Source organism: Juglans microcarpa x Juglans regia, chromosome 6D, assembly GCF_004785595.1.
Source record: "Juglans microcarpa x Juglans regia isolate MS1-56 chromosome 6D, Jm3101_v1.0, whole genome shotgun sequence".
NCBI lineage: Eukaryota > Viridiplantae > Streptophyta > Magnoliopsida > Fagales > Juglandaceae > Juglans > Juglans microcarpa x Juglans regia.
Window position 1 is genome coordinate 35,992,572 of NC_054604.1, and position 60,948 is coordinate 36,053,519.

The window sequence follows — 60,948 nt, forward strand, 5'->3', positions numbered from 1 at the left end:
TGCCTCAAATAAAAAGATAGGGGAGTTAATGTAGAAAAACAGTGTGGGAGACCTACCAACCCACTACTCAGTGAGATGGACAGCTTTTATACAAAGGGAGGGTTTATGTCCTTACTGAAACCACATTTATAAAGAAAATATTGGAGTTGGTCCATAGCAGTCCCATAGGGGACATTTGGGCTTTGACAAGACTATGCACAAATTCAAGAGAGACTTCTATTGGCCTAGGTGGAAGACAGACCTAAAACAGTTTCTAAGGGAATGTGACATCTGTCAAGTGATAAAAATAGACAACACGCGGCCCAGTGGACTTTTGCATCCCCTACCAGTACCTCAGAAACCATGGATGAATATCACCATGGACTTTATAGAAGGGCTACCAGGTTCTAATGGATTTAATACTCTATGGGTGGTGGTGGACAAGTTCACTAAGTATGCTCACTTTGTGCCTCACACCCCAATACAACTCACATAGTGGCTCAATTGTTTTTTAAACACATTTTTAAGCTTAATGGTATGCTAGAATCCATTGTTTCTTACAGGGACCCGACCTTCACAAGAAAGTTCTGGAAGAAGTTTTTCTCACTACATGGAGTGCAATTGGCTTTCAGCACTTCGTACCACCCACAAATAGATGGGCAAACGGAAGCCGTCACCAAGTGGCTGGAAAACTACCTCAGAAGCTTCACTAATGACAAACCTAAAGAATGGGCTAAGTGGGTTGAGCTAGCCAAGTGGTGTTATAATTCTAGCTTACATGCATCAACAAAGATTTCACCTCTTGAGGCTTTATATGGCTACAAACTTCCAAGGATAATTTCCTACACTACAGGGAACTTTAGACTCAAAGAAGTGGACAGTGTCCCAGGGGACAGAGACAAGTTATGGTATTTACTTAAGGAAAATATCACAGCAGCCCAACAACACATGAAATTTTACTCAGATTTAAAAAGAAAAGAACAACAATACACAATGGGCGAATGGGTTTACCTACGACTTCAGCCATATAGACAATTTTCGGTGTAACAGCGACAGATGTTGAAGCTTTCACCCTACATTTATGGACCCTTCCAGGTGGTTCAAAAGGTAGAAGAGGTGGCCTATCGCTTAAAACTACCAAACATGGCCCAGATCCATGATGTTTTTCACGTGTCACAAATCAAAAGGAAGCTAGGCCAAGGCACAACCCCAGTGCCTAGGTTACTTTCACGAATCCATAGGGAGTCATCAAGCCAGAGCCTGAAGAAATTTTGGCTTGTCGGCTAAGGAAGAGGAAAAACCAGGCCATCATGGAAGCCTTGTTGTGCTGGCAGGGACAGCACGCAAAGGAGACTTCATGGAGTCCCTACCATGATTTGAAGACCGATTTCCCCCACCTTGTGGGCAAGGTGCTATAATGGGGAAAGGAATGTGACAAAGCGGCATGCAGAGGAAGTGTAGGGTTGAGGAACTAAAAGTGTCGAAGTGAAGAGAAGGCTCTAGATGAAGGGTGTCATGGACCATGGGCCTTAGGCATATCTAACGGGCTCCAGTAATAAGAGGAAGAAGGGATGTGCGAGTGGCCTTAGCCCGTTACACTTTAGTCTATAAAGAAACCCATTTATCTTTGTTATTTGTATTTTATTGTAGTGTTTAATTCCTTAAATTTCTACTAGCTAATAGCCATCTACGGAGAGAGTGCTAGGTAGTTATATACGGGGGAGCAATCTGTTAGAGGGAATCATTTCTTGTTGTTATAGAACTTTTTGTATTTCCTAAAGGGTGCTCACCTCGAATCGAGCTGTTCTCACATTTGACAATAATTCTATAATTCACTATGTTTTATCCATCTTCTACCTCCATATCTCATAATTTTTCCTTTACAACTAAGTGGGTTTATTACACGAAGCTAATCAGAATGGCATAGTAGACATGTTTTGAACTAGTGATTCTATACAATTAGTTGGATATATCTCACATATAAATTTTCTTTCTCTTTGGGTAGTTCATAAAAGCCAACACATGGATTGGCCTTGTGTCTATATCCCGGTTTCATGAGCACTCTAGACATAATGCTTAATTCACATAGGAGAGGGCACCACTTCCGACACTCATATAGGTAGACTTATCGAAAGTGTCATGTAACTAAACACTTTAACAAAACTATGTTATAAGTCTATTAAGAACTTATTCCTTAGACTCTCATTTTCATTACAGTACCAAGCACTTCAAACTTTGGGATAGTAAATTAGTTTGAAAGCTAATTTTAATATCATAGTGCTTGTGAACCATGAACATATAATGTACCATGTTCATTGAACTCAAGTCATGATATGTTCAAGAGTTGAGTTGAGTTTTCGTTATTGATGATTTTATTGTTTTGGCTTTAAACACATCCATTTGATGTCCCACATCAATTCTTTTGCAAGTTCTTTAGTTAATGGATATGACAGTTCCAACAATATCTTGTAAAATCAATTGTAATTACTCCGTCTGTGAGTAATTGTCTTAATATGTCTAGACTTGTCATTATATATATGGCTTAGGCCCATGACAGTATTTCCTAATTATCACAATGTAAGGATATTGGTGGCATTGAGTTTCGTCAAATCCAATATCTCTATTGATATTTTATTAGCCACTTTGCCTCTTTGCTTCAAGAAACCAATGTTACAAACTTGGTCATTATGGTTGAGTAAGTTATGCATGATTGCTTCTTTGATCTCAAGAGATTACTCCTCCACCAAGGATAAATGTCTACCTATTGGTTGATTTGTGATCATCATGCTCAGTTCCCAACTGACATTTATATTCCTTCTACAATTGAAGGAAACCTCCTTCTATAACCGAAAGAAATCCATTGTACTCAATACCATAATCCATGATATTTCTCAAAAACCATAAAATGCTTTGTACAACTATCCAAATAACTTGATCCTTTAAATGCATTATATAAACATAGCAATATATAGAAAAATCACATATAAAAGTCACATTTTTTATTTGTTTACATGCATATTCATAAATTAAATCATATCATTTCTAGGCATCTAGCATTCATGTGTTCTAAATAAAATAAATTAAGAAAAATATTAGCTTAATTATTAATATCAAGTTTGAATATACATTCACTCAAATATCCATTCCCCACGAAATTAGCCTTTTTGGTCGGTACAAATTTATCTAACTCAAAAGCCAATTTAAACCCGTACTTATTCAGAAGACTACCAAATACAAGATTATTTCCAACATCTGGTACATAATACACGTCTTTGAGAGTAAGAACTTTTCTGGAGGTAAACTTTATTTTTATTGTCTCTTTGCCTTTAACTACGGCAGTGGATGAGTTTCCTATGTAAAGAACATGACCATTTTCCAATGGCTCGTACCTCTTAAATAAACTCTTGTCTTTACAAACATGCCTTGTTACTCCTAACTCAATCCACTAGGAGTTATCTCCTTCAAGAGTGTTGGTCTTAGAGATCATAGCCTCAAAGTTCTCTCTAGAACCAAAGTCCTATCGTTTCTTTTCAAGAAAACGACATTTTCTTTTGTAATGGCCTTGTTTGCCACGATGAAAGTAACTTACTCCCAGATGGTTCTGATTTTTATTTTGGAAGTAACTTTGCTTTCTTCCAAAATTATTATTTCTCTTCTGGTTTTCATATCCAAATTCATTAGGTTGTCCGGGTTTGTGGGTCTATCCTTCCTCTACCATGTGCATGTTAGAGGTCAAAGAGTCACGCTCTTAATTTATGTCTCTAAGGCTTATATATTCTTCTATACGAAAATGTGCCTAATTCTTCTAAAGACATTTCCACGCTTCTATGTTTCAAACTTTTTTTATAGTTTTTCCATGATTGAAGACGTTTATCAATAATGGATGAAACTGATATGGATTCATCCATTTTCATATCATGTTGAGAAAATTGATCAAGAATATGCACAATCTCATTAAATTGTTCAACAACAGGGCTAGAATCTACCATGGTGTAATTGAAAAATTTTATAGCCAGAAATCTCTTACTTGTAGCATCTTCTAAAAGATACTTAGTCTCAAGTGCATCCCATAGATCATTGGCGATTGCTTTGTTCTGATATGCGTCAAACAATGTGTCAAACATTGCATTGTAAATATGTCCCTTGCAAATGTAGTCGTCTTGTTCTCATTTGATCATTGCCTGGCTTTGAGAGATTGCCACGTCCTCATTTGCATACTGCCTAAGAATGGTTAGAACATATAACATTTTGAGACTAGCTAAGAGGAAGTGCATCTTCTTTTACCAGCGTTGAAAATTGGCTCCATTAAAGCGTTCAAGTGTTACAAAATCTGAAGCAAACTTTCTCAAACTATGCGTCATTAATAATCATATATTGTCTTAAGATTGTTGATGTAAAGGGGCTGCAAAATAACAAAAATAATGAGAGAAAAATTTACTTCAAAGGGCATTACTATGTCTCTTTCCTTCAAACAATATTCGCCTCCCACCAATAACGGTATGCACACGGATTATAAGTGAATTTGCCTCCAAGATACAATGAAACTCAAAATAAGTCTGTTTGTCTAACTACGTTATGCACACATGAAATTAGATCTCAATTACCCTCAAATTTTACTATTATCCAAGAGATTAAAAATCTGATTTCTGCAGAATGAACAAATCCTAATAACAAATTTTGAAAAAATGAAAACTTTTGAGATCGAGAATCTCGAAATTGCCTTCTTCATTCTTAAATTCGTAGGTCAATAGGTTTATTTATAGATAACCAAAGGATATGAATAAAAAGTTATAACTTTTTATTTTTCTAGAATCTAATTGGAATAGGTATATTTATTGTGCATGTTACCAAGTGACACAGTTGGACTGCCTTCTTCATTCTTAAATTCGTAGGTCAATACATCTATTTATAGATAACCAAAGGATATGAATAAAAATTTATAACTTTTTATTTTTCTGTAATCTAATTCGAATAGGTATATTTATTGTGCATGTTGCCAAGTGACACAATTGTCCAACGGTGACGTTGCTCCTCTCCATCCATCACACAGGCTTGATCCCCAAGTGGTATGTCTTTTGCATTTAATTTCCAACCGCAGTTCTTGTGCGCCATGCACCTTGGGCTACTAGGCTGCACGCTCCAAGCCCATGTGCATTGTCTCCATGCACAGCCCACCCACATAAAGCATAAAAATACTCTTTACGCATCCATGAGGTTTTGAATCTCTTCCTATTTGTTCAAATCAAGCATTCTGCACCACCAAGGCAATAATATACTTTGAGTTGTAGTATAGACCCATTTTATTATAACTATAAGCCATAGCTTATAAACTTTTCATAATTTTTCTCTTTCCAAAATAATAATAAATATAATATATAATTATTTTGAAAATATTTTCAACATTGATAAACTGAGAATAATCAATAGTATGATCATACAAAAATATTAAGTATAAAGTAACAATAGTTACAATCCAAATATGATCAATCAAGTCTTCATTAAAATCAAAGTTTTGTAGTCATGAAATGAAGCCTCGAGCATGGGTCGAGCAAATTAACAATGTCTTGGGCCTTGGCAAGACCTCTCTCGATTGAACCTCAAGCGAATTCTCTATCTTTTATCTCGCTAGATCAAATGTCGAGCATTCACATTGGTATATACATATGTATATGCAAAGTCATATTTACAAAATATAACCCTAAAATCCTCTATATTAACCTATGCATATTCAAATATTTAGCTAGCTATGAAACAGTGCTTATCTAAATTTGGATAACTACTATTCACTCCACAAAACATAATTTAATCATTATTTCTCTCTCCTCCCACTCTCTCTCTCACAATCCTTTTATTTTCTCCCTCATTCAACAACACAACAAACCTTCACTTACACATTCATTTTATTATTATAATATATTATATTTTTTTTCATTTTATTATAGTTTTAATATAATATATAAAAAAATTATATTTTTTATTATTACATTTGTATTATTAATGTCAGATGTATGTAGTTGATGCTAATTGCAAAATATATATAAAAATTTGATTTTAGCAAAAAATTAATAATAATTATTATTATTATTTTGTCTCAAATATGCATAAACTAATGTAGAAATTTTGCTTGAATGATAAAGTGGTTATGTAAAAGAAATGATTTTATATATGTATATGCATAAATCAATACTAATGCTCAAATGTTCAAAGAACAAGAATTTTTGTTCTCTTATTTTGTGCAATTTTCTTCCTTTGAAAGCCTTCCTAAAACACAAAATTGAGCAAAGATATTGGGTTATTTCACTTTTTTACACGAGAGTACAACTGTTTAAGATAGCCAGTGCTAGGTGCACGTCACAACAGAGAACAAATCTGGCCTGCAATATTTGCAACCTACGAAAGAAACTCCACTCAGAAAATCCAGGGCCTCGATTCGTTCCTGAGACAGGTTGGGTGACAAGCTTTGATGGCCGCGTCAGAAGGTTGGATTTCTGACTGGATATTCGTCCCAAAATCCGACATCCTTTACTATAATCTATGGATGTGTTTTTGCCTCGGGATTTCTATCTTTTCTAGGTTCGACATCGTTTGCTAATTTTGTTGCATTTGGGAAAAAAATGCTAAGTTTTTGTGCGGTGGTTCAAATTGCAAGATAGATAAATACATTTTCTCAAAGAGGTATTTATGGTTGGAAATTGTCTTTTAACCATGGAGTTTCGTTGATTTATGGTGGGAGAGTGACAAATAGCAGAGATTGCTCGGAGACCATATATTTATAACAGCTTCGAACTTAAATTATTAGAATGTCAAAAGACAGAACAAAACAAAATAAAACTCATACGCCAAAAAGATTTTGAAAAATCCTGCGTTACAGTTTATGAAAATAGAGTCTCGAGGCTGGCAATATTAATGGGAGTCTCATGGCATCTCAAGGAAAAGAGGAGTCGCACCTCACAAACAGACTTGAGTAAAGATACATTCTAATGCTACCCATTCGATGAACTGCGTGTCTTTACAAGCTATGATAGCCAACAGTGGCTTATTGGATAACTAGCATGGGACTCCTATTTTCCTAACATAACAAGACACCACAAATGACAGAGCCTTGTTCCATAACAACAGACTATAAACAATAACGAATTAACTTGGCTTGCCACGTGCAGTAATACTATTACAAGTTTATCAACCCCCATCAACAAGGATATACACAACTCTAATATACTACTGAAACAGCCGATGGAAAACTGGACAACAATGCACAAGATTATTCAACGCACCCGCCCATCGGCTGATGCTACAGTATCCCCCCACCTTCTACGGCATGTTACAATGTCAGTATCACAAGCCTGGAAAAAGTACAGTCTTTCCATGGCTACATCTTATACCTTTCTCCGCTATTATCATTGCCAGGCAGAAGCCGATATCAGGTTTCTGTCCTTCCAGCCCAACAGCATCGCCCCATCCCTCTCCACTAGCGTATAATGTTCTGAATAACACCTCAGCAGGGTCCCTATCACAGAGTTTACATATGAGCTTAATGGATATTGGCAGAACCCGGCCATTGTCAATCTAGACTTCCACTTGCCAAAGAGCTCATGGCGCTCCACCCTCTCCTTCCCCTCGCAAGCAATTATGTTCACGATATCCCTGGCCAAACATTGCTGCTCCACATTTACCCGGTCTTTGCTGTTTCTTGGAAGGGTGACATCGATAGACTCGAACATTGCCAAGTAGAAGTCCAGAGTTTCTACAAACCTATGGAAGAACGGGGTTGTGTTTGTGTTTGATTCTTGCTCCACCAAAGTGACTACCTTGGGAGACAGTGACTTTACCATTCTCAGCAGCTCATCCCTTGGATTGTTCACATCTACGCTCTCATCAGGAGTGTGGTGGAGCTGCAGGGGAAAGTTTACAGCCAGAGCCTCCCCAGGTCTGACATTAAGCATTTCTGGCGTGACATCTGGAGCAAAAACTGGCACTCCATGAAACTCAACTGGGATGTTAAATTTCTCAGAGATCGCTGCCAACCGCCTCCCTACAGCCTCCAACCCATCACCACGGGCATATTTGGAAACAGGGTCATCGATCCCAGTAATTCGCACATGGGGAGGCCCTCTGGGCCGCGCTGCAAGTGCTTGAAGGAGAGTCATCCACTGGGCTCCTTGAGCAATCTGAAAATCTATGATGTGGATGCGATCCTCATTTCTGCATGCATCAGCAATGGCCCCATTGGCTGCCATGTAACCAAATTTCAAGTAGGGGCAGATTTCATACAGGATATGCATGTATGAAAGCAAGTCCTTACTCTCGGGCTGTCTACACCTAAGGGCACGATAAATGTTGGTGCCAGATGCTTCCTTTCTTGCCACAAGCCCTTCTATCATGTAAGCACCAAGACGCTGGATAGGTTCTCCTGTGATAGACACGGCACCTCTAGCCTTTTCCACCAATTTATCAAAATTATCCATCCTGTTCTCAGAGAGAGCTTTAGCAGATGCAATCAGCAATTGCTTGAGACTGCCTGGGGAGAAACTCGGCAAAGATGCTTCGTCCATCGCTTTGTGACGTTTCTCTACATGAACAACTTCGTCTGACTGCATATGCCCAGAAACGAATGATAGTTGAGACTGAGATGCATGTACCCCCCGTGACTCCAGGCTCCATGACCTAGATCTTCGGTCTGGTCTGCTAACTTCCCGTGCAGTGGCTTCATCATCATCAGGCCCCATCAAAGCAGTCTCTAATTCCAATAAAGCGTGTCTTATGTTCTGGCTGCAATTTGCATCCTGTATATAAAAAGAAGCCGGAATACTAGGATCGAGCTTGTGATCTTCTCGAAGACAGTCCAGAGAAGGATTTAACTGATGATAATAGCTGCTAGTTTCTAATGAAGAGTTACAGGAAGGGCTTACTCCTGAGAGATTCTCTGTGGAACTGTGCTGTTCCAGGCTCTCACTTAAATTTGTGAGGCTATCGGTATCAAACTGAGTTGAAAAGGGTGAATCAGGTGAGTTCCCTAAATCAAATTTCAAGGACCCAAGCAGTCTATTAGGTATGGATGGAACAGCAGGATAAGATGATGTGAAGGATAGGCCGGCACCAGTTACTCCAAGTCCAAAAAGCTGGTGCGAGTCCATGCTATGGGGTTTGCATTAGGTGATTTATGTAATAAGAATTCTCACTGCTAGTTGGTGGATCAGAAATGAATCAGCCTTGGCCCTTCTCCAAAGAACTGCAATCAGCACGTAACAACTTAGGACCCGAAGTCTTTTACCTTCAAGATTATAGATTATAATCAAACTGAAACAACAAACAAAGAAAAACAGATAAGTTATTGTCTTATTTTATCTTTAAGAAAGCAAAATAGAAGTTACGTTCCAAATCAAAATCAATCTGTCTACAAAGTCCCATACCAAAATCAAATTCAAGAGGGTTTACACACGGGAACAAGCAGGGAGAGAGAGAGAGAGAGAGAGAGAGAGAGAGAGAATTAAAAATAAATAAAGAATACAATCCCCAATCTAATCAAACGGGGTTTCATACTGAGAGTCTAATTCCAACTCTCAAGACACTTAATTTCAACCCAAATACACCAAAAAAGTTGCCAGCCCCTTGGTTGTTTGCCAATAAAGTGTTCGAAATCAGTATTAAAAAAGATCCACCACATTCAACTACCCTTGCGTTTTTAGAACCGATCAAAGATAGTACCCACACCCTCTAGAACTCAGGCTCAAGTTTGTTCATTTCCCCCATAGCCCAAAGCAAAACATAACATTTTACAAACAAATACAAGAACGACAATAATGCTCGAAAAATAATAATATAATAAAACAACACCAATAAACATTAAAAAAAAAACATGATAAGACGCAAGACATACAAAATTCGGTAAATTACCTGAAACTCCTTTGTGCAAGAGAGTAGCTAGTATCTGGGTGGTGTTCGAGTGAGCTTTGGTGAAGCTAGAAGTTCCCCAGGCGATTGTTCTTGGGAGTTGAGGTTTGGTTTTCCGTTTCCGAAGAGAAGGAAGCTAAGATTGGATGCTATTTATAGGAGGATAAGAGGGACTTGACGCGTGCGTACTGCGTAGAATGGGAACCTTGACGGTAACGGAGAGACATAGGGGAGTACCGAGTAGAGTCTTGAGGTCGTTATTGTACGTCGCGCGCTGTAACGGAGCCGGCGCACGTGGTGTCAACGGCTCAGCCCGCCGACCACACGTTACTCCCACCAAGGACTGGGTTGAACATTCGTCGCTTTTTCCCATCATTTATTATTATTATTATTACCATTAAAATATTATTAGTTGGTATCAAACGCGGTTCTCTGAAGTGCGTGGAGGATGAGCTTTGGTAAAGACAATTAAAAATAATTGTAAATCCCAGAATATATACATATACACACATTTTTTTAAGTATATTAATATCAATATTAAAATCATGTACAATTAGTTTTGTGTTAATAAATAAAATATATAATCTGATTCACTTAGAAGGATTTCTCGGTTATACAAACAAGCTTAGAATTGACAAAGGTTCTCTACAATTTTCAAACTGTCTTGACTCTTCGTAACCAATTTTCTTTAAATTTCGATTTTATTTAAGGAAGTAATCATTGAAATATAAAATTTTCTAATTTTCTAAATGTTATAAATGGATAAATAATATGTCAAGTAAAAATTATAAATATTCATTTTAAAACCTCAATAATTTAATTTGAACAAATATCTTCATTTGATAATTTTTTTCATGTAAAATATGGAGCATATTTAAAGTCATAAATTATTCAAATTCAAGTTTAACTCAACAATATCATATTAAATAATGTCATAATAAACTAAAAGTCAAAGTCAATAAAACTCTAGTGTTTGGCCATAATCATAATGCATATGGCAAAGAGAGTACAAACAAAGAACATATGGCTATTGTTTTAAATTTATGGATTGAGATCTTTAGATATCTTTTGTTGGGATTTTAGGTGAAGTTCGGAAAGAGACACGTATATGTTGAGCTATGCAACATATAACGTAGTATTTATTTTATTCATGTGATATTTGTGACTGTTGATGTTGTGTTTCGTTGCCTGAGCAACTTGGCGATTCCTCTCTGAGACCTGCAAGACCTAATGAGATGAGGGCTCAAGGTGGTGAAAGATACTTCTGATGTGGAGAGTGCAAGGAGAATGTGTTTCGATCCATTTACCTGAGCTCAGGACATGCTTATATACCTAGTCGTGGTAGTCTCCACCCTCTGGTAGCAGATCGTGCAAAGGTGTACTGGGCACTGTACTGGAGGCAGGATTCCCCTCTATCATGTCAATCGCCGCCTTGTCGTATTGTTTGTGGGTTTATAGTTTTTCCCTTGTTACAAGTAAAGGGAGGTGCGCGTATCAATGTTTTGAATACCGTACCGGACGTCGTACCGGTCAAGGCACTGGAATGAAATATTTTGATACTAGTACCGTTTCGGAATAGTCGATATATGAATAAATTATATATATAAATTATATTCCAAAATAATAGTCTATATATGAATAAATTATATATAAATACATATATGTATATAAATTATAAATAGTCTAGTCTGAATTGGATGTCAAAAAATAAACTTGTAATTTGAAAAAATGAAAAAACAAAACAAAACAAAAAAAAACTTGAAGGCCGAAATATCGACCGGAACGAAATTGAAAACAGTAGTGCCATGGTTGCTAAGGTGAGTGGACTTTAGGTTCTAACCTTGCATGTTGGCCCCTCTGGCCATTTAATGCGGCGTGCCTTTTGTTGGCAGTATGAGTTGTTAGCCAAGGCAGGTGACATGATTGGTTACCATATCTGACGGGCTCTCTTAGGCTCGGCTCAACCTTGCATTGGGCTATCTACCAATCGGCTTGGACCTTTGGGGGAACAAACCCAACACGGCCTAAAGAGAAGGAAGTCTTCTCAGTGACATTATTAAACGCTTTAAATTCATACAACATGTCTCTCTCTAAAATCCATCTAAACTCTAAGCATCTAAATTTAGAAAAATTCTATTCATCATCCTCACACACCATATATTACATTTTTTTCTTTTATAAAATGTGTGGTGTATGGATGATGAGTAGAATAATTCAATTAGTTTAAGAAGAACAAGACAAAAAAATAAAAATAAGTATGGTGTGTGAGGATAATAAATATCAAAGCCCATAAATTTAAATCTCATCTTCAATTATTTTTTTTTTATGGGAAATATAATAATTCATTCATTCATGAAATCGAAGTTACAACTGTGATCTAGTACATATAGGGAAAATCTCATATTACAAGCCAACTACTCACGATTAGTGCTCCACCAGTACTCAAATTCATTTGTGACTGGTATGATCTTGACTTGTATAACTCTCTACAGATAAACAGTCTGAAAGACCACTCTCTGTTTAAAGTGGAGATTTCAAACCCTACCTTCCAGATGAGAAAATGACTTTCACTTTATAGACAAAATGTCCAAGAGACTATTTCTTTTTTATTTTTACCCAAACAAAAGGAAATAACAATAAACATTAAGATAGATGTGAAAATGACGAATTACAACTGTAGATCCAAATTTTTAATTTGAAAGAAAGTAAAATACAAGAAACAAAGAGATTGTAGTAGCTCGTAAGGGACATGCATCATGCTAGGACTGTGGTAGCCAGTCAAGTCTGAAGAAAGTGAGGTCCCTGATCTTAGAAACGCCGCACGTGGCGGCAGTAGAAGCTTCCTAGTGTAGTGGCGCGTGGATCTCACGCGCTGCTTTGACCCGCGCGTGTGACTCATACACCGCTTCGTTTGAAAAAAACTTTCGGCAGCTTGAGAATCCTACGATGGGGCTCGTGGGGTTCGCTGGGCTCCGAAAAACAATAATCGGTGTTTCACCATACTTTAGACAAAAAAATAAATAAAAATTGGAAAATTAAGAACTACACAATCTCAAGTCTAAGCAGATGAGAGGAGGGGGGGTTGGGTTTGAGTATCTACGAAAAAAAGGGAGAGAGAGCTTTTTGTTTGATGTTTGAATTCATCTTCAATTATCTGAACAATAATAATATATGAGTATTTTTTAATAATATCAGTCCATGTAAACATACAATATTGTGCTTATCTTTTTTTAATTATTTAAATTTCTTTTTTTTTTTTACACTTCATTATATTATATATAATTATATGAATACGCAAGAGACTATGACCATTTTTGGGAGGACGGGACTACTTTTCTCTCTCGCTTCTTGTTGAAAAACGTATATAAAATTTTAAATAATATTAATATATATTGAATCATTGATGACATTGTTCTCACGCGCTGAGGGTGAGGAGTGGGTCTAGGCTTCTAGGGTGTGACTGGGTAAAAATCACTCACATTTTTTTTTTTTTATAGAAGAGAAACCACGCACATCTAAATACAGTAATCTAGATGGGTTTTTTTTTTTTTTTTTAAAAAAATATAATAAGTCGGCAGTGACACTACTCGGCTGAATGCCCTGACAAGTGGAGATAAGAATGCTGCTCCTTTTGGACTCCTTTGACCTGACGTGGCACGCGTTTAGGCCTTTTTTTTAAAGAAAATAATTTTCACACAATATTTTCTACAATTATATTTTAAATATAGAGTATTTTTATAAAATATCTTATAAAAATAATATTATTTTATAAAAATATCATATTTTATAATATTATTATGTAATATGTTGTATAATATATTATATGTATATCATTACTCTTTTCTTAATATTATTAAGAGAAGAATAAAAAATTTGTACAAAATTAAATTTATAAATTAATATAATTTTGATACGTTAGATTATAAAATAGATATAACTTATTATATGAGAGATTATGTTAGTTTATGAGTTTATTTTTATATGATCTCTTTAAAATTATAATACTTCTTGAGAAAAAAAATAATATTATTCTTCTTAATTTATACTACTCACTTTTTTTCATTGATGTGTCACCATAATGTAATGTCACGTGACTTATTAAAAAAAATTAAAAACATTAATATAGAAAGATCAAATGAGTTTAGAGCTTTGTCTTCCTCGTTTTATGTTTCCCATCACCATTTTATTTGAAATATATATATATATATTAATTTTTTTAAATAACCACGTGACACCACGTTAAAGAGGTAAAGTTAGTAGTATAAATTTGGACCATAATAACATTACTCAATACTATTTTCTTAATAATAGTCCTTTGGAAATATATAATTAGTTTGGAGGGCATGCGCGTGAGTGTGAATGTGAACGATTTTAGGGTAGAAATAGAATTCACCTGATAGGGAAATATCATCCAACAATTTTGAATCTATAATTAGGAAAACGAAAATTACACAATATTTTTAAAAAAGACAAGTTATACTATAATAATGAAGATTTAGTTTTAAAAACTATTTAATAGAAAATTTTAATTTATTAAATAATTAACTAACACATCAACTTGCAAAATTATTTTTATAAAATTTATGTATAAATGAAGTAATTTAAAAAAAAAAAAATCACTATTGATAACTCTACTCCGGCAACCTTTTTAGCATTAAATTTATGTATATATACTAAAATTCCGAGACAAATGATGATAAAACAAAACGATTGATCAGTGACGATCTGAGCATATAAAAAACATGACATTTATAAATTATATTAATGCTCAAAAGAGAGATGGAAACAGAGACACTTGACAGCCAGATAGTAACAGGATATGTAATTTAGACAAGGATGAGGAATACATATGCAAATATGAGAAGTGGGAAACAAATTAAGGGGTGAACCACCCTGATATGAACACGGCCGGATATCGGCCAACAGAACCGGCGATACCAAGTTCTACACCGCAATGCGAACAGCGCTAGCTATTAATGAACCATCGAACGGGACGTGATTTTGACGTTGATGTTGATATGTGAAGACTAAAGATTATTATTTAGACTTTACTTTTACTCCAAACTAAAATTCAGTGGACCTTATGGATCTCCAACGTCGTCATCCCTATCGTCACACAGTTTTATTTTTTATTTTTGTCATTTGCAATGAAACTTCAATTTGGAATTATAATTTTGTTTTGGTGACTTTAACCATTTAAAAAAAAAAAAAATCATCTTATGCGTTTTAAATATGATAAACGTATATAGTAATATTATATATAGTCTTCGAGTATATAAATTTATGTTTAAAAAAAAATCCAATGTTAAAAAATGATAACTTCATATACGTTCTAAATTTATCTATTTTTTTAAAATTGTGCACGAAACTTATATATGATATTAAAACTGTAAAGTATCGTTTGATCTCAAACTTAGCTATGATCATCCAATATGACCATGATCATCCAATATGCATGACCCAGATCATTCGCGAGGTTTGCAATTGGGATATATAAGGCAAAGCAAAGCGTGTTAATGATACAAAATTCAAGTTGAAACTATCAAATCGAGTGAACCAAATCGTGGGAGTCATGATTATTTGCTATACATATGTGTGTATGTGTCAGTACTTTCTAATTTATTCGAGGAAAATATAGATAAAATGATTAGTCTTTGGCAAGTCTTAAACGATGAAATCCAGCCCCAAGTAAGAATAATTCCACTATATATAATTAATACTCCATTAATGTTTCCTTTCTCTAATCATTAATTGAGAGAAAAAAAAAAAAAAGGTTGAAGACTACCGTGTCAAATTCTTTATTTGATTTTGTCATCATCTTCCGGTAGATATTTAGGAGAAATATTGGAAAACTGAAGAACACGCACCTAGAAATTAGAATATATACGAAAAAGGCGGTGCTACTCCTACCGTTGGGACTTCCGTTAGTAGTTTTGGAATGAGTTTTTTTTTTAATATTTTTTTTTAATATTTTTTAATATATTTAAATATATTTTAAAAAATAAAAAAATTCATAATATGATTAAAAAATACTTACTTAATCATTAAGTAAAAATAATAAAAAATAAAAAAACTCACGACGATAAAAAATAGCAGTAAAAACTAACAGTAAAAATAGTATTTTTCATACGAAAATGAGTTCTCTTTTAAGAATGTTTGATCGCATATCTAGAAGAAGATCATTAACATTATATATATATATATATGAAAAATTTAATTTATAAGCCTCACACACTATACACGACTTTTTTTGTTATTTTTTTAATTTTTTTGTTTTATCAAATGTGTTGTATATGAATGATGAGCAGAAGAATTTAATTATTTTAAGAAGAATAAAATCAAAAAAAAATTAAACAAATTTAAAAAAAATAAAAAAATAAAAAAGAAAACATGGAGTGTAGTGTGTAAAACTTATAAATAGCAAAACTCATATATATATATATATATATATATATATTAAAACGAGGACACGTCCGAATCATTGGCTTTTGGATATTATGCAAAGCATGCATAAAGCTAGGGCTCACCAAATCTCACGAAATAATTAAAGTGGTACAGTTTATATACGTGATTGCTTAATTCTAATTAATGAACAGCACCTCTAGTCTCCACATGATTAATTTCCATGAACTTTCCTCATTCACAGGGCCATCTCGATTGAATCCAGCTAAAACCTTAAAGTCGCCCACCAGCTGATCATGACTAGTTGCTACGTACGTACCCCTTTTTTTGTGAAAAAAGTGAAAGATCAATCCCAACCCCCACAACACGCACATCGGTTAAATCACTCCATCATGCATGTATGCAAAAGATACCATAAACAGCAAAGTCTATTTTAAAAAAAAAAGGGGGAAATATATACGGTATTGCTGATAAGAACGTGAATGCATGTAGAATAATAAAAAAAAAGAATTAAAAAAGAGGGGTGGGTCCATACCCACCACCGTTGGGGCTCCCGTTAGTCTATTTTAAGTTTTTTTTTTTTTTTTTTTTATATCATTTTTTTAATACTTTTAAATATTTTTTTTAAAAAATCACAATATTATTAATTAAACAACACTTTCTTAATAATTAAGTAAATAAAAAAATCCTAAAAAATGAAATCACTTTCGGATCACACAAATGAATTGGCCTACAGCATTTATCGTTAATCCATATATATATATATATATATATATATATATATATATATATATATTTAGCATCTTTATTCCTTATGCTCATGAGTTATAATTAATATACCTTACTATATCAATTGTAGGATTGAGTGGTCATGATTAATATACCATAAATAAATATATAAATATATATATATATATTATTTAGTGTATCGAATAGGATCGATGATCGATCAACTCGATCGCTCTTTTCTGACTTTGGATATATATTTTTTCTCCTCTCTCTCTCTCTATCTCTCGGGTCGTCCGCAAGTGAATTTTCTTTGGTCTAAGACAACAGGTCTAATCTGATCATCTCATGAGTTTTAATAAATTCTCAACAAGAATTAGATAAATAGTCAATACATAGAAACATGATCATCAAGACCCATCGATTTCATCTCAATGTACGTATTACGTACTTCATATTTATTATAAGTGATTGGGGGTAACAACGTGTTCCTCAGAAATCCACGTGCTCTCTTTGGTCGACATGAGGGAAAACAACAATTCCCCAATTGTCACGTGGGAATGCAAGGTGCATGACATAAGGCTAATTAACAAAGGCGATCGATATCAATCCTGATCATTTTCTGATCGTAGGATAATCCGCACGTGATTTTAAAAGCCTCCCATGCACAGCTAGAGTTATATGTTCATGATATGGAACAGTGATATGGTTATTATCTTATTACTATTTATTTACTATTCGTAGTTTATTTTAAATTTTTTATTTTATTATTATTATTTAAATATTTTCTAACATCTTTAATCGTTAAAAAAAATTAAAAAAAATATATATAATTTTATTAATAGTCACTTTTTAATTATGAAATAAAATTAAAAAATTAAAAAAAAATCATAAATAAATAATAAAATGGTAGATCTCAAACATTTTTCAATGATATGATCCTATGATACTGTGTGAACCAGATCGATTTAACATTATTTACGTGATGGGTCCCTCCACGCGCAACCAGACAACCCGAGACTGAGAGGGCAGATCAGATAATGAGGATGGAATCAGACAAGGGCCTTTGACCCTGACAAAGTGCGAATAATTCCTTTAACCAGGCTCATGCGTGACGTGGATGTTGTGGACTTTAAACGGTTTGGAATTCAACATTTGGTCGTATAGAGAAAGAGAAGACAACTTGGTCTTGAGTAAACAAAATTGTGCCTCACGGTCAGCTCCCGAAAGTGCACTCATGATTCATGAGGTCAAAGGATGTCCGTCGAAGTTAATTTAATATTATTATATACATTGAATTTGGGTCTGGATTTGGATTTCTGATATTTATTATTACAACTTTTAGTATAAATCCGAAGGAGAGATTACGGGCAAAAATCTCCAGAGCATCCAAGACAATGGTGTTGGATTCTTTCAAATTTTTCTTTTAATTTGACTTTGACTTCTATTTAAATTTCCTTTTAATATAATTTTTTATTAGTCTCACGTTAAAAAGACGAGCAAATCTTTAGTAGTTTTGATACAAGGCTAGACATATAATAGTAGTATCACACTAACCACACGTACGCGCGATGCATTGATGCACTCTATTACAACTTTTATTTAAATAATAGTGTCCCATATTGTAATATTTTTTGACAGTTATTATTAATTATCAAATGATAGTTACTTCACACCTTTCTAATAAAAAATAATTTAATTAAATTCAATTATTAGTGCTGTTATTACATATGTTCGTTCTAAAATTAGTATTCAAAATTCGCAATATGCACTCTATAAATAATATTATATCCTTATGACATATTTGTCAGATTCTCTTTTACATAACTCAATTCGTGGATGAGAGGCAATATTTGTCTAAGTAAGAGAGATTAACTATCGGCTCACTGTTTACCATTTTCAAAATCTGTTTGCTCTTATTTTCAAACAAATGGCACAGTGATATTCTTAATTAAGAATAATGCTGAGTGAGAGGAGACTTTGTATTTTTTTGTTTTTTAGTCCGCTTGGCTCTTGGTATCGGTTTTCTCCGTGGAAATGCGGCCTACTACTCTGTTTTCCTAATGATAACAAAACCCAAGCCCACCACTGTATTTGATTGGGGCTAGGACCAGATCCATGCCGACCAGCCAGCCCTTCCAACACACGTGAATTTTATTAGAAAGTGTCTATTATTTTTAATTTACTAATATATTAAACACACAATTAATATAAAAGTCTGTCGCATCCTTTAATAAGTAAATAAATATTATTTATGTTTGAATTTTTAATGGTACGTGAAGAGAAATAGCAAAGTTCTATGAAGACAATTCATTTGTTGAAATACCTCAATGGGCGTGAACTATTTCAGTGTAGTATTACAGAGTATATTTTCACCATATATCGCACTCAGTGCTTGTACAGTATTTATAGATAGAGGAAAAAAAATCCAATCATTTTTATAGAATATTTCTAGATGCTCTATAATATTCTTCCGTAGTATTTTGAGGTGGCCTCACACGGTTTTGCCTTTCTGTTGTGAGGCATTATGTTGGGCATTCTATTGTGGTATGTTGCCAGCAGGTGAGTGCTGTGAGCTGGTGTGCAAGGGTGCAAAATAGTCACTTGTGCTAACATCTCCCCACGATGCAAGCGGCACCTCCATGATTGTGAGGCTTGATCGTAAAAGAGAGAAGCGAGCGGAGGAGAGCGGCTTTGTAAGGATATCCGCAATTTGATATTTGCTTTGGAGAAACTTGACAGCAAGTGATTTGGCAGCAACGCGATCACATATAAAATGATAGTCCAAATCAATATGTTTAATTCGTGAGTGCATAACAAGATTAACAAAAAAGTAAGTAGCACCAAGATTATCACGAAATAAAGTGAGAATATCAGTAATAACAATTCTTAATTCAGTTAATAAGGATTGTAACCAAAGAATTTCGCAAGCCGTGTTTGCCACGGACTTGTATTCGACCTCAGTTGAGGACCTTGCAATATTAGATTGTTTCTTTGAACCCCAATAGATTAAATGGGAACCAAAATAGATGCAAAAGCCCCTGGTAGATTTACGATCATCAGAGCAACCAACCTAATCCACATCCGAAAATGCAGTTATTTTAAAGGAAGAAGTAGGAGACAGGTACATGCTGAAGAAAATGTGAGGCAAAGATAGCAGAGAATGTGTTTAACGGCTTGCCAGTGAGTGAGAAGGGGACAATGCATGTATTGATATACTCTGTTAACTACAAACGAGATATCGGGTCTAGTAAAAGAAAGATATTGAAGGCTTCCAACTACACTTCAATATAAGTTGTAGATCCTCAAAGGAGGGTTCATCAACAACAATGAGTTTAGTGGAAGAAGCCATTGGAGTAGTCATTGTTTTGGACAGGTGCATATTAGTGCGGTGAAGAAGATTAGAAACATAGCGATGTTGGGAGAGGAATAAACCAGAAGAATTTCTACAAACTTGAATTCCAAGAAAATAATGAAGCATACCAAGATCTTTGACAGGAAATTATTGACGCAAAGCAACAATGAAATCATTGATCAGAGAATAATTAGAAGCGGTAACAACAATATCATCGACATAGACTAATACATAAATGGAGGCAGATGCATTGGAAAGAATGAACAGAGAAGAATCGGATGTGGAAGCGTGAAATCCTAAATCTAACAGACGAGAACTCAACTTAGCAAACCAAGCCCTAGGGGCTTGTTTCAAACCGTATATTGATTTTCGAAGCTTACAAATAAACTGAGGATAGTCAGGATTTACAAACCCAGTCGGCTGATGCATGAAAACATCCTCCTCCAAATCCCCATGCAAGAACGTGTTCTGCACATCCAGTTGATAAAGAGGCCATTTCTGAGTTACTGCAAGAGAAAGAATTAAACGAATTTTGACAGGCTTAACTACCGGATTAAATGTCTTAGAATAATCGAATCTGACTTGCTGGTGGAACCATTTAGCAACAAGTTGGGCTTTTCGACGTTCTAGAGTTCCATCATCATGTCTTTTGGTTTTAAGAACCCACTTAGAACCAAGGTGTTGAGATTAGAAGAGGGAGGAACCAAATCTCAGGTGTGATTTCTTAAGAGGGCTTCAAATTCAGTGGCTATGGCATCACGCCAAGCCAGATATTGGGAAGCCACAATATAAGATGTTGGTTCCTCAAGGATGAAGGTCGATTCAGATAGAGAGGCAGAGTGTTTAGGAAGAAGCCAAAGCAAGGTACCATCTGTGCAGTTAAGTGGACGAGAATGATGAGTTTTTGATCTTGCAAGCATCGGATGTGAGGTAGAGGTAGTCTGTGAAGGAGGTAAAGTAGGGTTTGGTGAGGATGGCACAAGAGATAAGGATGGAGAAGGAATACTCGATAGATTGGTGTCGGTTAAGGTTGGAGAAGATGGACTTTCATGGGCCGAAGGAATGGCAGGGGAGTGGGCCAAAGATGAGGTAGGAGAGCATGCTGGAAATGGATGATGACTAACAGGTGAGGAGTAAGAGGTGATGGGGGAGGGAAGAACACTAAGCTCGAGAGAAATGGGCTGAGGAGGTAAATTGAATAAATGTAGTTGCAGGTGGCTGGGCTGAGATGAAGAATTAGATGTGTTCAAGGGAGAAATAGAATCTGAGAAAGAAAATCGATTTTCATCAAAACGGACGTCCCGTGAAACATAAATTCAACCCGTAAGAATATGCAAACAATTATAGCTCCTATGATTTAAATTATATCCAATAAAAACACAAAGTTGGAAACGCATGTCCATTTTATAACAATTAAAAGGACGGAGATTGGGCAAACAAGCACACCCAAAAATTCGTAAAAATTTATAATCAGGTTGTTGATTGAATAAGGTTTGAAAGGGAGAAACATTTTTAAAAATTGGAGTAGGCATCGTATTTATTAGAAATGTAGCCGTTTGAAATGCCTTGGCCCAAAATTTAGACGGGGATGAGATTGGGCTAGAAGGGATAGCCCAGTTTCTACAATATGACGGTGATGTCTCTCTACACTTCCATTATGAGCGTAAGAATAAGGACAAGTAATGCGATAAGAAATGCCAAAATTGAGAAGAAGAGAAGAAAAGGGGAAGAATTCTCCCCCTCAATCTGTTTGTATAGCAATGATATTTTTGGAGAAAGTATTTTGCACAAATTTAATGAAAACTAAGAAAATAGTAGACACTTCAGATTTTGCATGTAAAGGAAAACACCAAATATATTTAGTAAAATTATCAACAATGGAAAAGTAAAATTTAAAACCACTAGAGGATAGCACAGGCGCCGGTCCCTAAACATCTAAAAATAAAAGTTGAAAAACATGAGTTGATCTAGAAGGAGAGAGTGGGTGAGGAAGAGTGTGAGATTTTGCTTGAAGACAAGCATTACAAAGAGGAAAATGTGACATAGAGGTGGTGGGTAGATTATGTTGGCGGATAGTAAAGATGTGACACGGGAAGACGGGTGGCCTAAGCTGGAATGCCAAATTTGAGGAGTTGTTCTTTCACCAATGAGGACCTGATGTTGTATGGAATCAGTAGATCCAGAAATGAACTTATCATGTGATGGAAGCACGTACAAGCCATTCTTAACAGGGCCCTGAAGATGTACTTCCTGGGAATGCAAATCCTTCACAAGGAAACCAGAAGAATTAAATTCAAAGAAAACAGAATTATCAAGGCAAAATTGTCAAACAGATAATAAATTTTTAGAAATAGATGGGACATGAATTAAATGATGGAGAATAAATTTGCTATTGGGTGTTGGAAGAAGGCCAGTGCCAATATGTTGTATGGGAAGAGAAGACCTATTACCAATAGAGACTTGATCAGGTCCAGCATACGGTGTTGATTTCAAATTTAAATTAGAGAAATCCGACGTGAAATGGTTTGTAGCAGCAGAGTCAAGAAATCATAAATTGGAAGGCGATTGAGAGACGGGAACAAAAGTATAGTGAACTGTAAGGGATGGAGGTGGGGATGGTTGATAAGTGTGAGTAAAACGATGATAGCACTGAAAAGCTGAGTGACCAACCCGATTACAAATTTGACAGGTGGGTTTGGTTGAAGTGTGGGAGGAAAAAAAATTAGGAGGTCCCAAAGATGAGTTACGGGCACCACCTCGACCACGGCCGCGACCTTGATTGGAAAATTTTGAAAAGGGGCGAAAGTGAGTAGAGTTAGCTGAGAAGGACGCATCATATAGAGTGGTTTGGGTTTGATGAGCTAGACGCAATTCATGGTTTAGAAGTAACTATAGACTTGAGATGAGGATAATGGTTCGGGTCTAGTGGTGATAGAGGACACAACAGATTCATAGTCAGATCAAAATTGGCTAAGAGATAAGCGATGAACTCATGGGGAGAAAAAGGATGACAAGCAGAGGAGAGGGATGAAGCTAACGCTTTGGCTTTATGGAAGTAAGTAGAAACAGTGTCTGGGCCTTTTTTTAGGGTAGCCAATTGATATTGTGTCTACATAAGGTGAGCGGTAGATTGAGCAGAGTAAAGGTTGGTAAAGGTAGACAAGATTTCATGAGAAGTGGGGCAATCAACTACTTGGAAGAGAATATTGTCGGTGAGGAAAGAATAGAGGGCCGAAATGATCATTTAATCCTGTAGAAGCCATGAGTTATGAGCTGGGTTGGGTTTGTCATCGATGGAGGGAGGGGGAAGAGGAAATGAGCCATCGACGTAGCCATATAGTTGATGGTTTTTTAGGAAAGCAAGAAGTTGAGCTTTCCAAAGGGAAAAGTTGTCATGGGAAAGTTTAACAGTGAGAAGGTGGGCAGCAGTATTGGTGAGGGAGGGAGGGAGTTGGAGGTGGGGGAGCCCTTGATCGATCATAAATGGACAGAGGTCCTATATAGCTCATGATACCATGAAGAGAAATAGCAAAACTCTAAGAAGACAATTCATTTGTTGAAATGCCTCAATGGATGTGAACTATTTCAGTGTAGTATTGCACAGTATATTTTCACCATATATTGCGCTTAGTGATTGTACAGTATTTATAGATAGAGGAAAACAAATCCAATCATTTTTACAAAATATTTCTAGATGATTTTATAATCTCCTACCGTAGCATTTTGAAGTGACCTCACACGGTTTTGCCTTTCTATTGTGAGGCATTATGTTGTGGTACGTTGGCAGCAGGTGAGTACTGTGAGTTGGTGTGCAAGGGTGCAGAATAGTCAGTTGTGCTAATAGTACGTACTCATTAATTAGTGTGTAAATAACGTGTTTCCACACTAATTAATGACTAGCATTTTGCTATATTTTTTTCACGTTATATAGCATGCACAGTTTTTGTTATAATTGATACGGAATTGAAATATGTCAAAACTTTAACATATTAAATTGTTTTCCCTTGCCATGGCTTTTTCGGAAAAAAAAAAAAAAAGCCAAATTAAAGTAGTATTCAATTAAACAGTCAAACTTAATATGGATCGACCGAGGTTGCGTTTGGATGTTGAATTGAGTTGAGTTGAGATGATAAAATATTGTTAGAATATTATTTTTTAATATTATTATTATTTTAAAATTTAAAAAAGTTGAATTATTTATTATATTTTGTGTTGAAATTTAAAAAAATTATAATGATGAGTTGAAATGAGTTAAGAGAAGTTTAAATTCCAAACCTACCCAGAATCAATTAGATCAGAACAAAGTCCCAAAGCATGAATAGTTCCGCTGTTGGAAACTCGTGACGAAACGTTTAATTACATTCGGTTTGATACACCCACGATGAGATCGATCGATCTCAATATATGTCCACTACTTAAGGTATTCATGATTCTTTTAGTCAAAACACGAACTCGACGTTACATGTTCTACCTTTTTATTATAAGCAAAAATACAACCAATTGATGACCTTATAACTCTTGTTTAATCAGTCCCCCCACAATGCAGGTTGGGGCCGGGAGGTGGATATATATATATATATATATATATATATATATATATATGTACACCTCATCGAATCATCCCCCGGTCGAGTTGGGATAGATGAATGTCATGTCGAGAGAACAAATGCACATGTTCCAACATGTGTACATCACATGCATGGACCCGGGGAAAGAGGTGAGGCGGCAGCTTGCTTCAACCTCATGCCATCATTCATACTATCTTTGCATCCAAGATAAACGTGAGCACATTCAATGGCCCATATATATGTATATGTATATGTATAAATGAGATGGAGTAAAATTTCAGATGCATGATCTCAAAGTTGGAGAATGGTACCTTATTGGTAATCCACTAATCCATGCCCTGCACGCTAGAAGCACGTTTGTCATTAAATCTACTATGTGCCATAATAATAAATAAATTCGAAGGATCCCGGACTCTTGTGTTTTTGGTTTTCCAATTATAAATGTAGCCCTAAATAACGGGAGGCATATTAAAAATTGCCACTACTCCGTCCCGTAACACTTTCAAGTCAACCATTGATAACATCAATTATTTTTTATTTTTTATAAAAAATTCAATATATTTTAACTTATTTTATATATTTAAACACATAATTAAATATATTTTAATAAAATCTATAAAATATTATTATTTATATATCAATTCAAATTATTTAAGACCGTCTCAACATATAAAAATAGTCTTAAAGGTTTTAATTTTTTTTTTTCTTAGGTGTTTTTTTTTAATATATATTTACAAACAAGAAGGTACGAGTAGGACTACAAAGTCAATGCAAGGGGCGGGTAGCGTGGTTTTGGGGGCAACAGGAAAAGTAGTGGATAAACCTGAGATAGACGAGTGAAAGGTCACCCACTCTCTCAAGCCTAGGCCTAGGTGATTAATTAGTAAAACCAGAACAGACCCCAAGTGGTGGAAAAAATTGCATGCTTTTATCTCCAATAGTCGTAGGCTGGGAGTGGGGACAGACATGACTACCGTTTTCTAGGCGTCCAAAGGCTCTTTTCATGGCTTTAGTTTGGGCTCATTTTGACCGTTCTAGCAATTTGATTAATCACGTTTCCCTGCTTTTTATGCCATTATTTTAGTAAAGCGAAAGTGTTTGATGATCCCAACATTTTTTTTTTATTATCATTTTCAAAGGCAAATCATCACCAAAACATTTTCCTTTGGTTTTTGCATTTGAGGCGGACAGATGCTTAAATTTAAGCATTTGGTTGTGGTTTCTCGAACCTTTCTTTGGTTTTCCCGTCAAACATTCTGGCTTTATTTTCTTTCAAGACAAAAAATACTAAATTGAACACCTACCCTCCATATGCTTTCAGATTTGTTTTCTTTATATATATATATAAAAAAAAAAAAAAAACTGACTTTTTTTTTCTTGTGACGGATATACCCTTGAGTCTCTTTATTCATTACTTACTTGATATATTTGTTGTTTTGTATTATTCAATCCGTCTTGACCCTCCTCCACCACGTAGTGACCGTGGATTTTGGGGTAGGTGGGTGTTTTCATGATCTGCTCTTTGACTAGTATAGCATCTATTTAGAACAAGCCAAACGTACGTACATTATAAAAATAAATAAAAAAAAGGCTAAAAACGTCCTTAACTATTTTTAGCCAATTATATATTAAAGTTATGCATGCATTTCAATGAAATAAACAGACCATTTCCCAACCCAAAAAACATCGTTTTCACTGGCTGGCAAGGTTATATATATAGTGCTAATATCCTTGCGTGTAATTAGAATGCGACACTGTACCTCCAAGCAAAAAAGAATATATATACTTATTATTATCCTTACATGTAATTAGAATGCATATATCAGATTTTATTGAAAGTTTGCAATCCGTCGTGATCTCGCATCAATGAAAACATGCGTTCTGTCTTCTGATAGATTTTAACAGGTTTTTAATATTATCATCTTATCCGCACCCCAAAAAAAAAAAAAAAAAAAAAGTCAAAGTATCAGAGGAGATACATTGGTATAAATTATAATAGTACTTCAACGAAAAAAATGATATTTATATTCATAATTTTTATGCACATAATCATGCATGTTGACGTATTAATTATTAAAATTATAAAAACTTTAACTAAAAAATAGAATTCATGACATTCAATTCATACAATATTGTGCAGAAAATTATACTACGTATACGCGTGTAACGCTATTACTAAATTCTTGCAAGGAAAATACCTGAGGTGGACAACTTAGGCTGATGGGACTCGGTTCAAGATAATATAATTCTCTATTTTTTTTTTAAAAAAAAAAAACATGTGGGGTTCATGACTATGATCAGATTATTTTTTTTTTTCAAAAAAAATGACTTTTAATCCATCAGATTAGGTGTGTGTTTCTTGGAGAGGAAAAAAATAAAATAAAATAAAAATGAATAGGATTAGGTGTGTTTGGTACTTTAGTTGACAGTTGCTCACTACCGTTCGCAAAATTTTCATACCTATTAACTGCCTATATCAACAACCACTGCATCGGCCACAGCCAGAAAGAAACTAATCTCATCAATCCTACAAAAGATTCCTGAGTTGTATGCTGTGTTTAGATGTTAAATTGGGTTAAATTGAATTAAGTTGATATGATAAAATATTATTAAAATATTATTTTTTAATATTATTATTATTTTATAATTAAAAAAAATTGAATTGTTTATTATATTTTGTATTAAAATTTAAAAAAATTATAATAATGAATTGAGATCAGTTGAGATAAGTTTAAGAACCAAACGAACCTATTCATCAGTACATGACAATTTTTTTTAGTGTAAAGTATTTTTTATAAAATGTGAGATATAAAATAGTGAATAGTAGACGATGAGAAAGAACTTTTTTCGATACATTTTTCTTCACAAGTTATGCAGGAAGACTGACGGACTATAAGAGTGAATGATTATGCATTAAATCTCACATTAATCACTTGGTTAGTAGGCAGAATTAATTAGCTCTACAATGATTATGAGATGTCTGATCTTTTCTAACGTTGATGACAATTACTTTTTGGATTATAAATTCAAATATGATTTCAATTTTTTTTGAGTCGCTACAAATTTACTTGATGATTAAAGGCGACGGCGAAACACGCCTCACTCATTTGGTATCATTATTTTGGACTCATATTATAAATCATACATATTAACTTGTTTTAATTGCATGCATAGAGAGAAGTACAACCACCTATTAACAGACATATATTAAATTGAGAAATATTACGGTCATAAACAAATTTTATAAATTTACATGATTTCGTATAATATATTAAATTTATTTTATAAAAAATTAATTTTATAATATAATGTATTATATTAAATTATGTTAATTTGTGAATTTATTTTTTAAAATATTTTTATAATTAATGGATATTTTATCTCAAGGGTAATTAGTCTAGACCAATTAGTATTATGGTACAGGACCACTTGCCTTAAATAAGTGGATATACTTAATTATATTGTAATTCTTTAATCTATAAATGTCATTAAAAATTAAACAAATGAGAGGACATTTTGGGAAGAGAGAGGAATATTCACACAGGCTGAGGCGCGTTCTATTTTTAAAAGAAAATCGAAGGAAGTTGAGAAAAACACATAGGGGGCCGATGCTTTTATTGTTTTCTCGAAGCACTCATTTCTCTTTTGGCCACGGAATAGATCGTATCTACCCGGTTTACTGGTTTGCTTCTCAAGACTCTTCGCTCATTCACCATTATTATTCCTTTCTCCTAGGCTAACCCTTCGAATCTCTCTTCCAAGAACTCGAACTCGACCTCGACCTCGACCTCGACCTCTTCTTCTTCTTCTTCTGCTTCTTCTTCCTCCTGCTGCACCCCCGGTTTCTTTTGGGTTTGTTTTTCTGTTTTACGAAAGCATTTGATTCCCACCAACTTTGTAGTATGAACAGGTAATCTCGAGTTCGAATCGCTTCTGTAAATGCGTTACAGTTTCTACCAAGTGCGTTTCTCAAAATATGTTTTCGTTTTTAAAATTATTATTTTTTGCTCTTGGTCCCTTTTTTTGGCGTTGATTCGTTGTTTTATTGTGCCTTGATCTGTTGTTTTTCGTGGTCTCTGTTTGGTTGTTGTGGTTAAAAAGAAAACGCTGAGTAAAATAAAATAAAGGCAAACGAAAAAAAAAGTGCCCGAACTTTGTCACTAGCTCGTATTAGCATCAGCGAGGCGTTTTTTTTTTTTTTTTTTGTTCATTCTCTTTCCCAAAGTAAGTAATCGGGAAATAATATTATTTTTCAATGTTTACCCATTTTTCTTGATATCGATCTTGGTCTTCTGGGCTAAATCAGTTGCAGCTAAGTTGTAGAGATAGAAAGATTGTGCATCAGAAGGAAAAACTTTACAAAAATCTGTCAGTAACGGACGCTGTCTCTCATTCTAGTAAGACTTGATTTATGCAAAGCTAAAAAATACGTAGACATGGTTTTCAAGCCGCATAATTTTTAATTTTTCCAATTATTTAAGTCCCCTTTCATTTTTGTTAAGATATCGTTTATGCTAATGAAGTCACTGTGAAACCCGTTTGAACTCTGAATGATAGTATTTGGGGTTTTGAAGTTAGTCTTTATGTAATTGCCATTGATTTTTCTTTGTAATAGTCATTGCGTGTCTTGTATTGAATTCCGCAATAAGACTTTTCTGTATGATTATTAGAATGCTCTTTTGGCATGCTTGCGTATTTTTTTTTATCGACGTCTCTATTTGACTTCTTGGATGGCTAGGAAATATCAAACAAATTGACTTCTCTATTTTTTGCTTCGTGGATTGAGAATTTGGAACGAATAAGAGTGGCCTGGTGTTTTCTATACCTTGCTCTTGTTGAAAGATTGAAGGGCTAATTTGCAGGTTGGTCAATGGATTGGAGTCATTGGACGATTGAATAGGGGTTGGTGAAGCACGAAAGAGGAGATGAAAGGGGAGTCATCTGGTTTGATCATTGGGATTTCCATAGGGGTGGTGATTGGAGTGCTTTTGGCTATTTTAGCACTGTTTTGTATTAGGTACCACAGGAAGTGCTCTCAAATAGGGAATAGCAGTTCTCGTAGGGCAGCGACCATCCCTATCCGTACAAATGGTGCCGATGCTTGTACCATATTATCTGACTCAACCGTTGGTCCGGACTCACCTGTAAAGTCTGCACGTAATGGCATGTCCCTTTGGTTTGACGGATTTAGGAGGAGTAATGTGGTCTCTGCATCTGGAATACTCGAGTATTCTTACAAGTATGCTTTTCTTGATATTCTGCTCTATATATGTCTTCATATTTTGAAGAATAACCAATAGCAATTTTTCCTTAGTTGAGATGTTCATGATACGATGATAATCCAATCAACAATCATGGGAATAGGTTGGTTGTTTTTCAGAGTTTAGATTAGCCCGGTTATACTATCTATGGCTGCAACAAAGATTAGATGTTTGTTATTTGAGATGTGCTACTATTTCTCACACTTTTTATTGCAATCGATAGAATTTACAATCATTTGACTTTTAAACAAGTAGTAGCTGTTCTGCACACTTTACTCGACCGTCTCTTTCTTCACTTCTTAATTAATCTTGGCTCAATGGTATCCTTGCAGGGATCTGCAGAAAGCAACCTATAATTTTACAACTTTGATAGGACAAGGTGCATTTGGTCCTGTTTACAGGGCTCAGATGTCCACTGGTGAGACCGTTGCCGTTAAGGTTCTTGCAACTGATTCTAAGCAAGGGGAGAAAGAGTTTCATACAGAGGTAGTCATGGTTGATTCATATTTTTTTTTTATTTTTTATCTTGGGTACCCAAAAATAAAATCTGTATACAAAACAAATTTATTGGGAAAGTTGGGTGGTAACTATTGGAACTTAATGAAATTTAGGGAAGTGAGACCATGTAAGCAAATGTCAGGGAAGTCTAATAAAATTGTTTATATAAAATCTTTCTTGAAATTAGCAGATTACAAATATGAATGAGAAACTTGTTCCATTCTTTAAAAAAAAAAAATCATTTTGCCTTTATGTATGCAATCACCAATTTGGATGTCTTATTCTTTATTCAAAATCTGTCCTTAACTGTTTTTTTATTTTTAATATAATCTGTATTTTTTTTTATGAGAAACATAGAACTGCTTTTTAACATTTCACCTCATTTTAATCATTATCAGGTAATGTTATTGGGAAGGTTACATCACAGAAACCTTGTAAATTTGATTGGATATTGTGCGGAAAAAGGCCAGCATATGCTCATATATGTCTATATGAGCAAAGGCAGCTTGGCTTCTCATCTATACAGTAAGCTGTCTTTCAATTTATATGAATAGGTCATAGGACTTGTGAAGTATCTTACAGAAATATTTGATGGAACATGCATATCATTTATTGTTTGTTAATTGATATCATTTGATTATATTGGGGTCTCTACAAATGAATCAATTGCATATCTCTGGCATGCCTGAAGCGCCCCCCACCCACCACCACAAAACACCCACCCACTAGGATGTTTGTGCAGCCATATCCTATGAAGAATAGTGGTACGTGTGCAATCTGGACTAGCATTAATAGTTCAATCACATAATCACGTTCCTATTGTGAATTTCTAATGTCTCGTTTCATCAAAATAACCTTGTATCAGAAAGAATGACTAAAATTAGGTTAGCCAGAGAAGGTTGATACATTTGTCAAAAAAGAAAAAAAGAGAAGGTTGATACTCTGCTTCTTGTTGTTTTATTCACATGCAATGTGATAAATATTATCCCTTTCTTTTTATGTAGGTGAAAATAATGAGCCATTGAGCTGGGATGTAAGGGTTCATATAGCTTTAGATGTTGCAAGGGGCTTGGAGTATCTTCATGATGGGGTAACTCTACATTCTTTGTGTGTAGACCTGGACGTGTATCTAGTTTTTTTAAGGTTCTTATTTGTTGGTTTTTCTTTAATATCCACTTCAGGCAGTTCCTCCCGTAATACACCGCGATATTAAATCTTCCAATATTCTGTTGGACCAGGCCATGAGAGCCAGGGTATGTCTCTTTTCTTGGTTTTGATTATATCTGTGTAGAAGAAAACTTATTTTGCGTTGTGAAGAGGACCTTTATATTTAAACCTTGCCTTTGATGGACTTTCTTGAGTTCTAGATCTTATGAAAATTTATATATATTTTCTGAAGATATGAGTCTACGTACCTTAATCAGTAATTGGTTAGGCTGCCTCTTATACTGTTGTAGCTGGTTATGTTGGATCAAGTAGGTTGCTGATTTTGGGCTTTCAAGAGAAGAGATGGTGGACAGACAGGCAGTTAATATACGGGGTACTTTTGGGTATCTAGATCCTGAGTATATATCTACGAAGGCTTTCACGAAGAAAAGTGATGTTTACAGCTTTGGAGTCTTGCTCTTTGAACTTATAGCCGGCAGAAATCCTCAACAGGGTCTCATGGAATATGTTGAGCTTGTAATATCTCTCTCTCTCTCTCTCTCTCTCTCTCTCTCTCTCTATATATATATATATATATAATAAAAAACAAAAACCAAAACAAAGTATAGGAACCTAACACTGGAAGTGCACTGGTCATGAACACGAAAGGTTTGAATGATAATGATAATTCTTCTATTGTGTTTGTTATATAATAAACTACTAGAGGTTGTGATTTGCCAGCTTTTGGTAGTTGAAAGATGCAATGTGTTAGTTTTGGTACTTTAGAATGTACTAAAATAACAGTGATAGTTCGGTGTTATAAAATGTGGTTTTCCTAGTTTTTTAAAACTATTCTCTTTAATTTAAACTCAAATAAAACAAATTCAAGAGGGTAGTGACTTTCTAAATTAGATGGTAAGTTTGCAAGTTAAAAATTTTTCCGTCGACTTTTCAAAATGGAGAATATATTTAGACAATAAGGCTTTTGTTTCTAGCTCTAGTTTGCATTAAGGCTTGTGTTTCTTGTGAATTTAATTCCTTTTGACTTTTGTATGTGGTGAATAGGCAGCCATGAATACTGAAGGAAAAGTTGGGTGGGAGGAAATTGTGGATTCTCGTCTTGAAGGGAAATTTGATGTGCAAGAGCTCAACGAAGTGGCTGCTCTTGCATACAAATGCATCAACCGTATCCCAAGAAAGCGGCCTTCCATGAGGGACATCGTGCAAGTGTTGTCACGGATCCTTAAGTTGAGATACAACAGAAACCATCACAAAAAGTCGTTATCTGCCACAGCAGAGGAAGTTACTATCGATGTCGACCAATCAGAAACTAAGACTCAAGTCCCGGAACACAGAAGGGATGAATCAATGGATAGCAGCACAGCTGACACCTATGAAACATAGATGATGGTTTTTTCATTTGTTCATTTGTTTTGTTTCTCGGTTTCTCGGTTTTGCTTTCTCCTGTATATGGCATTTGCAGTGTGGAAGGAGTTTTCAAGGCTAGCAGATCTTCTGTTGTAGTTACGATTTCTGATCGAGTGCCTTAAGGATTCGAGTCAGTGCATAGTTCAGTCCTCTCTCTTTTTCCTTTTCACCTTTTATTTTTATTTTCTTTCGCTTTGGTAATGTCACCTATCTTTTTGTCTGTAAATTAAATAGTTAAGAAATGAAAACGAAAGAAAAATCACCATTTTTTTTTTTTTTTTGTGTAAATCTAGTATCTGCTAATTTATTTTGGTGTTGAATGCAAGGTTTTAACCCTGGGATTGTCTCATGCCAATTAGATATGGCATGTACTCTTGCTAAACTTCAATAACTAGGACAATAACAGGGACATTATGGCAATGAGATACACAAATGACGGTTCTTGTATTTTTTTTTTTTTTTATACATAGGGGAGGGGGGATTCCAACCTTGGTTCTCTTAGTGAGAAACTAAGATGTTGTCAATTGATTCAAAGGATCTTGGCATGACGGTTTTTGTCTTGTTTTGCATAGAAGATTCCACAATAAAACATAAATTTTGAACTTATATCTAACACCTAATGATCATAATATTTCTCTGGAAAAAAAAAAATGTTCGCCATATTATGTCTACAAGATGAGAAAATATTAATTTCCTTTTCACCCCTTCGTATTTCCTCTTTCCAAATTGGAGAGAGAGAGAGAGAGAGATGGGCCCAATTTGGAGCCCAAATCCCATCTGGAAAGTTGAAACCCAATCTGCCTCCAGATACGTCGTCGTTTCGGTAACCATCTTGTTTTAGTTACAGGTAGAAGTAGAACCCTATCCAACGTGCATTATTATCCTATCCTTATACCATTGTCAGGATAGAGCTCACAGCGAAAGCCACAGGCTCGAAGCAGCAGCATCGAAAATGGCAACCATGGCTGCACTTCAGAGCTCCATGACCTCTCTTTCCCTCTCCTCCAACTCCTTCTTGGGCCAGCGCCTCTCGCCGCCCACTCTCTACGCTGTGCCGGTACCTTATATATTACTTCTCCTCCTCGTCTCTTCTCATATTTCGTGTTTTGTACCTTCTAAACTCATGTGGGTTTGTGTACGAAATCCCCCTTTTCTCCCCTCAAATTATCGTTCTTTTTTTGTAATATTATAATGGGAGTTTCGAGGATTAGAGTTTTTTCTCAAATTTCTGGTGCTATGTAGATGCTTACTCGTTGTGGAGGTTGCCATCATGATTATTTCTCATGTTTTGATTCTTATTGGTAATATTGTAATGTACGATTTTAAATTGGAGCTTATTGTGCTTTGAGGCTTTTAATTTCCCATAATAATTTCCTTACTTATCAAGAAAAAAAAAAAAAAAAAACTCTCAATAACTTAAAACTTGAAAAAACTCAAACAGGTTTAGTCTTTAGTTAATATTTAAGAATTCGAAGTATATGTTACCTCTCAAAACAAAAACCGAATTATATGTTAGTAAAAGAAATTTGAAAGCTGTTATTTAGGAACAAACTGGAACGTCTTAAAAGGAGGAAGAAACCCGGTAGTATATTCTAAATGATTTAGGGGGTTTCAAAGTAGGTTTTAATCGTTAAGCATTATTTTTCATAGTTGGGCATTGAGCATGTCAATGTCAATTTGCTTTGGCGTTGCCCGAAGGTGTTAAATGGGTGGGTGGGGCTTGAATATGCTTTTGGTTCAAATCTACACAATCAAAAGGGAATGAAGGAAATTCCCAATATACTGAGCCCCTATAGACAAGGTGCCATGATTTAGTATATGTGGTAGATTCCCAGTTTGCTTTCCTGGGATTACTAAATTGATCCTTGCCCAAATTTTGTTGATAAAAAATGTCTCTTCTCTGTTGATGTGGATGTACTTTGTATAGGCCTGTTTAGCAAATAGAAGTCCATGCTTTATTAAACTGGTAAATGTTTAGCCCTTTGCTGGTTTTCTTTAGTGCTCATTCCAATGTATGTGGAAATAACTGCTTCATAAATCGTTTTGTGCGCATTTTCAAGTACACACCATAACCCTGCCACCCAATATTGTCATCAGTACTTAAACAAGGGTTTGGGCTCATGTTTATGATATTTTTTGGGTGATGGAACTTCTTGGCTAGATGGATGTCAAGAAAACTTGAATTATTTAAAGATAAAAAGGATAAAGAGATGTACTGGTTTGAGAAATCTCTTGTTAATAGCTTTTGGACTCAAATTTTTCTCACCGCGCATGATTTTTTTTCTTCTACAAACTTAGCTTACTGACAGAGAAGTATGTATGTATGTATGTATTACAATGCCTTCAGGGGATAAGAGAGAGTGATGATTAGAATATTGGAAGACAAATGTAACCCGACAATCTGAACAGCCAAGTTTCATAACGTCTTAGTTGTTTTTTACTTGCCTACAAGTTTGGACACGTGAATCTATGACTGAAATTTATTCCTTTACCTAATCACATATTATGTATAGATGACTTAATTTGCTATTTCACATATTAAAGGTATTTTTATGTGAAGTGAAATAAATTGTGATTAACAACAATATTCACTTATCCCCCCTTTCCTGCAACACCCCTTCCTAAAAAAAGATGATGCATCTTTTGTGACTAATCCTATTATCGTTGCCATCTCAAACTTAGAATCAACTTGTTTAGCATAGGATTGTTTTTCTGTCATTCATCTTGTAGTTTGAATCCGAATCACTATACCCACCAAAAATGGTATAACTTGCTAACATCGTTTCTATTTGTTTCACATTCAGGCCAAGCCATCAGAGAAGCCATGTCTCATTGTAGCGAAGGTTAGTAATATGGTTCCTATGCTCATGTTCATGTTGATGAAATGTCTCTTTTGTTCAAGGAGAATATGATGTAGGTTTTTCACCGTTTAGAATGAAAACAAATATCATTAACAAAATTGTTGACCCACTGAGTGGGTAGAGCACATAATTGTTTGGAACACTTCATTATGTCCATTATTAGTGACACACGTTATTTAGGGGTAGTTATTTGACTGCAACCTATTGGTGAGTGGGGAAGGAGATGCCAAAAATAAAATAAAATTTTGGAGAAACCAAGAGAGAAATCTTGGTGTCTTTTTTACATGGGGTGGGTTCAATTTATTTTTGGCCTCCTGCTGAGGTTAAGGGCTTACCGTGAATATAGTGTTTCCTTAAAATATTTTATTGTGTTGCAGGATTGAGTTGTCATTTCTTGCTCTTATTTGTCCTCTTTATTCATCTGGCAGCTTAAGCGATGGGAGCGGAAGGAATGTAAGCCAAACAGTCTTCCAGTCCTACACAAAATGCATGTTAAGTTGGGAGATACAGTGAAAGTAATATCTGGACGTGATAAGGGCAAAATTGGAGAGATTACTAAGGTCTTCAGGCATAACAGCTCTGTAGTAGTAAAAGATATAAACTTGAAGACAAAGCATGTGAAGAGCAGAGGAGAGGATGAACCGGGCAAGATTCTCAAGGTTTTTTTTAGCCTCTAGTGAAAACATGAAATAATCAAGTTTTAATCTAATTAGTTATCAATATATATTGTTTTGATCAAACAGGAATTACCATTGCAACAATCTCTTTTAGGTGGGAGTAAACACCATTGTACAGATTACAACCAAAAAGACAAACGAAACACTTTTACACCCACAACCTATACAACGCAACTTATTTACATATCAAGTATGGTAACCAAGAACAGTCAGACCACCAAGCACACTTTGATCTCTCTTGGAGGCTCATTAAAAGCCTGGAACTCCTTAGAAACGCCCCTTACTCCTTGCTCCTTGCTTGGCTAGAAAATCAGCACTCTGATTTGACTCCCTATAAATGTGCTTCAACTGTACCGCTAGCCTCCAAAAATGAACAATAATAAAAGATTTGAATGTAGGAAACACTGATATGCTACCATTCCTCCCATCCAATTGTTATATCTGATGTTGTGGTGATGTGATAGGTGGAAAGTGGAAAGTGGTTATCTAGTCTTTTTTAAAAAAATAATAAAAAATACGTGGCTGTCTAGTGATCTTCATGAAAATAGGTTTCTAGATTTCCCATCGTGCTTGGAATACATTCATGGCTCAAGTTTATATGCATTTGTATTTTATTGATATATGTTCATATTTACTAGTCATTACAAATCGATGTTTGATGTGATATTTTAGATTGAAGCACCTGTCCACAGCTCGAATGTGATGCTCTACTCAAAAGAACAGAACGTAGCAAGCCGGGTGGGTCACAAAATCCTTGAAGATGGTAAACGAGTCCGTTATCTGATAAAAACTGGGGAAATAATTGATACCGCAGAGAACTGGAAGAGACTGAAGGAAGACAAAAAGAACACTGAAGTAGCTGCTGCTTCTTAGTTTCTTTTTTTCTTTTTTAAATTTATCTAACTATTTTGTTACTGACACTTTGTTGATCCATATACACTAATGGTAATATAGATTTGTCCATCCTGTACTAGTTCTGTCATCTATGGCAACCAATTAACTTGTAGCTAAAAGCCGATTGCGAACCAACAAACTTGGGGAGTTGGGTTAACTTGTTTTAGACGTCTAGAGACAAGAATTGAATGGCAACAAGGTTCTTTCCAAGTGCCAAAGGCAGCCATATGTGGTCTATGTAGCCAAAAGCTTTTTAAAACTTGTTTTAGACGTCAAAAATTGAATGGCAACAAGTTACATAGTCCCAAAAGCAGCCATATGTGGTCTATATAACCTAAAGCAGTTAGGTGCATTAATTGCTAGCTTAAAGTTGTAGAACAATAACCATAAAGACCAACCTTCCCACACCGAAAAACATACATTCTCTAGCATAGAACTTCGATTATAGAATGGGGCCTAAATAATAAATAAAGCTGATGATGTTTTGCAGCATAGATATAACAACAATATCTAGCAATAATATGAGAACAATACAAGGAAATCACTGTACGTGACGCGAGTTGAAAATCATTGCAGAACTCTTTCATTCGGCCTATGTATACAGCTTTTACTTAAAGACCTACCTCTGTACTTAGTCAACACTGTTATCTGTTTGCTCTTTCGGGCTCCCTATACAAGTTCTGTTGTTTCTCATTGCTTTAAGTAGATACATTTCTCAATGATAGTCTAGGTGACTCAGCTTTCTCATTATCCAACTCTTAATTTCAAGGATAGTTTTATCTGGTAGGTCTATCTAGGAAAAAGTACATGCCATTCAAATCATCTAGAAATGTGAATAGGCCATGAAAATGGTTAGTTTATTCCATGAAAAAAATTTACTTCTTGACGTATACTTCATGTTGTAAAGTAAATTCAATCTATTTCATCAAACCACATCTATCATCATTGTGTAAATTTACTTTTTCTTAAGTTCACTGTGTAAATCTAGCATATCTCTTAAATAAATAAAGTTGTATATTTTGCAGCAATTGGCAGCCCAGCAGATGAAAAGTCTCAATCAAGGAGTCGTGTGTTGATCTGCAACAAAACTACCCCAACCAGACTTTCAAGACTGAAAATGATGACTAACAATTCAATTCCGTCGATTCAAAATTTTAGGAAGTGTTATGAGGGTGGGTTGATATATTTATGAGGTACATGTGCCAGAGAGCTTTAAAGGCAGTGCAGATATTGCAGCAACGAAAGGAAGTGACTAACCCATAAGCAGTCAGGACTGAGGACTCTTTAAAGTGAGAAATAAACTTTGCCATTTTGAAATTCGAGAGAGCGAGCGAGAGAGAGAGAGACAGAGAGAGATGGGTCCCTGGCCTTATCCTAAATTTCAGCTGCTCCTCCTACACACTAAAGAAATCCATAAGAGTTTCAGATAAGGGCAAACCTGGCAATTAAAGAGTAACAGAATATTTACAGGACAAAATAAACCATAGATTGGGAATATAGAAGAGACAAAATATAAAATACATGTCCAGACAGTTAGCATTTAACCCTTGAGTTTTGTCCTCCGGTTTGGAATAACCTTTTTTGTCTGAAGCATAACCCTCCAACGAGGGCCACGTGCCCTTTTTCACAGTGAAATGCATGCTAGTTGTCATTAATATTATTTTTTGCTTTGGAAGTATGTATACTGAAACATACAAACATGTCAACAAGAGCCTTATTTTCTTAAGCCATAATCATTTCCTTGATCACGATGGCTCCATGATCCTCATATTTTCTATCCATAAATATAATGGAATTTATTATTGATTGGACTTTTGGCGTGCTTCGTCTTGAATGGCAATGGGACTATGAGTAATAAATACAATGGCGGAGTGGTATAAGCTAATGGTTTTGTTCCGTCTTGTATTTTGGTGCATCAAATTCAAGCTGACATTCTTTTCAAAACTTAAAAGGTTTCGCGTAATAACAAATTATTCTCGTCAGTAACTATTTATCACTTCATCCCGTATTCTATAAAAAACATCTTCATATCCTATAAAAAATATAAGTATGAAGTGTGAGATTGAATAACGGCTGATGCATTTTTTACGCGACAAGATAAATTAAATGGCCATTAGAATGGAATTTGAGACTCTGGATGCTTATTCACCGTGACCTGAAGTTCCCTTGTAGATCTGAATAATTCAATGAGTATCATAATCAAATACTCGTAAAATTAATAAAGGCACCCTTCTTTTATGTCATATCGTGATCTGCCATACTAAAATATCTAACAACAATAATTAATGTTGTTAGCTAACATCGACAAGTAGCTGCAAAAAGTTCTCCATGCAATATACAATGTCAAATGTTAGGGAAAAACACAAATGAAGAGGAAGGATGGTGGTCCAATCGCCTGTTAAATGCAAATGAAGGAAGAGGATGCTGCAATATTAAACGCAGAGAAATACACGTCTTCAAAATATTGGCAAGTGAGTAGAGGCTTGAAGAAGGAAAAATCAAAGACCTTCCACAACAACAAAAATGGAAAAACCCATGGAAGAAAACATTCGAAAAACCCAAAACGGATTCACATGTGACATAACTTAATAATGATAATGTGAAACATCTTTCATCTTTCTTTCTTCCTTCAGGGTTTGCAGATTACCACAAAGCATGGAAGGAGAGCTCTCGGATTGAGCAAATAAAGCTCCTCGATATTTGAATAAAGACCCACTCTGCCAGCCAATGAATCAAATCCTGTTTGGCCAGCCATTTCTTGTATGTTCTCCAAAGGCCTATGAACCCTCCCAGCAATTACTCTGCAGACAATTAAGGCTTTCCTAGTACCTGGGTCTCCCTCAAGAATTTCAATAGATTCAAAAGCTCTTCCACTCGTGGAGGTTGTAAAAACTCCTATTCCACCCTTGAGCTCCTTCTTGGCAGAGAATCCATTTTTTATAATCCTACACACACAGCATTTTTCTGATGCACAAAGACTGGAGGCACCATTTAGACCAAGAGAGCATGACACGGTTGTGCCATAGAACCTCAAAAGTTCGTTACCGTCGGCGAGGCACCGAGGGTGTTTCTTCGCAAGTTTGCTGGCTTTGATTTTCACCATCTCCCTATATTCTTCAAATCGAGCTAGAGTTTTTTGCATATTATGAACTTTCAAAACTCTCTCAATCCTGCCAAAATGGTTCTCAGACTTCAACCAGCTTGTCCGGCATATAATTTCAACAATTTTCCTTGATGAGTCGCCTTCCACAAGTTCAGTAACTGTTAAGCAGAAAAATATGGTGAGCTGCTAACTGACTGACTAAGCTATTCCAAACTCTCAAGGAAATTACTTCAACTGAAGAGATGGATTGAAGAATGTAGGAACATTAAAACAAACCCTCACAATCGAGCAAGTACTGACATTTGGGTGAGATATTTTGGAATAGCTATAAAATTGCAAATATTCGAAAGGCTTCTTTCAACGAGGAGAAAAAGGAGCAAGTTTTGTAAAGTTACCAAAGGTAAAATTGCAGGTGAATCCAGAATCTGGTTCCAAATCAAAAAAAAAAAAAAAAAAAAAAAAAAGGAGATAAACAATGCAAACGGTTCACTGGACATAAAGCTGAGAATTCTCTCAAGTTTGCAAAAGATTCCTCAACATGTCAAAGAATTATAAAGGATTTCGTATGCAGAGAGATAGAGACTTTTGTGGCCAGGAGAATATACGTTATATGGAGTGGCGGCAAAACAAACAGAGGAAGATACTTCACTTAAATTAAAAAAAAAAAAAAAACTAAAAATATTAAGGCACGGATGAACCACAATTAAGAGCAGCAATGGAATTACTCAAGCGAAAATCCAAGAGATGATTTCTTACCAGCATGCTTGGAGAGATGATGAGCTTCAGCAGCATCCCATTTGCTAAACTGCTCTCCACATTTATGGCACGTCACCGTTGAAAAGCCATTAGACTCTGTCTCAAGATAGACCCTATTGCTTGAATGAACTCCGCCACCGCCGGAACCAAAAACAGCAGAACCCCCTAACCCAGACCCGTCTCTATCTGATACAGTAAAAGGAGACTTCCTTGGAGGAGTTGCTGATGTCCTAACAGAATGATTAAAATAGTGCATTGTAGGGTGCCCTCCAGGGCCAGGTGTCCCAGGCCTTAAAGTGCCCACAAATGTTGAACCGCCACCACCACTACCGTTGTTACCGCTAAGACCGCCGCCGCCGCCGCCGCCTCCACCACAAGCCCCTTCTTGGAAACCACCAAAACCAGTGATTTTGAGCTCACACCTTGAGTTACTCAAGATCACTTCATGGGTTATTGGATTAAGGAACTCACTGCTCCCAATAGATCTAGGACTGCAACTTGGTGGCTTCTCCGAATGTCTCTTACTTCCATGGATTACATCTTTGAGATTTGCTATGGACCTGGAACACCCTGACCTTCCAGCTTTTCTAGTCAAGATTGTGCTCAATTGCTTCCTCGACTTTGGGTCATGAACATCCGATGGCTCTGATTTGCAGTGTAGAGACCTTTTTAGAGAGAACCACACTGTTGGCATATTTTCCTTCCTTCTCCTTTTTTAACTAATTAAGCTACAAAGCTTCGCATCCCTTGATGTCTTTTCTACTCTGCACCTACATTCTCAAAAGCATATCACTTTCTGTTGCCATTTTCCACCATGAAAAGCCGAAAAGAAAAAAAGCTAATACCAACACTTCTTCTGCAATAACTTTCTCCTTTAGGCACAGTACCCACTTGGCTGAAATCTCATTCCCATTTCCAGAAACTAACTACTCAAGTACTCAGTACTCACCGACCCAACAAAAAACTAAAGAACTGTACCTGACAAGAAACAAAGCCATATATATATATATATATATTCATGCAACAGCCCGAATGAAAGTTCCGAAATTTTCAAGCTCCATGCTGTTTTCTGGAATGCTTTCTGAAAGCCACTGAACCATTAGGAACTTGGAAAATATGGATGCCCATGAGGCCATGAAGGAGGAAGAAAGAGAGACAAAACCAAGTTACCCATTTATTTGATTTAAGATGCAGAAATTCAAGAAATAGAGAATCTTTGGCTCTTGGGGAAAATGACAACCAACTAACGAAAACCTTGCTCAGCGACACTAATAAATGCTAGTTACCGATGAAGGCAAGCGGTAAAAGATTTTAGAAAGAGACACTGAAAGCTGAATGGACCCTTTCAATTGAATTGGGTTGTTCAAACTTCAAATAACTAGGGCTGCTTCAGATGTTACTCAGGTCTGAAAGGAATTGTAGTATTTACTGAAATTGGAGTAATTACGACCAAAGATAACGTTTAGCTGAAAATGATCACAATCTGTAACAGCCATGCCCCTTCTTTTGGCGGAAGCACGAACCAATCTTTGGAATGGTGGAATTTGGGTGCATATTTCCACTCTTGCTATCGTCGAGAAAACTAAAGGAGATCAAAAAAAGAAAGAAAACACTCAAACGTAACTCTTGAATTTCACTATGAATTTGCTTGAAATACTAGTCTCTTGACAATTGGATCTTTATCCTATAAAGTAGAGTGATAGTTAAAAAAATTATATTCATCATTCCCACGAACATATATCACATTTTTTTTTTTTTTTTAAGTAGCAAATCTCTTTAGAGATTTGTCTGAGCAATGAGCATTAACATAGACTCGCCCACTAAACTTTTGTTCAAAAGTCTTTTTTGGTAATATTTTAGTTACTTTCCCTTCAAAAATAAAAATTGATAGTTACAATCGTCAATATGTAAATATTATATAATTATATTTTTTTAAAATGATTATACAATACTTACACACTTCACGACTGCATATAACATTATTATTTTTTAAAACATGTACATGTAATTCTCTACTTTCATTACTTTATTTATACAATCACTATTTGAGAAATGATAGAATTACTAGTTTATATCTATAACAACGAATTTAGTATTTTACAATTATTTAATAAAATAATAATATTTTAAATTTTATTTTGATTTTGATTTTTTATTTGATAGGTTTAAATATAATAAAAAATATTATTATATTTAAAATTGTATATAAATTGTAAGTATCACTACTGATCATATTTTGAAACTTTCTTTTATTTTCTTTTTTCCCAAGGGTCTTATTTTTAAAAATATGTGTTTAATACTTTTTTGAGCTAGGATATAGATTCTTGAATGTAAGAATTGAATATAACAGGGAGGAGAAATTATTTTTGTCAAATTTTGGCTAAAAAATCAATTTGAGGAGTCTGAATACCCTAAAGTAATTGGAAAGAAAGAAAGCCAACTCTTCATAAAAGAAAACATATATATTTTTCAAAACTAAATAAAAAAATATATATTATTGCTCTAATGAAAAGCCAATTTTGTAAGTTCATTGAGGCTATTTTTTTTTACTTGGCATTAGATGGATGAAAGATTAAGGCTGTTTTTGAATATTGAGATTATCTGAGATGATTTGAGTTGATTTGTAAATAGTAATATTTTGTAAATTTTATTGAGATGTATTTAAATATAAATAAGTTGATATATTTATTTGAATGTATAAATAGATCAATACGAGTTTAATTTTTTTTTATGAAAAATTAAAAAAATAATTAATGTGATTTGATTTTTAAATATGTAGGCCTAGTGGCCTATGTACTCTTGTTTTGAGTTTTTTCAACATTATATGTTTTTTGAATTTTAATTATTCTAATCTTTCTGTCACTTGCGTTCAAGTCAAATTCAATAAAAACAATACATATTACCAATAAAGTACTGACACGTCTCAATAAAAAACACTTAAAATAAAAAATGAAAATGCAAAAACTGAGAGAGAAGTACTCATGTGGGGTTGGGCGCCAATGCCATCACCATCGAAGAGGTGTCCAAATTACAGCAGTACCGCTGCATTTAATTCAGAAGAACAGTGTCTTTTTTTACTATGTTTCCCGTGAGTCGCACCGCAAAAAATATTAATCTATTTTATTTACACTTTGGAATGAGTGTCCGAATGGTTTTTTTTTTAATAATTAAGAAAATAATTTTTTAATAATATTGTAAAAATTTTTTTTTAAATATTTATGATGATTAAAAAATACATAAAAAAAATAGATATACTGTTCATTAGTCTCGTTTGGGCCACTTTTTCGATGGCTCTAACCGAACTCTTTTATTTATATTATGTGTAGTTAAAATTAAAAATTGAATAAAATATTATTATAATATAAAATTTTAATTTTAAAAATTTTAAAAATTTAAATTTTATTATAATTATAAAAAAATTTTAAAAATTATAATAATAAGATGAAGTATAGAAGATTTGAGTAAGTCGTGCCTTCTTATAATGATCTTTTAATTTATATTTTCTTAGATTATTTTTCATTATTATATCATAATTTAAATTTGTTTAAATTTTCTTATGATTAAGTGAAAAAATACTTTATAATTATTATAATAATTATTATAATTTATCGTTTTTGTTTTCAGGTTTGCATCCAGTTAAAGGCCAACCCAAAGGGTCATATTAAATAAGTGTTTATGCATTCGTCGATTACAAAACAGCATCACGCTCCGATAATAATCATTTCAAAGGCCTACAACGAAAAAAAAGGAAAACAACGTTCTTTTGGTTTATATTTTCACAAATATCAATTAAATTAATAATTTTTTTTCTATTTTTAAAGAAATATCTGCTTTGTGGTCAAAGCAATCAAAAGCAAATAGTTCCCAATCATAGAGTCACGACATTTGGATGCACATTGATCGGCAGAGCTGGCCTACATTCTGTTTCAGTTATTATTATTATTAATTAATAACATGTGATTCTCTGTTATTATTTTTTTTTTTACAAAACATTAATTAGTCCTCGGACACCAGCAATTTAATTCTTAGCCAAGCGTGCACATGCATGTACCTGTACATATAATTAATGCTTGTATCCAAAAGAATCAATATATTTAGCATGTGAATGGTTACTATATGCAATTAATTAATTATTTGGGGTTAGAACTTAGAAGCGTAATCCACAACTCTTGCATGACCACGGATTGAAAAAATCAGCAACAAGTTACACCCCCCCCCTCCCCCCTCGGTGGGCGCGGGGGTGAGGGCAGGGGTGGAGATTTTATTTCTATAAATTTTGATGTAGCAGTAAGAACAAATGGCAGCACATCGGTGGCAATAAGATGAAACAACAAAGAGATGGTATTTTTTTGTATCAATGCACTCAACTAACTGCAATCTACAACAAGGTGAAGCATTAACTGCATACATTGAAGTCAAAGAAGTCCAAAGCAAACAGTTAAAAAAAATTAGATTGGAATGAGACTCTCAAAGAATAATAACAACTTTGTATGATCCAAAAAACAATTAATATTGGATTGCAGAAGGAATCACTAGGGACACCAGAATATTGCTTGATAAATTTGCCTCTTGAAAAGTAATTAAAATTTAAGATGCATCGGTTTTAGAATCGATGTGCGCATGAATTTGCATAGTGGACAGCCTCCAATAATATTATTGCAAGCATACCCCTTATTGTTGTTCCCATAAGCCTTCTTGCTTTTCATAATTGCAAAGATCCACCTTTTGTGTAATATTTAGACATAATATTTGTATCGTATTTGGTATATTAGTCCAGGTTTATTTTGACAAGAAAAAAAAAAAAGAGAAGCTGAATAATATTATTTTTTTAACATAATTATCCTACTTACTGAAACTTTAATGATATAGTAAATGTCACTTAGATGCATTTGCTAATTTATTTAAATTATCATTGATAATTGAATTGAGAATCATCACCATCAAATCAATCAAATGGGCTCACATGCTTTCCTTTGTGGGGACCAAAACCATGTAATTTATAAGATGAGTCCAAATTGCTTGGGTCGCACAGAAAGAGACAGACAATGAAACTTATATATTAGATTAATGTTCATCCTTGATTTGTGGATTAGAGGGAACCAACAATAATGATAACCCACACTCCAAAAAACAAGTGGTGTCTGCAGAAAAACAAGGCCTCATTATCATTAGCCTTGACCTTCAAATCTCCATTGGGAATACTTTAAATTTATATATATATATATATATATATATATATATATATATATAAGTTTCAATTTTGGAAACGAAGATGGTTATGAAATAGAGGTATAGGAAAATGCTACAATTGAATTGGTCATAATTAGTCATGAAATTGGGATTAGATTTCTCATATTTACTAGCTCAATTTATTTTTATTACTTCTTTTTTGTCATTTTGCTAAACAATATATATATATTTTTTTTTTCTTGGAATTGCATGGATAAGTTGACTGTCAAGTTTATAAAATTAAAAAATAATAATTGAAAATTTAAAAATTTATACTGTAATGATTAAATTTTAAATTGTACGAGACAGATTTTTTTCTTAAAAAAAAAAAAAAAATTAAAATGGGAGGACAAATGCAGCATCACCAAAGCAGACTGCTGGGTGACAAATCACAAAAGCCATCCATGAAAGGAGTGGCAGTTGGAGGCAGGGGCCTCAGACAGCAATGAAGTCATGACTCATATTCAAGGGGTTGGTATCCATCTATCATCTATGGACATTGGACTCTTTCATCCATTAATGCAAGCACATGTGTGAGTAAGACAAATTGGTAATTTGGAATACTGTAGCTATTTTTCAAATCAAATTACGTAGGTGTTACATAAAGGTTTTTAAATAGAATTCTGTTATAATCATCTTTATATATTTTTTATATATAATTAATCAAATTAATTATTTTATATTAAAAAAATGACTTAATCAATTATATTAATAAAATACATAAAAATAAGTGCACATTAAATTTTTATCTTAAATATTATTATTCTTATATAAAAACAAAACACATGTCGTGATTCGTGAAGGGTTTGGACTGGTTCAGTTTACGAGGCTCATAAATACTGGTAATTTTGTTGTTGGGTCATGAGAAAGAAGCTTTTGGGCCTGTGAGTATGTATTGTCCAATCTAACTCGAACTGGGCTTTTATTTCTTTCCTTTTTTGTTCTGTTTTCCCAAAGTTTAGGCTGGAATGAGGTTAGCCCAAGATAGGCTGACGTTTTGGAATCATAAGCTATAACAGTCCCATTTGGATACAGAAGTATTTTAACTCATCGTATTATTATAATTTTTTTTAATTTGTATATTTTAAAATAATAATAATATTATTAAAAGATAATATTTTAATAATATTTTATTTAACTTCTAACTTTAATCTCACCTCAATTTACTATCCAAATTATACCAAAATTTCCTGTTAAAAACGACACTAGGTGCGAGTTTCAATGGGTTGAGTTTGAATAAGTCCGCAGCTGATGCACATATGACGTAAACTAATTCTGGCCCAATTCTGGATTTCAAGCTAAAGGCTAGCAGCTGAAGCTTAAGCAGGGACTACCCCAATTCAATTTGGTTGGGCATTGCTCGGCTCAAATTCGGGGCTAATAAAACCAACTAGTCAAGACAATTAAAGCATACATCTTATTACAAATGCTTTTTTTTTTTGGGCCTAATGGTATTTGTCTCTCTTGCGTTTAAGTTCATTTTCGATCCATCATCAGAACTTGGCTTGTTACGCATAGTATTGTATTTTCTGCTATAGCCTATGGTCAACTTCTAAAATGAAAGCCCTAATATAGGTTGAGAAATGTTACAAGAAAGTTTTAAAAGTAATTTTGATTCAGATATGAGTTGAGATGAGTTGAGATGATTTGTAAATAATAGAATAAAAATTAAATTATTTATTTTATTTAAAATTATAATGGTGAAATGAAATGAGTTGAAGTGAGTTTTAAATGCAAACGAGGCCTTATATCATACATTTATACTCAACTAACATTTATCATTTTTATCATTCTATTTAAACGCACACATATTTAAATAATAATATAAAAGAACAAAATTGACAAATAAAATATTGATTAGGTAGAAGTATATGGTGTAAGATTTTTATGTAAAATTTTTCATATATATTACCCATTAAGTGTCGTACTATAATTTTTGTACCGCTAATTTTGTGAGGAAGAATTGAAAAAAGGCGATAAGGTTGAAACTCTTTAATACGTAATAATATATCTACAATTATTTTATAATATTTTACTATTCATTTTAAATAAATCAATCAATATATTTGTGACATTTCATTAAAAAAATAATTTGAATTTTACATAACTACCCTTAAAGTAGTAAAATAATTATAAATTAATTATACGTTTATCATTTTCTTTCTTTAAATATTAAACGTTTTTTGGTTGCCAAGAGACCAATAAAAAAAAAAAAAAAAAAAAAAGGGAATCGTTTTGTGCTTGTCATGTTCCGTGTTGCTCGAGTGTTTGGGCATATGCTAACTCAAAAGCGCCGCGTGGGTCACGACCACCCCGTTCGACACGTCCCAAGTCTTCTTCTGCCGAACGTGACCAGATTCCACCGTGTAATTATTAAAGAAAAATTTTATTCATTATTTCTTTATCATATATCATATATAATTTTTTTATTTTTTATTTTATTAAATGTATAAGATATAAATAATGAGTAATTTTTTTAAATAAAAAATATTATTTATCATCTCAATTTATATTATCTTTTTATCATTTTATAATATAGTATTAGATGATTAAAAATTATTTATTATATTTTATTTATAAATTTATTATTTAATACTATATCATATGAAAAGATAAAAGGACGGTAAGAATTAAGATAAAGAATATATATTTTCGATGATAAAAAGCTGATTACCGAAATACTACGAGCGCATTTTATCGAAATCTCTCCCCAAAAGTTGACTTCATCCCCTCGTCTTTGTTTTCCCAATCCAAATTCTAAACAAAGCCAAAGCGGTAAAACTCTGTGGTTTCAAGATCTCCACCGTCCCTCTCCATCCTAATCCAACGGTGCTCTCCCTTGATCTGTGTGCTTCAACCCTATTGGTCCAATTCCTATTCCCCACCTACTATATATATCCAACCTCCATCTCCATGATTATCTATGCTATCCCGCTCCCTCTTTCTCTGACCTAGTTTTCCCTCTCCCACTTTTCGTTCTCTCCGACTCCTCGATCATTCGTCCTTCAAATCAATGGCGGGTCGTGGTAAAACTCTTGGATCAGGGGCCTCCAAAAAGGCGCAGTCTCGAAGTAGCAAGGCCGGGCTCCAGTTCCCTGTCGGCCGTATCGCTCGCTTTCTGAAAGCTGGAAAGTACGCCGAGCGTGTCGGAGCTGGTGCGCCCGTCTACCTCGCAGCTGTCCTCGAGTACCTGGCCGCAGAGGTATCAATCCTTCCTGTATCGCTCTTTCTCTATTTTGGTTTTTAATCTTGTGCACGGCGTCGATGCACACGTCTATACACCTTTTCGTGAGATCTAGCATTTCGAATTCTTATATCTTCTGTGCGATTTTGTCTAAACTTCAATGTTTCTGTGTATTTATAATGCAATTGTGCGAAAGGCCCCTGAAATGCTAGGATATGGTACTATATTTTGCTTTTCTCTGTAATTCTAGGGTTTTGAATACGTTAAAATGATTTTTATATATATATTCAAGTTTATTATTTTCCTTCGTATTTATTTATCTAGGATGATAAATATATGTCCATTTGTATAATTGTGGAAAATATGTAAATGCCTCAGTGATGGTTCCTCTCGCCCTATACTGATTAACCTGGTAGCTTGTAGATCCAGGTCTATCAGAGACCCGCTACTCAGTCTGGGTGGATTCCTTTTAAATTTTATTCTTGTTCTGTAAAACTAGGGCTTTAAATTGATTCCTAATTGCTCACAACATTTGGCGTTTTCAGGTTCTTGAGCTGGCTGGAAATGCTGCGCGAGACAATAAGAAGACTAGGATTGTTCCCCGACACATACAGCTAGCTGTCCGGAATGACGAAGAGTTGAGCAAGCTTCTTGGGGACGTGACGATTGCCAATGGTGGTGTGATGCCGAACATCCACAACCTGCTACTGCCGAAAAAGGCTGGAACTTCTAAGGCCTCGGGTGGAGACGATGACTCTTAGATTCAGGTGAAGACAGTTTAGATTTTCGGCCATCTACGTGTTGGAAATCAGAATCACTTTTCTTCGCCATGGTTATTTTTGTTTTTTTAGTTCCGGTTAGGATTTGAGTACCTATGTGATTGTGGAATTGTAGTAGAGTCGGTGGTAGTAGTTAGGCTTTCCGGTTGTAGTGAATGTGAATATAAATGATCTTCTATTCGTTATAGAAGAGAATGTCGAATTTAATTGAAAATTACTCATGTATTCATAGTTCATGACATTAATGATGCAGGCCTTAAAAGTTGCTCCGATTTTATTTTGTTTACATTTTTTGGACTTTTTGCGTGTATGCTGAGGCCATTGGATTCAGTGTTGCTACACGAGAAATGTCTATACTTCTTTGGTGTTGTATTTGCCACTTCGGTTTGTTTGGCAGCAGCAAAACCGGATCTTTTTTACCCAAAAATGTGATGTTTCTAGATGGCACGAAATGTTTAAAACGTTGGTGTGGGGGGCGAGTTTGGATTTTGAGTAGTCGAAATCTTTTTTGAATTGTTATTAAGATTTGCATTTAAAATTTGTGATAAAACCACGAACAGGTTTTGTAAGGTTTTATCGAGGATTGTGGTAAAAGCAGGTGAAAACATTGTGGCGGTAGCGATGATGAACATCTTCTTTTACAGTCTTTTCGTAAAACAATTAGAGTGTCTTTGAATGTTAAAGTGAGTTAAGTTGAGATGATAAAATATTATTAGAATATTATTTTTTAATATTATTATTATTTTAGTATTTGAAAAAGTTGAATTATTTATTATATTTTGTATTGAAATTTAAAAAAATTATAATGATGAATTGAGATGAATTGAGAGTATTTAAGGAACCAAACGAATTCTTAAGGTTTTATTTGGATTTAAAAAGTATTTCGTTTGTCTTATTTCATTATTAAAAATATTTAAAATTTTTTATATAAAATATAATAAATAATTTAATTTTTTTAAATATTAAAATAATAATAATATTAAAAAATAATATTTTAATAATATATTTTTTAATTTTTATCTTTTATTTAAAATTTTTTTTATCTCTTCTCTATAAGAAAGTTATCCGAGAGCTGTCTCCGTCCGAACTGGTGAACCTTTTGCATTTTAATAAAATTGCGATTTTGTCCTCTTTCATGAAAAAATAAAGAAGAAAATGACTGTCGGGACCCATTTTGGGGCTGAGGCGATGATCGGAGATAAAGTCGGGGCTTCGAATCATGAAGCACCATACCATGTCTGCCATGGCCTTCTGATTTCCCAGAGAGAAGACGGCAGTTTTGTTATTATGTAGTCAAAATATGTGAAGGAGTCACCCGGTAGATTACAGCCCTTTATTTTCTTGTGTCAATATTGGTTCGAGATTGAGAGCAGTACTGTTAAAAATCTTTAAGTTATAATTTGAGAGCAGTACTGTTAAAAATCACAATAGTTTAACTAAATTAGTATCCAACAATTCTAAAACTTTTGGATCAATGGTTGAGTCTTTAACAATTGTTATCAGAGCAAGAATTACGTCACGGATTCAAATCACGCAGAGAGATCTACAGGCTGGATTAAAATGTCTTAGCAACTAAAAAAGCTCAATGACATTTGGAGAGAGGTCATATGGCAAAAAATCAATATCGTTTTTTCATGACGGCTATAAACATAAAACCTTCAGGTTACATATTCCTCTTTCAAAACATGAAAAATATCAACATAACAAAGAATTAAAAATTAAATAAACAATGTATATGAACATCATTTAATCTAATTGCCAATGCACATGGGGTTTAATTTAAGGCGAGATCATGTTGAACCATTAATCCATTCCTGATGGGTCCTTCAACGAGATGAAGGTAATTGTTCCGTTCTGATGTCATATTCAGTCATCCAAATGTTACAAGGAAACCTATCAGTGGAAGTGCAAACACCATGTGCTAGCATCTACACTCTGATGCTTTCTAGGATGTTGTCCTTTATCAGCCCTGCATGCATGATAGGATCGTGAGGGCAGATATCTGTGAACTTCTGCCATAAGAGCCACCTGATTAAACAAAAGACAGAGAACCACTTCTTTAGATTCCAATAGTATCTGGTAAAGGAAAAGGAAAGGACGACAAACTGGGGCTACCCAAACTTCCATTGCCTATATCTAGTTGAAGAATTAAATCCTACATATGGACTCATACTTAAAAAAAAAAGTTGCTTGCCAATGAAACAAAATTGAATTACCTTTTCTAAAAAATCTATGGACTCTCATCATCTGAACTAGAACTATCTATCCGTCTATCTGTGATTGCTGGAAAAAGGCGCTGATGGAGATCAAGGGGCTGGCGGGTATCAGAGGAAGCCGCCACTGTAGGGGCTTCTTTTTTCTGTGTTATTGTTCGTCTCTTCACTGCATCTCTAACATCTTTACATGCTTTGTCTAACATTATCAAGAAATCCCTTACTATGACAAACAAGCGTAAGCCCTCATCCTTCCCAGCTTTCCCATGAAAGTAGTCACCAGTGCTCTTCACCAAAGTCATGATTCTCCTTTCTTCCTCCAGGAACCACATAACATCAATCTCAGCATTCTGCACAAAACTCTTTAGTGTTTGATGGAATCCACGATCTTCTTCTATACTTTTCATGTCCGAGTTCAGGAAGTCACGAGTTTTAATCAGCTGCTGGCCAAGTTTGGCAACAGTTCCTGTTAAGCTGTCAGCATCGAGAATTGCCGCTTTCTTGACATTCTCAAGTTCATTGCCCAAAGCTGAGACCACCTGAAGACCTAGGCTACGATAATGCTCTTCTGTGTCATGGGAAGTTTCCTCAAGCAGATCGTCTGATTTGAAGCTAGAGAAGCTCTGGCTCCCTTTAGCTCCACGGGCGGCTCTTACACCTTCAGAGCGGATAATCTCTTGAACAACAAAATTCAAGAGTGTGGTCTTGCCATCTACTCCTTTTACATCTGACAACTTCAGAAGTGTGTCAAGTTTGAATGCTTGTGCACCACCACGGAATGTTCCATCGTTCATGCGATTTCCAGTTTTAAGAACCGCTTCTAGAAGTTTGAGGAACAGCCTGCTGTTTCTGAGTTCCTTGCAAGCAACCTGGTGCATAAGAAAGAGATACCCCAAGAATTAGAGATTGTCAAGCAAAGAATTTAACAAAGATGACCCAGAAACTACAGCCAGATTAGGTCACATTCAAATGCAGCACTGACGGTCTGAACAACTAGAAATGCAAGTACCAAGCATGTCTTTGAATGGTGTTGATACTATTTTCCAAATGAAACACAAAAAACACCAGTCAAAATCTTTTGCTTCAACCTGGTCCAGTAATTCAACTTGGTAGGTGCAAATTGAAGAATAGGCCCATTTCAAAAAGGTGTCCTCTGTAAACTGGAAGCAGAATTGAACCATTCACTAATATCTTGTTCTATACTCAACTACTTCAGCTAAGAATAATTTTTTTTTTTTTATCGGTAAGAATAATTAGTAGATCCAGGTCATGCAGGTCTAATTTGAAGGGCAATCAGATTGATGAAAATGAAAAGCTTTGGATTTCAAAGCCTGCATTAAAATTTGAAGCTCCACAATTTGCTACCATAAGAGGGAAAAATCCACATTAATTTCTCTTTAAAGATTAAAAAGCATTGTTATCTGAGCTGTCTCAGCTTTATATAACCATGTCTTTTTTTCTTTTCTTTTCTTTTTTTCTTTTTTTTTTTTTCAAAGAGATGAAAGATATATTATAGTTATTTTCATTACATCAAGTCACTAGTTCTTGTGTACTACTTCATTGTATCTTTATGTTTTAAATAGCTCCAAATAGCTACTTGTATTTGTGCAGGTTGTCAATATCTGATGCCAGCTCAAGATAAGCTTCCACTATGTCCAGCAGTTTGCTATTTCATTATTTACATTAGCCAATTTGGGTAATTAATAACCAGATTTATCCAACTTGATTTAAGAAATATTTTTTTTGATAGGTAAATTCTGCAACGCATCAAAGAGAACTAAAGAGCTAAACGGTGAAATATTGCAAGGAAAGATCTAAACGGTGAGACCGAAAATACAATATGTGCTGTAACCCAGAGATCCAGCGTCTTACCTCTAAGGTCGCAAAGGACTCTTTAGTTATGGTTGCCTCCTCCTGAAGGGTACACATGAAAAGCAATGCTTCCAATCTTTTAAAAGCAAACGGTATATCAACTAAGGCTTTCAAGAACCTGTCAGCAGGCCCAAGTTGAGAAAGTTCACCACTGAACAGCCTAAGTTTCAGCTCTTCATCTGCAGTTGGTGCCATCTTCAACAGAGTTTGAACAAAGTCTGGTGGAAGCTCATTTCCTGATTCAATAGAGGCCGTTTAGGATAGGCTTATCATTGACATTCAAATAAAAATGCAATACAGACAGAATGATCACTTTTGTAAATTGTTTAAAAGATGTTCTTTTCCTTGCCCTCACAGAATTTTTTTTCAGAGAAAATAAGAGAATAAGCTTTTCTCATACCTTACAATTTACATGCTTTGGATGATATTTTTTTTTTTTCTTGGCACCGGTTGTCCAAGAACAAAGTCCCGACTAATCCCAAGGGTGCAAAGGTCCTCGGCAAGGAGTTTCTCGCAAGTGCACCTTGGGTAATTCAAGGGGAAGTTCCCCCAGTCTGATGACCCCTAGAAATTGTTTGCACTCAAGAGGATTTGAACCTTAGACCTGGAGGGAGCATACCACCAAGACCAAGGCCTTTACCATTTTAGCCAACCCTAGGGATTTTGGCTGATAAATATCAATCAACTTGATAGTGTAAACTAACCTAATTTTTTTTATTGGTAAACAAAGTGTAAACTAACTTACCTTGAAAAGGTCTAATACTTATTCCAGTACATATCATTCAGCAATTATTTCAAGCTTCATTATTAGATTCCACCTTTCGCTCTTATAATGGAATTCTTGCTACTTGTTCAGAAAGAATTATTTCAACAGCTTCAGTTATTATTATTTTTTTATTGCTGGCAAGGACTTTTTGCTTAGAGCCATTGGTCTTGACAGAAAAATTAAGAAAAGGGTGCATAAATGATGTGTAATATAAATATGACATCTAAAGTGAATGCATGAATTAGTATATTACTACTCATATTAGAGATATAGAGCATGAATATTCACAGATAAATCATAATTTACATGCTTTGTTTGATGAGTATCAACCTACTTGATGGTGTAATACTTAATTTCATAATGTCTAACACTTATATCAGTACATCTCATTCAACAGTAAAATCTTCTAATTGCAACAGCTTCAGTAGATACGAAATGTTAAAAAGCATAGATCAAGTCTTTTCAAAAACTCACTTGGCCCAAAGCCCTTGTCAGGCATAGGCAATTAATAGAACCACTTTTCCCTAGAACCTTTTTTTCGTTTTTTGATAAGTAACTTTTCCCTAGAACCTAGAAAGCAACCCCAGATAGCATGCCCAAGGGACAAGTGGTGCAGGTCAAAAGTGAGTGACTAGGAGTGAAAGGAGGGAGGGGGATAATGAACAAAAATCAAAACTTGGTTACGAACACTTACATGTGGCTATAATATAGTGAGATTGTCTCCCTATAATATTGTCCAATAATGACTTGTCATGTCTTTTCTTCTAGAATAGTGAACAACAAAATATAAAAACACTACACAGGAGAAAAAGCTACCTTCATGAAGTGCATCACAAACTTCTTCTATTGTCACATTCAATGCCCGCAGAAGAATCGACAGATTTTGTGATTTTTTAGGATCAATGATTTGAATATACTGGGGGGAAGGATCTTGTGAAGAAGACTCTTTCCTGCGTTCATTTTTGCTTTTATCAACAGCATTATACCCAAACAGAGTTTCTATCATCTCCTCATTGAACCTGTAAAAGTAGGAATAAACTGAACTGAGCAGCTAATCATCAGTAATCATTCATGTCAAATGCATATACAGATGGAATTTCCAACTTACTGGAATGATCCTGATTTAATCTGATGCCAAACCATTGATTGATCAGGGCTTGCTAAAACCTTATCCCAGAAAAATGGCTTCAGCTTTGCTTTAGGAGCATTAGTGTCGCCCTCCAAACCAGCTTCCTCACTAGACATAGCATTTAATGCACGTTTTGGTCCCGGAGGTGGTTGAGCTACTTTTGAGCCTAAGGCAATTGGTTGAGGCGGCCTAGGGGGAGGAACACCGCTCTTTGGAGGTGGCGGTGGGCGGGAACCAGTTTTGATGCCAAGAGGTATAGGTGGTGGTGGAGGTGGTGGTCCAGGAGGGCGAGGGCCTGACCCACTAGAAGAAGGTTTCAGAGAGGGAGGTGGTAGAGGAGGTGGAGGAGGAGCAGTTTTGCTGGGAGGAGGCCTAAAGGAAGAACGTGGCTCAGGAGGAAGAGGATCTGCCCGGTCAGGAGGAGACTTCTGAGGAAGCAGTACAGAAGTGGTGGTCCCCAACCTTCCAGGAGGAGGCTTTAGAGGAAGAGGCGGTACTTGTCCGGTAATACTGCTTGTTGCATGCAATGATTCAGGTGAGCCATGCAGAAAACCTGACTCAATGTGGGCATTACCAAACGACTGGTACTGAAGTTTCTCTTCTTTTATTGTATTTCCTAAAGCAGAAGATTTTGTTGAAGAACCTGAAAGATCAGCATGGGAAATATTATTAAACTCAAGTTGAACAATTACAGATGAAGGTATTCAAGTGAGATATATACCAACAGAGAAGTCGTTTAAGCTCAGGCTGAGAAGAGGCCTCTCATCATTTCGTCTAGCTCTAGAGCCCTTGCTACAAACCTTAGTGTAGCACAGAAAGAACAATGCCACAACTACAAATGTCACCGATGCAGTTACAGCAACAGCAATAACGACTGATTTATGGCTATTACTTTGCTTATTTTCCTGAACGTTTGAATTAGAAGGACTGCCAGAAAAAGAATCATTAGCTGAAGATTGAAAAGTTGAATTGCTAAAATTTGGTGGAAAGAAGGGCACTCCGGGAGATACAGCAGGGCTCTGGGGATTAGGAGCTGGAGAACTGAAAGGCACTGGTGCAGGGGAGGGCGCTGGATCAGGAGATGGCGTTGGACTGGAAATAGGCGGTCCAACTGCAGGTGCTGGGGATGGTGTTTCTGAAATCTGAAGCAATTCAGCACCCAAATGCCTTCTAGGAGCATTAGGCCTGGTATATAAAGAACCAAGATACTTTGCATACCAAATCTTGGAGCCACCTTCTTCTCCAGAGACATGAAAGAGAATATTATTCTTTCTTAAACAATCTAGAAGTGTTCTTTTCAACTGGGGATGCAGGACACTGATTATTTTCTGAATGTTCTCTTTCGCTAATGATTGAAATCTTGAATTGATGTCATTCGCACTGTTGAATTTTTCATCCAGAAAGCATAAGTTAAGATCCTTAACAGCTTCCCTCAAATGGATCAAATCTTGCCTGCAATTGATCCATAATACCTCCACCTGCAGGAGGAGATTGTCAGTGAATTTCATTAGTGCATTCTTTTTTATAAGTTCATTAGTGCATTCTTAAGCACAATATTATAGTTCTTTGTTGTATCAAAATCCAAGAAAGGTCAATCTCTACTCTTGAGACTTCAGGAAAGCCTAGAGAAATGATCCACAGAAAGGAATGCCACCAACCCCAATCCAAAGCAACGGGGGGGAAAAAGGGAAAAAAGAAAAAGAAAAAGAACGGTACTTTGCAAGCACGTGGACAGTGTGAAGAAGCATAATGATATGTGCTCCCAAATATTATTTTGGTTGTTTTGAAGCACACAGATAATATCAACATGCATAAGCTAGGATCATTTATCCACAATAACAAGGCAAGAACCGAATCAATCTTCTACAATCTCAGTAATGCTCATCACACATTTTATGGGATGATTTTTTCTCAAGAGTCGGATTGTCTTGAGTTATGCCTAGTAGATTGGTGGATTTCCTTGCAAGTTGGAGAGGACTATATGGAGACTCTTAGGTAGCGGCAATTTGGAGATTGGTACCAATATGCATATGTTGGTGTATTTGGAGGGAGAGAAATGCTAGATGTTTTGATGATCAAGAGAGAACAATGGATGAGCTTAAAGTTTTCTTTTTTAAGTCATTGTTCCTATGGGCGGGGGCTATAGTTGGTAACGGACTTAGTGTCCATGATCTTCTTTTTTCTATTGTAACCTCTAGCTAGGCGTTTTTTCATGTATACTTCCTGTGTACCTAGGTTTTGCCTATTTCTATGAATACAATATCTTTGATTACCTATTAAAAAAATGCTCATCACACATCTGGAATTGAAAACTGTCTAAATATGTATCGTATTTACACATTCACTAACTCACAAACACACATATGCACGTGAAAGACATTAAGAGTTAAACTTATTGATAAAATATGGTGCAAGCAGACATTTTATTTTTTTAAACCATCTTTTCATATTACTTTTTGTTTCCAGTTCTTTTCCCTATTTTTTTCCAAACATAGAAATTCAGAATTTATAATCAAGAGATAAAACCTAAACATTCTAGTGAACAAGTTACTCAAATGCAGCATGGAAGTTACCACTTTTGACATTAAAATGAGTCACCACAAACCAATCAATGCAAAAATTTTAATGAAAAGTACAATATTCAGTCGAGAATACTTCAAATGAAATACCTTTGCCCTGGACCGGTGCATAGTCTACCATGATCATGAGGAAACTAAGATGCAAAATTATAGAACTGATTACTGGAGTTACCATTTGTCCTATAATTATTTCCGCTGTTATTATAATGCAATAAGATCATAAAGCTGTGTAACAAAATCCTAACATAAATTATGCACAAATAAAAATATCGTAAAGTAAAAACCATATAGCCAAATCAATATGGAATACCGCATACCTAATTGCTTTTAGGATAATAATTCCCCAAGACAATCATTCGAAGAAAAAACAATATACACTAAAGCAAAAAAGAAAATAAAAATTTGTAGTCTCTCACCATGTCTTCATTTATCTCCCCAGACGCCGGATCAACTAATTGCCTGAGAAACACTTCCTCATCATTGTTCCTCTCTTCTGAACTTACAGCTGCCAAGGTGAAAAGCAGACTTACCAAAACAATGAAAGAGCTTGTCTTTATGAGATCCATAAGTTGTTGAATAATCATTCCAAACGCATACTGTCCTTCTCATTTCATCAATGCCAAAACCTCTCACAAGCACAAAAAGAGCTTCATATCCAAAACCACCCAGAAGCTTCAATTTTTAACCACACGCCACCGACCCAATTCGAGTTTTTCCAAGGAAACCCTAAAATATCCCCATTACAAACAAGTATATCCAAATCCTCAAACATCCACAAAGAATTTCTGAGCAAAATCTGAAATTTGGAATAAAGCTCAATGCACAAAACAAAACGCAGAATTTTCTTCCCCAAAACCACCAAAATACAGAATCAAAATCGCACTCAGTAAGACTCCCACCGAGCGTTAATAAAAAAGGCGCAAAAGGAGCTCAAACACGACCATTACAATCAAGTTTTTCCTCTTGATTTTCCACAGAAGAGGCCCTGAAAAATCTACGTGAAATCTTCAAATTAAATATTCGATTATGACCAGATCCAACAAAAGAAGCTAAAAAACATTAGCTGTACATGTACGTAGAAGCATTATAGGTGTTGACTAAGAAATGTTGAAAAGGTGAATTTTTGCTTCGCAGGGTTTCGTTTGAAAGCTGCCAAGAGTGAAAACGAGGACCCTTTTTCTTCTTTTCCCTAACGCGAACTTCTGCGGATGTTTCTTTTTTATTCAGTTCTTTTGGTCCGATTTGGGAACTTTACGCGTCTAATTCATTGCGTAGCTTTTGCCTTTTGGAAGGTACCTGAAATTTGATTTGAGTTTTTGTATGAAAAAATCTTTACACGTCTGATATCCCTCAAATAACAGTTCTCTAATGGGTATTTGCCACGTAGCTTTTCCATTTCACATCTAATATCCATGCATACAGCTGATAACTACCGGTAACTCCTGCAACCCTTCCCCTTCTCCTCTTCTACCAAAGCCCCGTGCCCTCCACCTCTCCTGTGTGACCCCCTCCTCTCTCAGAACCAAATGTTGGCGACCTCCATTGACCCCGAGCCGCATTGAGCACCGATAGGTTGCATTTCACACTCCTGTTTTAAAATTGAGGAATTTTTCAAGGTCTGACAGCAGCATTTAAAAACAAAATATGCACCT

At 35.0% G+C, this 60,948-nt stretch overlaps 6 protein-coding genes across 7 annotated transcripts; 3 read left to right on the forward strand and 3 right to left on the reverse strand.

Annotated features, from left to right (window-relative positions):
* Positions 1-6,850: 6,850 nt before the first annotated feature.
* Positions 6,851-10,023, reverse strand: LOC121234487 (chitin-inducible gibberellin-responsive protein 1-like). Its single transcript, XM_041130428.1, has 2 exons — positions 9,874-10,023; positions 6,851-9,276 (listed from the first exon to the last, which is right to left on the reverse strand). The coding sequence occupies exon 2, from the start codon at positions 9,111-9,113 to the stop codon at positions 7,377-7,379; it is 1,737 nt and encodes a 578-aa protein (XP_040986362.1). The 5' UTR covers positions 9,114-9,276; positions 9,874-10,023; the 3' UTR covers positions 6,851-7,376.
* An 18,497-nt stretch (positions 10,024-28,520) lies between these two features.
* LOC121235776 (calcium/calmodulin-regulated receptor-like kinase 1) lies at positions 28,521-33,519 on the forward strand. Of its 2 annotated transcripts, none has more exons than XM_041132175.1 (8): positions 28,521-28,831; positions 29,784-30,160; positions 30,515-30,668; positions 31,079-31,205; positions 31,685-31,770; positions 31,862-31,933; positions 32,160-32,363; positions 32,892-33,519. In XM_041132175.1, exons 2-8 carry the CDS (start codon positions 29,847-29,849, stop codon positions 33,228-33,230), a joined length of 1,296 nt encoding a protein of 431 aa, XP_040988109.1. In that variant the 5' UTR covers positions 28,521-28,831; positions 29,784-29,846; the 3' UTR covers positions 33,231-33,519. The 2 variants fall into 2 exon arrangements, with proteins under 2 accessions (XP_040988109.1, XP_040988110.1); XM_041132176.1 differs by lacking the exon at positions 28,521-28,831 and adding an exon at positions 28,870-29,289.
* Positions 33,520-34,114: 595 nt separating this feature from the next.
* On the forward strand, positions 34,115-37,755 carry LOC121235664 (50S ribosomal protein L24, chloroplastic). The gene is made up of 4 exons (XM_041132020.1): positions 34,115-34,311; positions 36,059-36,097; positions 36,544-36,774; positions 37,465-37,755. Exons 1-4 carry the CDS (start codon positions 34,207-34,209, stop codon positions 37,663-37,665), a joined length of 576 nt encoding a protein of 191 aa, XP_040987954.1. The 5' UTR covers positions 34,115-34,206; the 3' UTR covers positions 37,666-37,755.
* Positions 37,756-40,095: 2,340 nt separating this feature from the next.
* On the reverse strand, positions 40,096-43,199 carry LOC121235122. Its single transcript, XM_041131371.1, has 2 exons — positions 41,546-43,199; positions 40,096-40,947 (listed from the first exon to the last, which is right to left on the reverse strand). Exons 1-2 carry the CDS (start codon positions 42,237-42,239, stop codon positions 40,316-40,318), a joined length of 1,326 nt encoding a protein of 441 aa, XP_040987305.1. The 5' UTR covers positions 42,240-43,199; the 3' UTR covers positions 40,096-40,315.
* Positions 43,200-49,685: 6,486 nt separating this feature from the next.
* On the forward strand, positions 49,686-50,997 carry LOC121235238 (histone H2A.6). The gene is made up of 2 exons (XM_041131562.1): positions 49,686-49,976; positions 50,504-50,997. The coding sequence occupies exons 1-2, from the start codon at positions 49,788-49,790 to the stop codon at positions 50,717-50,719; spliced, it is 405 nt and encodes a 134-aa protein (XP_040987496.1). The 5' UTR covers positions 49,686-49,787; the 3' UTR covers positions 50,720-50,997.
* Positions 50,998-52,381: 1,384 nt separating this feature from the next.
* On the reverse strand, positions 52,382-60,604 carry LOC121234480 (formin-like protein 5). The gene is made up of 7 exons (XM_041130423.1): positions 59,713-60,604; positions 57,439-58,195; positions 56,697-57,360; positions 56,405-56,607; positions 54,823-55,058; positions 52,954-53,819; positions 52,382-52,765 (listed from the first exon to the last, which is right to left on the reverse strand). Exons 1-6 carry the CDS (start codon positions 59,878-59,880, stop codon positions 52,968-52,970), a joined length of 2,880 nt encoding a protein of 959 aa, XP_040986357.1. The 5' UTR covers positions 59,881-60,604; the 3' UTR covers positions 52,382-52,765; positions 52,954-52,967.
* Between the last annotated feature and the right edge of the window lie 344 nt (positions 60,605-60,948).

Bases quoted from the DNA above. Each gene is read 5' to 3' on its own strand.
- LOC121234487 (XM_041130428.1), bottom strand. From the start codon at position 9,113: ATGGACTCGCACCAGCTTTTTGGACTTGGAGTAACTGGTGCCGGCCTA.
- LOC121235776 (XM_041132175.1), top strand. From the start codon at position 29,847: ATGAAAGGGGAGTCATCTGGTTTGATCATTGGGATTTCCATAGGGGTG. The intron at 31,934-32,159 runs GTATGTCTCTTT...TGGATCAAGTAG, and splicing joins ACCAGGCCATGAGAGCCAGG to GTTGCTGATTTTGGGCTTTC. The intron at 32,364-32,891 runs GTAATATCTCTC...TGTGGTGAATAG, and splicing joins TCATGGAATATGTTGAGCTT to GCAGCCATGAATACTGAAGG.
- LOC121235664 (XM_041132020.1), top strand. From the start codon at position 34,207: ATGGCAACCATGGCTGCACTTCAGAGCTCCATGACCTCTCTTTCCCTC. The intron at 34,312-36,058 runs GTACCTTATATA...TTTCACATTCAG, and splicing joins CCACTCTCTACGCTGTGCCG to GCCAAGCCATCAGAGAAGCC. The intron at 36,775-37,464 runs GTTTTTTTTAGC...GTGATATTTTAG, and splicing joins AACCGGGCAAGATTCTCAAG to ATTGAAGCACCTGTCCACAG.
- LOC121235122 (XM_041131371.1), bottom strand. From the start codon at position 42,239: ATGCCAACAGTGTGGTTCTCTCTAAAAAGGTCTCTACACTGCAAATCA. The intron at 40,948-41,545 runs GTAAGAAATCAT...TCTGCTTAACAG, and splicing joins TCATCTCTCCAAGCATGCTG to TTACTGAACTTGTGGAAGGC.
- LOC121235238 (XM_041131562.1), top strand. From the start codon at position 49,788: ATGGCGGGTCGTGGTAAAACTCTTGGATCAGGGGCCTCCAAAAAGGCG. The intron at 49,977-50,503 runs GTATCAATCCTT...TGGCGTTTTCAG, and splicing joins TCGAGTACCTGGCCGCAGAG to GTTCTTGAGCTGGCTGGAAA.
- LOC121234480 (XM_041130423.1), bottom strand. From the start codon at position 59,880: ATGATTATTCAACAACTTATGGATCTCATAAAGACAAGCTCTTTCATT. The intron at 57,361-57,438 runs GTATATATCTCA...CTGATCTTTCAG, and splicing joins CTTAAACGACTTCTCTGTTG to GTTCTTCAACAAAATCTTCT. The intron at 53,820-54,822 runs GTAAGACGCTGG...CTTATGCACCAG, and splicing joins AGTCCTTTGCGACCTTAGAG to GTTGCTTGCAAGGAACTCAG.